The sequence below is a fragment of the Gossypium hirsutum genome, chromosome A07 (genome assembly GCF_007990345.1).
Source record: "Gossypium hirsutum isolate 1008001.06 chromosome A07, Gossypium_hirsutum_v2.1, whole genome shotgun sequence".
NCBI lineage: Eukaryota > Viridiplantae > Streptophyta > Magnoliopsida > Malvales > Malvaceae > Gossypium > Gossypium hirsutum.
Window position 1 is genome coordinate 48,261,228 of NC_053430.1, and position 72,089 is coordinate 48,333,316.

A 72,089-nucleotide genomic window follows, 5' to 3' on the forward strand; every position below is an offset into this window, starting at 1 on the left:
TTTAATGTTTTGAGACAGAATTTGTGTACCTAAAGACGATGAGCTTATTCAGAAAATTTTTCATGAGGCACATAGCAGTTGTATGTCTATCCATCCGGGTAGTGTGAAAATGTACAATGACTTTAAGAAAATGTATTGGTGGTTGTGAATGAAGAGAGACGTTTTAGAGTTTGTGTCTAAGTGTCAAATTTGTCAGCAAGTGAAGGCCGAGCACCAAGTACCTTCAAGTTTACTTCAGCCTGTAATGGTTCTCGAATGGAAATGGGACCGTATTACTATGGATTTTGTGTCTGGGCCGCCTTGGACACCAAGGAAGAAAGATATCGTATGGGTTGTGGTGGATAGGCTAAGAAAGTCAACTCATTTTATACCGATGCGTATGGATTATCCATTTGAAAAATTGGCTGATTTGTTGTTTTCGAAATTGTGAGACTCTACGAAGTGCCCTTGTCGATTATTTCAAATAGAGATCCGAGGTTTACCTAGCGATTTTGGAAAAAGTTACAAGAAGCTCTAGGGACAAATTTGAATTTTAGCATGGCTTTCCATCCACAAACTGACGATCAGTTAGAGAGAGTGATTCAGATTATTGAAGACATGTTGCGGTGTTGTGTCCTTGAATTCCAAGATAGTTGGGAAAACTATTTACCGTTGGTAGGTTTTGCCTACAACAATAGCTATCAATCGAGTTTGAAAATGACACCTTATGAGGCTTTGTATGGGCATAAGTGTCGAACGCCCTTGTATTGGATCGAACTCAGAGAAAATCAGATTCACGGGGTTGACTTAGTCAAAGAGATTGAAGAGAAAGTAAAGGTGATTTATGACTGTTTGAAAGCCACTTCGGATAGATAGAAATCCTACGCCAATGAAACAAAACGAAATTGAGTTTCAAGTCGGTGATAAGGTGTTTTTAAAAGTATCCCCGTGGAAGAAAGTCTTCAAATTCGGTAAGAAAAGAAAATTAAGTCCATGTTTTATTGGACCTTATAAGGTAACTGAGAGAATTGGACCGGTAGCTTATCGACTAGCCTTGCCATCTGAGTTAGAGAAGATCTGCAATCTTTTCCATGTGTCGATGTAGCTTATCGACTAGCCTTGCCATCCGAGTTAGAGAACACCGGTAGATTCAAGTCACACATTCGTTTACCAACAGAGGTTGAGATTCGATCAGACATGACTTATTGCGAAGAACCAATTAAAATTTTAGCTCGGGAGTTTAAGCAATTGAGAAATAAGAGTATAGCACTTGTGAAAGTATTATGGCATAGACATGGGGTGGAAGAGGCCACATGGGAACCCGAGAAGACTATGAGAGACCAATACCCAAACCTTTTTAACGATATGATTTTAGAGGACAAAAATCCCTAAGGGGGAGAATTGTAACAGCCCGTTTTTGGGCCTAGTCAGAACAGTGGTTTCGGAACAACTAATCTGAGGCCGAAGAAATTATTATTATTATTATTTTATATGTTATAGTATGATTATATGAGTGCATGAAAATTTTGGTGAAATAAGTTTAGCGATTGCTTGCTTAATTTAAAAAAAAGGACTAAATCGCAAAAGGACAAAAGTTTTGTTTTACTAGCAAATAGTGTTAAATAACTAGAGAATCATAATTAAGGGTCTTTAAAGAGCAAATAGACCTATTTTACAGGGGTGGCCGGCCATACAGACAAAGAAAATAGAAAAGTCAAAATTAAGTGAAGTTGGTAACCTATTTTGACTAGAAATAAGATAAAATAAAACAAAAGGCTTCATCTTTTTACCATTCATCTTCTCCACCGAAAATATCAACAAGAAAAGGGGTTTTTAAAGCTTGAAACTTTCAGCCATTAAGGTCTTTTATAAGTTTAGGGTTTTGCTATGAAAGCTTTTGTGTTGTTTGCTAAAATATTATGGAAGAAAATAAGTTATATTTGTTAAATCAACAACTTTTGTGAAGTAGTTTTCATGAAAACCCTAACTAAGGATCATTTTGTATAAGTTATAAATTATGTGGTAAATGTGTGACATAATTGGAATTGTGGACTGCTTCTAGTATACAAAGAATTCGGCTAAGCTTGGTTACTGAGAAAATTTAATGAAAATCGATTTACGAACCTAGGGGTAAAATCATAATTTTGTGAAATTCTAGGGGCAAAATGGTCATTTAGCCAAAATATGGTTTGTAAAATGTCTTGATTAATGTGATGATTAAATTAGTGAATTTTATCATTATAGATCAAGAAATATGAAATCCGGACTTAGACTAGGGGAAAACTAAGCTAGTGGACCAAATCAAACTAGTTGCCCATATTTTTCATACAGAGGTAAGTTCGTGTGTAAATAATGTATCTTATATTATGCAATTAATAATCGATGTTGAATGAGTTGTTTAATTAATGTTACAAATATGTCCAAAGGGACTTGATGTTATAAATTCCCGGTTGAACCCCAGGAATATTAGGATAATGAGGTCACGATGTTAGGGTACATGTGAGCCAATGTAAGACCATGTTTGGAACATGACATCGTCATTGTTATGAGAGCTAGTGTAAGACCATGTCTGGGACATGGCATTGACCTCAATATTTGAGCCAGTGTAAGACCATGTTTGGAACATGGCATCGACATTGTTATAAGAGCTAGTGTAAGACTATGTTTGGGACATGGCATGAGCCTCAATATGTGAGCCAATGTAAGACCATGTTTGGAACATGGCATCAGCATTTTTATATGTGTCAGTGTAAGACCATGTTTGGGACATGGCATCGGTATCGATGTATGAGAGCCAGTATAAGACCATGTCCAGGACATGGCATCGGCATTATACCCTTTTATATGAGGCTTATCGGGTATCCTCTATTATCCTAACCAGTTCAATGGGTAATTTAAAGATTTTATCAAATAAGAAAAGTTGTGATTATGTTGTAAGTGGTACAGTTACCTACACGAAGCTCATGAGAATTGAGCATCGTTTTATGTTATATGAATAGTAAGGATAAAAATGAGTAAGTTATCCCTATGATCATATGAAAATTTTTTGTAAGTTTATAATATATTGTGCTCGTGTTAGTGCATGATTGATGTTATTATTTATTTACATGCAAACTTACTAAGCTTTATGCTTACTTCTTCTCTTTTCCATTATTCTTATAGTGCCGCCAAGCTAGCCCGGGAATCAAGGGACGTCGGAGGCATTGATCACACTATCACCTCAAGTTTTTGGTATAGTTAGTTTACATGTTTTTAAACGTGGCAATTATAGGAGCTTGGTCTTTTGTTTAGTGTCATGTTGCTTTAGCCACAAGTGTTGGCTCATATGGATGTGATATTCATTTTGTATAGGCCATGGATTATGGCTAATATTTATTATTGCTAAATGCATTTAATGAGGATTATCATGGATGTGGATGTTTGGTTGTGGCTATTTTGGTTATGTGTATTTATGCTTGGATTGGAGATGTTTGATGTTGTGTAGGTTGGTACAAGTAAGGGTGGCAAAAAGGCTTAGTAGATAGCCTTGTTTTTGTCCACACGGGCAGACACATGGGTGTGTGTCTAGGCCGTGTGTGACACACAGACTGCCTCATGGGCGTGTAGTCAGGCTGTGTGTCCCCTACACCTAAATTTGGGAAAACAAAATGCCCAGTAGTAACCACACAGGCAGAGACACGACCGTGTGTCTCAACCATGTGGAGGACACGGCCTAGTACACAGCCATGTACCGTGGCCGTATGCCCTCAAAGGGTTGATGACGTCAGAAATAGAATGTCAAGGTTTTGTACACGGGCATGTCATGGCCATGTGAGGGACACGGGCCATGGACACAGGCATGTGCCAAGCCGTGTCAAAACCCCTGTAGGTTCGAATCGAGAAATAAATTCACACGGGCTAGGGACACGAGCGTGTCCCTATATGTTCAGGCCGTGTGAGCCACACTGGCTTTCAACATGGCCATGTTAAAAGGACACACCGGCGAGTCGCCCTTACACACAAGCGTGTGCCCCTGGTTGCATTGAAATTTTTCAACATTTTTAAAAAGTGTTCGGTTTATTCTTGAACTATTTCAAAAGCATGTTTTGCGCCTTGTAGGTCCACATTAGGGACATTAAGAGGAAGTTTGAAGGCTTTTAAATTTGAGAAAAATTTTACGACCCGAAAATGTTTGTATGTATGTGTTTAAGTCTAGTAACGCCTCGTACCCTGCCCCAGCATGGGATATGAGTAAGGGGTGTTACAATGCTACAACTGGATAGGTGGGATTTTATGCCATATTGCATTCATATATAATATTTGTACATCTGATTAATGTTTAAGCTTTATGATTCTTTACTCTAATGTTATATCTATTTGTGATCCGAATTTTGTTTTTATAAGTTGGAGTGACTGTGCGTTACTGTATTTTGTTCGACTTAGCTTAATTACATTTGTTTTAGACTCACATTGAGTTTTGTAGCTCACCTTTTAGTATTCCCTTTTCAGGTAGTTCAAGAGGCGAGGTCTCGTGCTCAGCGAATCGGAGGTCTCGGAGTTTCTCATTTTTGGTTTGGTTTAATAAGTTTTTCTTGAGATTTAATAAATTATTTTTAATTGGATTGTAAATAAGTTTATATGAACAGTGGGGTTCAGTCAAATAATTGTTTTCCTCCTTTTCAATCAAATTTTTAAATGCCTAGCTTTATGAACTTGAGTTAGTCGAAAAATGTCAAAATTTCCATTGCAAAACTGATTTTGAAATTTCAATTGACAATCTCCTAAATCTAAAATGTTTTGCAATCCAAGTAAGGAAATATCAATTTGGATTTAAATTAGTTAATACGATGATTAAGTTAACGCTGATAAACATAAGACAAGCTTAATATTCTTTTTGTTAAGCATGAGAAAAAGAGGTTTTCGAAATGGAATCGAGGAATGTGATTGATATTTTGTTGTGGGCCATTCCAGAGGCCAATGTGACCTCCAGAATTTGCTCGAAAGTTCTTGGTCGGGTTTTGCGGTGTTACATTAATCATCTTCATCATTTTTTATATTGAGAGAGTTTTGGGGAATTTCGAGTTTGAGTAAGAGTACTTTGTTCTTTCGAGGTTCGGGGTTAATTTGCTGAGATTATCTCTATCTTCTACTCTTTTGGTTTTTTCTCGTTGAGTAAAGTCTCCTTTGCTCGTGGTTTTTTGTCCTCTTCTTTGGCGGAATTTTTCCATGTAAATATTTGTGTGTTTGATTTCTTTCTACTTTTACTTTTATTTTCTCGTTGTATGTATGGGTCGATCTCTAACATTTTCCTTCAAGGTTTTATATAATAGAAATTCTATCACAGAGAGGCATGAAGAAATCACATATTTCGGCTATAGGTAAATACATATGGAATAAATATGAAAAAAAAACTAGTTTAAATGTACTCCAATTGTTTATCACAAATTGTCATTTTTCTATAGTTGGTATTGAGTTAACTTGTGACACAAGTTGAAATGTATAAAAGGATTTTATAGATGTTGGTGATATAAGTTCAAAGATTAAGATTTGTAATTTTTTGTTGGTTATTTTAATGAGGAAAATATAAAACTATCATTGTAATAATATAACTTATTTAAAATATGTAAGGTTATTTTAGTAGTTTTCTTACTTGAAGTAGTGTCTAGTTGTCTCATGGCACCAACATAGTCACACACTTAAATATTAATATATATATAAACAGACAATGTTGGTGAAACAGTTGGTGTAGTAACGTTTTATTGTATACAAATATCGAGAGATTTATAAATGTTGAAGGAATGGGTTCAAATATCAATATTTTAAACATCTTTATAGTTTTTTCTTAAATAATATAATTTACTTAAAATCTGTAAGATTATTTTTAATAATTTTCTTGACTGATTTGGTGTCTGCACTTAAACCATAGTATAGATAAATTACAAATTTAACAAAGTGAAAAATGCATATATTTATAATTTATAGAAAAACACAAGTACAAAGAAACATTGAAATGACTCTATAGCCTTTGTTGTTCATTACGTTGTTGGATTTATAATTTTAAATATTTCTTATTTATAAGATTTATTACATTTATCAATATGAATTTTAATTTTTCTAAAATAATTAATTTTAAATTTACTTGATAATAAAAGTTACCATATTTAAATAAGTGTAACACCCTAAACCCGGCCTAAATGTCTAGACCGAATTCAGAATGCTACATTGATCATCGAAGTGATTGTGAGAAAATCTTGCAAAACTAGTCATTCTTAATTCGATTTCTAAAATAATTAATATCAAGTATTTAGAAAAAAAACTAGAATAATAAAATGATTAAACCTTAAAACAGAATTATACCACAGTGTTAAAACCTTATATTCAAAACCAAATAACTAATAAAAGTTTGAACCCACAAACTAATAACTTATTAGCCTCAAAACTGTCTAAGTCCTCTGCATACTGAGTCTAGTATCCAAAATTCCGAGATGTACCTGAAAGCGGAAACCAAAGAGGGGGTAAGCTATACAAGCTTAGTGTGAGATCAAACTAACTATCTATTGAAACAAAAATAGATATAGTAAACCTGAAAATAGTTCAGCAGCAGAACACACTTATAGACCGACTACAACAAAACAGACCATATGTAACTTTACAGTCATATGGATCCGTTAGACACAACATCAGAAATTCTCAGAAGTCACAAACCGGCCTAAGCCCTTTTTTTCAGAATCAGAATCGGTTGGGCCATAGCCCATCACACAAGGTTTCTTTAGTTACGAGTGTTTTTTAGTCAAATAGTACAATTCAGCTCCTCAGTCAATCAGACAGTCAAATAGATATTGCAGTCACAAAATCACACAGACGCATATGAGTGCAAATGAATTATAAAATAACCCACACATCCAACCAACACACCATCTCTGTCGAACCCGACACATCCTATGGGGATTTAATCAACCCACCCATCCCTGCACTCTGAGTAGGACCTCAAAAAGCCCATCCAACCTTATACTCCACAAAACGTCATCCCGGGTTGCTCGGCAACGATAATCATCAATATTGTCCTCGACCCTTAGGGAATTGGGACTGCCCATGACCCTTTGGGTATTAGGGCTATCAGTAAGCTGTACGGTGCCATGCGGAAGACCGTGATATAGACATGCAGTATAACTTCTAGATCAGATGTACTACGTAGCAAGGCTAGCGTATAAGCTATATTGTGCAATGCAGTGAACCGCGGTACAGACGTGCAGTATACCTGCTAGATCAGATAATGGTACGTAGCGTAGCTAATGTACATGCGGTACAGTGCAAGGTGGTAAACCACTATACCGTTATCAGTAGTGTCCACGACCCTCAGGGTATTGGGACCTCCCATGACCCTCTGGGTATTATAAGGGCTTTTAGAATACAAGCAAACTACCAAATCGTAAATCTCTCTTCTCTTCAACATCCCAACCAAAAAGATTTATGCATATGTATGTATGTATGCAGTCAGATGTACACAATTCAGAATATAAATTTAGACAGTCAATCAAAAGTAGACACACACATCCAGTGAATTAGTTACAGAATCAAACATGTGTACCTTCGTATCTCGAATCCAGTATCAACTTATCTAACAACCAATCACAAATGCACACATATCAAGCCCAAATCAAAGTCATAATTACCCCCAGTAAGGCTTAGTCAGGGGTTGGAACACACAAAGTCACATTTGCACTTGCATTTGACCTAAAACCCAAAGTTTGGTGAGATAGGTCTACACGCCCGTGTGCTCTGGCCGTATGAAGCACTCCAAGCCGTGTGAGGGTCTAAACACCCGTGTGAAAGGTAGAAAATAGCCGTGTGACAGAGGCACACGCCCGTGTGGTGCAAAAACACAGCCGTGTGATCAGGCCGTGTAAGACACTATCCTATTTCACTAAGCTCAAGTGCAAAGTCGACACGACCGTGTTAGGGTCTCACATACCTGTGTGGCCACCAGACACGGCCATGTGTTCCAAAACACACGCCCGTGTGGAATCCCTAATTCCCAAATCAGTCACACGGCCGTGTGGCCAGGCTGTGTAACCTCAAATTTCAATCCCTAATTCTCAAACTCACACGCCCGTGTGGACCAAGGGACACGGCCGTGTGATTTCCGACAAAAATCCCCAAGATAGCTACATGACCGTGTGGCCAGGCCGTGTGGCACCAAAATTGGTCGAAACCCTAATTTTCCAAATCCACACAGTCGTGTGCCACAGCACACGCCCGTGTGGCCGCCCGAGAAGCCATGAAACCACTTCAGAGCAGCCCCGAAAACACCACTTTGGCCACCAAACCATCCCTCAACTTTGGTACTATCGAAACCACATCAGAATACGGAGTATCGCACTCCCTTTGAGCCTTTAAAGCTCTGAAACTGGAGAATCAAAGCATTCTCACGAAAACCCGAAACAACACTTGTAAAAAACAAAAGATAAGTAGATTAGTTAGATTTGAATTCCACACCTATTTCGATGAAGAAGAAGACGACAGAGGAGCAAAAAGTCAAGGTCCTTTGACCCCACAACACCACCGATTCCAAAAAACAAAAAGAAGAACACAAGAACAAAAACCAAGAAGAAACATAACAGAGAATAACGTGCCAAGTAAAAGAAAATAAACTAAAAATAAAAATAATTAATAATAACACTAAAGACAAATAAATAAAATAATTATTTTAACTGAAATTAGAAATAACTAAAATGTTTTCTAAAATGCCCACACAGGGACTCGAACTCAGAATTAGAAAACAAACCAACACACTCACAACCATTAAACCAGTAGGCCCATTTTGCCACAAAACTGTACAACTTAACTTATGTGTGCAACTTTCTCCCTATCCCTACACTCAAAACCCAGAACTTCTAGGCCCAAAATTCAGGGCGTTACAATAAGAATACTATTTTTTAGTAATAAAAGTTTTTAATTGAATTTATATAATAATAAATGAAAAGGTCAAATTTTATATTGAGTTATTCTCTATTTAAATTGTTGTATTTCCCTTAACTAAAAAGAGTAAAAGAAAAAATATATACTACTTTTTTAAATAGTAAATTTTGTAATAAGTAATATTATATTTCATATACAAAAAAATTATAAACAATTAATATATTTTTATAATCTAAAATAATCTAACATAATTACATTTATATTAATTATATATTATCTACATATTATTATGATCAATTTATTTACTTTTAAGAAAAAATAAAAAATGAATAATGTAAGGTTTAATTTACAATAAGTCAATTTTTATATTTTTCATAAATATTTCAATAAATATTATAAATATTCTATTAGGATTGTATTTGAATTATTAAAATAACTTATTTATTTTTATTAAGTTAATTACTTATTATTTTGGACAATGCTACTTTGTATTAATTAGATGAAGTAAAACAATATTCCTCGGTCAATATGTTATAAATGCTTTAATATGCTCTCATTTTTTTAATAATACTCAACAATGCCTAAAATCACTTGCTTTACATCTAACATTAAAACTAATTATATATGAAGGTAGAGGTAATAATAAAAGTATATAAATATGTTTTTATGTATAAACAAAAAAAGTCATACTAAACTATTTACTTGAAAGTACACTATAACATATTTGTATATTATATATGGAATAATGAGACTCTACTTACATTCCTAACCACTAGATTATAGATTTTGTTTCTTATTGAATGATATGCAAGGTGTAACATAGGAAATATATAGTCTAATTGAGATTGTATCATATTGAGATTAGAGCTCAACTATCTTTCTTTTTGCCAAAACAAACACATGTGCACACGCAAACACATTCCATAATATTCGAATAATTGAGAAAAAAAACCTTAGATTACTTGGTCCAATTTCTAAAGTGTATTTTTTTATAAAAAAATTAACACATTTTACAATTTAAACAATAATAAATTAAAAAAAGAAAAAATCAAAACAATATCACCTAATTTGACGTAAATTCTAAAATAGGGTCTCATTCCAAAACCCTATAAATTGGTGATATCAAAATTATTCCAATGAAACCAAAGACCAAGCATGGGAGCCTCAGACATGAAAACATGGTTAATTTTTTTGGCTTTAATTGGTATAGTGGTGATGGAAGAGGTGATCCAAATTGATGCAGCTATGACAATCCACCATCCAGAGGTCTCCGGTCTTGTTTCCTATCGTTGCCTTCTCCAAGAAGCTATTAATCCTTGGAACCGTGGCTGTTCAAGACTCACTAGGTGCCGAAGTTAATGTGTATTTTGATACTATGCGATGGTATCTTTCTTATATAAATATAGAAAATTCTGCATATTAATGCAACATGATTAATACTTTTTATGTCTTTCTTTTACCTAACTTAGTTCTCCTTAATCATGATTTATGATTTGGCTTTGCATTGTTGTGATGGAAAAGGTTTTGTGTCTCTGCTTGACCCTAGATCAAGTAACTTTGATACAATTATGATGCATAAATATAATATAGTTAATATAGTTAATATATAATATAATAAGAGATGAGAAAATAATGCAAATAGAATATTATATGAAATATACTGAAAATTAATATAATATAATTATTTTTTGAAAGAAATATAGAGTAAATTACGAACTGAAAAAATTTTGAATTATTATATTTTACAATAAACACAACCATTGTATGTTAGTGATTTATAAAAAAATATATAAATACACAAATTATCATATCTCACCAATGCTACCAATCGGCAATATAGTATTTGGTGAGTATTGGTCTACAGAATATGTAAATGTTGAGGGTTTAATTTGTTATTCTATCAATACAAGTTATGTAAATTGATGGAAAATGTCAATTTTAATGGTTAATACTTAATTTTCCTTAGTTACTTAATTTCAAAATTAATAGGTATTAAATTGCTCCAATTTTTTTTCAAAGGGACCAATTAGTTCAATATCAACTTTAATTTCTTTTTATTCTCTTATAAATTGAGGAGTGTAAGCTTCACCTTTAGAATAATTTTATAATGGAAGCAAACATTGCATGAAATCATGAAGATGAAGACTAATTCTAGAAGAAAAAAAAAAGAGAACCATGAAATTTGTTTTTCAATGTTGTTCGTCTTTATCATTCATAATTATCTTTTAAATTTATCTAAATAAGTTTCATACTAAATGAGTTTGTAAAAAAATTATTTATTATATATATATTTCTCTTGACTGAATATATAATTATATTTTGTGTGTTTCAAATGAGTAGATTCATAAGTTGATTCACTAGTAAATTTAGAATTCAGGTTCTTTTGGTTGAAAAAATAAAATAATTTAATATTATATATATATTTTTAAAAAACTACTCTAGTTTATTTTTAAATGTTTTATTTAAAGGATTTGTCTTGATGTACGATTGCAATTTGATTTTGGAATCGTATATGATTACTTAAAAAAATTTATTTTTGAATACACATTTGAGCAAATTAGTCTTAAAACCATTTGTGGATTGATATGAATTATTTAAATTATTTCTTTCTATCTTGACTTGAATGGAGTGGTGGTTAATGTTTTTGTTAAACAGTCGTTTGACATGGGTTTTGTAACACCCTAACCCGACCCGATTCGTTGGGCTCAGATCTCAACTGTTATTAAGCACAATACTTAAACCAGTTGAACACTTTAAATTTTACATTTTATTTATTTCTTTAACTGGAGGACTTAATATCTAAAAATAATGGAAAGTATTTAAAATAACTTTTTACTATAGACTTATCTCAACTTATTACAAAGTACAAGTTTGATAAAAATAAACACATAAGGTGTAAATGTAACAAGCCGATTTAGGGCCTAGTCGGAACAGAGGTCTTGAGACCATAAATATGAAGTCAAAAAGATTATTTTATTATTATTTTGATGTTATAGCATGTATATATTAGTGCATGAAAGATTTGGTAAGTTAATTTTGACGTTTGTGAGTCCAATTGCGAAAAAAGGACTAAATCGCATAAACTGTAAAAGTCCTAAATTGATAGCTAAAGGTGTTAAATTTCCATGGAACTAAAATTAGAGGTCTTTAAAAGCCAAATAGACCCTTGAGAATAGGCATACCCGGCCATGGAGTTTTAAGGGAGACAAAATTGTCAAAATTAGGTGAAGTTTGGTCACCAATTTTGACTAGCTTTATTTTATTAAAACAAAAAGGCTTTATCTCTTCATTCTCTATTCTTCCTAGCTGAAATTACCAACAAATATTTGGGGTTTAGGAGCTTGAAATTTCAGCAACTTGAAGCACTCACAAGTAAGTGATTTCCATGTCCTTTGTTGATGATTTTTGTATTTTTGAGACCCTAGAAGCATGAGCTTTCAAATGAGGGGTCTATTTTGAAAAATGATTAAGAGTTTAGGGTTTTGCAATAAATTTGTTAGTGATAGTTGCTGAGTTTTTATGGAATAATATGAGTCCTAATGGTGTTATAAACAACTTTTGTGGGAGGTGTTAGCATGAAAACACCTAAAGGGGCTATTTTGCATGAGTTGCAAAATAGGTGATAAGTGTGTGAAATAGTGGGATTTTGGAGTTGCTATACATGTAAAAAGAGTTCAGCTAGGCTTGAGATACGAAGAAATTCGATAAAAATTGATTTTCGAGCATAGGGGTAAAATGGTCATTTTGTCAAGGTCTAAGGGCAAAATGGTCATTTTACCTAAGATGTGAATTTTGGATTGCCTAATTTTATTTAGTAGCTAAATGAGTGTATTTTGCTAATATAGATCAAGAATTTCAAAATTTGAACCTAGACTTGGGAAAAGCCAAGCAAATCGACTAAACCAACTAGTTGCGTACATTTTGTAATCCAAGGTAAGTTGTATATAAATAGTAAAACTACATTCCTACTATATGTGTTTGAATTGTCATTAAATTGATATAGCATAAATTGGTTGATTGTGAATTGAGAATGCATAATAATAATTGTGATAGTGGAAATCCTATGGAACCCTAGGAAATAAACCAAATATTCATGCCATGACATTTGGGTCATTTGTGTGAGCTAGTGTAAGACATGTCTGGGACATGCATCGACCATATTATGAGAGCTAGTGTAAGACCATGTCTGGGACATGGTATTGACATTGAGACGAATGCTAGTGTAAGACATGTTTGGGACATGCATCGTCTTCGAGAAGTTAGCCAGTGTAAGACGTGTTTGGGACATGCATTGGCTACGAGATGTGTCAGTGTAAGACAATGTTTGGGACATGGCATCGACACGGACATGTGAGAGCCAGTGTAAGACCATGTCTGGGACATGGCATCGGCCTCGATGATGATCCTCAGTGTAAGACCATGTCTAGGACATGGCATCGACACCTCACCTACGATTGAGGCTTGAAGGATATCCGATAGTGTTCCAAATGGTTCAACGGTGAATGTTATGTTTTGAAGCTAATGAGGGAAGTATAATCTTGTTGTGAATGGTACAGGTACCTAATTGGTATGTATGAGATATGACTTCAATATATATAATATTTGATTTGTATGGATGGTAATGATTAAATTCCACCTATGCCTACTTTGGTGTTATAAGTATGGTGATTATGAATAAATGTTGTGGTATATTTATTTATATGCAACTTACTAAGCTTTATGCTTACTCCCTTTCCTTTCCATTTCCTTTCAGTGTCACCTAACTAGCTCAAAGATCGCCGGAAGTCAGAGATATCAGCCACACTATCAGCTGAAACATTCGGTATAGTTGGATTTATATTTTTGAATATGGCATGTATAGGGCTAGATTTTATTGTTTTGTGTCTTTGAGAACTGGCCAAATATGTTGGTTTGGGATAGATCCCACGCTTCGTATTAAGCCGTGAATTATGGCGAACATTCATTTTGAGTTTATAAAAGATGCATCTTCATGGTTGAATGAATGCCCAATGTGGCTGATTTGGTCGTATGGATTGTACTTATTTTGGTATTGGTTGATATTTGTATGGAACTAGGTATGTAAGGGCGGCAATGAGGCTTGGTAAATAGCCTTATATTGTCCACACCAGTAGACACACGGGTGTTTGTCTAGGCCGTGTGTGACACACGGTCAGCCCCATAGGCATGTGGTCCGGCCGTGTGTCCCCTGCACGTATAAAAATTTCAAGTCAGTATGCATGGTATTAAATACACAAATAGAGACACAGCTGTGTGTCTCAGCCATGTGAAGGACACGGCCTGGTACACGGGAGTGTGCCATGGCCGTGTGACATTCTGGGGATGCTGACGTCAGAAACAGAATACCCAGGTTTTTGCATATAGGCTAGGACACAGGTTAAGACACGGGCGTGACATGGCCGTGTGAGGAACACAGGCCATTGACACGGGTGTATGTCTGGCTGTTTGAAAACCCTTATAGGTGTGAATTAGAATTTAATTCCACACGGGCGTGGGACACAGGCGTGTTACCCTTCAACATGGGCGTGTTACCCTTCCACATGGGCAGTTTTAAAGGTAAAGTTCCTAAGGTTGGTTTAAGGACCCGGAATGGCCCTGATAAATTTTCAATGGTTGATTTGGGGCTCGCAGGCTCATAAATAGAAGTTTAAGGTAGAAATTGAAAAAGTTTTAACTTGGACCCAGTCTCGGTGGCTTGAGGTTATTCGAATGCATGAGATCAAGTTAGGTAATGTTTTGTACTTCGCCCCAGGTGAGTTACAAGTATGGGGTGTTACATTTAGTGGTATCAAGGCTATGGTTTAGTCAGCTCTATGACTAACCTAGCGAGAGTACGAGTCTAGCTATACATGCCATAACTGTATACTGATAGTGTGATGAATCCTGATGATTATAAATTATGTTTTTATATAGTAAATGGATCCTGATAGAGCCACGGCGGATGATGTGGAAGGTAACGCGCCGACTCTTGCCCAAGGGATAGTGCTAGTTGAGAGTGAGCCAGTGAATATGGGCCAAGGCGGAGGGGCTTGGAAAGCCTATCTCCGTATGATGGATGCTTGGTACACGAAGTTCATTCGTGCGAATCCGAACACTCCACCTCCCCTACCTCCTCCGATTCCTCAGTATGCCCCAGTGACTCCGCAAGGTGCGGACATGTTTAGAAAAGAGAAGCCTCCAGTAGACAAGATCCAAAAACAAGGGGCCGAGGAATTCTAGGCTAGTATAGATGATGACCTGAAAAGGGCAGAGTTTTGGCTAGAAAATACTATAAGAGTATTAGATAAACTATCATGCACACCTGAAGAGTGCGTAAAGTGTGTCGTGTCAGTCCTAAAAGACTCAGCTTATCAGTGGTGGAACACTCTCGTGTCTGTTGTACCGAGAGAGATGATCACGTGAGAATTCTTCCAGGAGGAATTTAAAAAAAGGTATATTAGCCAAAGATTCATAGATCAAAAGAGGAATGAATTCCTAGAGCTAAAGCAAGGCCGAATGTCAGTGACAGAATATGAACGATAGTTTGTAAGGCTTAGAAAGTATGCGCGGGAGTGCGTGTCTACAGAAGCCACCATGTGTAAGAGATTCGAGGATGTCCTCAATGAAGACATTCGAGTGTTTGTTGGCATTTTAGAGCTACAGGATTTTGTGGCCCTTGTTGAAAGAGCCTATAAGGTCTAAGAGCTGATTAAAGAGAAGAGGAAAGCGGCTTTTCAGTCGCGGCATTTAAAGAAGAGGTAGATGGGGAAATCATATCAGTCCTCATCCAATAGATCAAAGGAATTCTCTACCCGATTGAATGCTTCAACGAGATATTCAAATAGAAATAAAAATCAACAGAACACAGCATCTAAATCCCAGGCCACTTCGGTCGCGAGTGTCGGCAATGCTCAACCAAATAAACCGGAGTGTTTACAATGTGAAAGACATCACTTCGGTGAGTGTTGAGGAAACAAAAGGCTGCTTCAAGTGTAGGTCACTAGACCACTTTATCTGTAATTGTCCGGAGATGAAAGAGAGAGAAAAGAAGCAAGAAGTGAAGGCAAGTAGTGCACCGTTGAGGGGTATACCAAAAAAGAACCCCGGGAGTGGGGCTAGCAGTAGAGGTGTGGAAAGAGATACCGTAGTGAGGTCTGAGGGCAGAGCACTTGCAAGGACTTATGCTATACGAGCCCGGGAAGAGGCAGAGGCTCCTGATGTGATCACGGGTACCTTTTCTATCCATGACATATCTGTTATTACTTCAATTAACCTGGGATCTACCCACTCTTATATTTGTATGGAATTGATACCCCGTATAAGCATGCTAATAGAGTCCACTGAATTGGTGGTCAAAGTGTCCAATCCTTTAGGTAGGTATGTATTAGTGGACCAAGTATGTAGAAATTGCCCTTTAACAATTAGAGGTCACTATTTTTCGGCAAAGTTGATGTTATTGTCGTTTAATGAATTTAATGTGATCCTTGGGATGGACTGGTTGACTCCTAATAGTGTTGTAGTGAATTGTGGGAGAAAAGTAATTGAGTTAAAATGTGAATACGGGAATGTTCTTCAGGTTGGACCAGACGAGTCGAATAAATTACCCGTAATAGTTTCGCCTTTGACTGCTAAGAAATATTGACAAAAGGATATGAGGCTTACTTAGCATTTGTGCTGAATACTCAAGTGTAACACCCTTGACCCGTATCCCTTTCCAGAACAGGGTTCGAGGTGCTACTAGATTTAAACTCAACCATTTATATAAAACCAGGCCGGAAATTTTTTTTGATCAATTTTAAACTTTTCCTACACGCGTATTTTATCCATTAATCGGGCTTACAAAACCCCAAAACATTCATGAGGCATTATTAAATAATTACCAATATCTTAGTCTTGTATCATTTACTTACTTAACAATGAATCACAATTCTAATTCTAAATATACATGTTATAAACCACATCACAGGAGATAAAAACATACAAGCATATGAATAATCAAACTATCTTAATAACAAGCCAAAGTCTTTGGCTTAATCATAATATTACATACTCAACTTTACAACCCTATACATGCCATAGACTCGAAACACTAGGATTTACATACGCCGATAGCGTAGACTCGACAATGTGATAATACCTCTGACGGCCTCCAACCCAAGCTACCCTGGCAACCCTAGGGAGTATGGAAAGAAAAAGGAGAGTAAGCTTTACGCTTAGTAAGTTCATAAGAAAACAATAAGCAACTCATTAACAAGTTTTATCAATGTTTACAACATAATCACAAATTCACTACAAGTTGTCTTCCTCAGCAACATTCACTAAATTATTTATAACTAGAGCTACGAAACTCCAAATCAATTGTTGTTAATTTTCCCTGAAAATAGACTCACATATCTTCTATCCATAAAATTTTCAGAATTTTTGGTTTGGCCAATCAATACCAGATTTTTCTTAAAGTTACCCCTGTTTCACTGTTTGACTAACTGACCACTCTTCAATACGAATCAAAATTGTCATTGTACAGAATTCAAAATATGTTCTAGTTGATTTCATTTGAAACTAGACTCATTAAGGAGTCTAAGCATATAAATTTTATCTTATAACCATTTTTGTACAAATTATAATGATTTTATAAAAACTGAACAGGGGACCCCAAAGTCATTTAACTCTGTCCCACGCCACTTCAAATACCTTATTATCAGAAATTCTTTTGCTTACATGGTTTCTTTTATAAGAAACTAGACACATTAAGCTTTAATTAAATAATTAATTCAGCTTCTAAGTCAACTTCCACAATTTATGGTGATTTTCCAAAATCACGTTACTGTTGCTGTCCCAAGCAGATTTATTACAAATTTACTCTTTCACACATTCTTTGCATTCATATTATTTAAACATGTATATCACCAATCAATTTCATCACATATCTATAATTTCGTTTGAGCATAATCTCAATGCAATGCATCACAATCAATAATTCGCACACAACCTCTCAAATTAGCAATTATAATATGGTTACGCACATAGCCCACCCTTATCGATAATTTACGATGGTTTTACCCATACTCACATATATGACATAGGTATTTAAATACTTCAGAGTCAACCTTAATTCAATTGAATTCAACCATTGTACCATTTCATAACCACAGTTACTTTCGTCATTCATATCTAAATGGTATTTCACATAATTCACATAACCTTTCACCATGACCGAATATACACATACACATATGACATCTTTACCTATGCTTCTCATTTCACATTCATGGTCCAATTCCAATCGATCTAACATGTATAAGTATATATCACATACCTGGCCAACTTAATGTATTGAACGAATTCAATTGTCGATTTAACACAAGGTCTCATAGTCATAGACTTTTATCAAATCACCGGCATTTAGCCTGCTAGGTTTTAAACCCGAATTCATCACCGGCACGAAGCCTGCTAGACTTTAAGTCTGAACTAATTCACCGGCATTTCGCCTGCTAGGCTTGAAGCCCGATATCATTTCACCGGCATTATAACCTGCTAGGCCCGAGGCTCGATATTATCTCACTGGCATTATAGCCTGCTAGGCCCGAAGCCCGATATCATTTCACCGGCATTATAGCCTGCTAGGCCCAAAGCCCGAATATCACATTTCGATAAACAACTCACCTGTCCTTTCACACTTTCATAACTTATACCTCAATTACGTATAACTGAAACACATATCTATGAACAAAGATTTTCATCCTATCAACCACATAGCGTTTAATTTCCACATTGGAACACATATCTTAGTACATCATTTAATAGTATCAAAGTCGACTAGAGATGCTAGTCACATACGACTCATAACTTTAATTTAATATTCATTCAACGTAACGAACATATGTATATATATATACAATCAAACATCTTCTTAATTATGACTATTCAACTCTTAAGCATATAACATAATCAAACACAAACACTTAAGAACTTACCTCAAGTCAGAGATGATTATTCCACGACCTTCTCTTAATCCCTGGCTTATAATCGATCTATCTATTTCACAATTAAAACATAATAATAAATCAATATATATTAACTAACTCAAATATCAAATCAAGTTCGAACTCAAACCATCCTATCATTTAATTACAATTAATAAAAACATCTTTATTACTCACAAATGTCAACACAAACACAACCATTATCCAATTCGTTTCAATTTGGGCAACATGAATACAATAGGAATTTATATTTGTTCATGAAACTTAAAGTTACAAAGATTACATATTTGGATAGCATTAAGATACTTTTTAATAGAAAACATTAATATACAAAATATGGCAGTACAATTAAGTACTTATTATCAATTCAGACAGCATTCAAATCTTGCATTAGAGCAGCTCAGTTAATCCACTAAAACCAACTTTAATAATATAAACATACAGCTATTTATCACCATATAACGAACTCATTAACTAACACTTAAAACATAAATCCTATAGCATTTACTCTGCTTTTATTCTCATTTAATAACTTCAATAATGATTGCATTAACCCCTTTAACACATCAATTGGCATTCGGTCATACATCTGCAGCATCAAACACTCCTTATCTCAAATTTCAGACTTAATAAATACATCACCAATTATTCATTTGCAACTTCAACCATTATTAACATGATTTAAAGTCACTCAGACCACATTTATTAACATTTAAATGACAATTTACTGCTACTTTAACACACCAAACGGCAAATCCATAAAACATACATACATAGACTTTTTTTTAAACATCCTTATTACTGCAATATTCAACAGCGTTTACACCTCCACCGAACAGTATAAAAAGAGCAGCAGTTAATATTTTTAATGGGGGTAAAATTCAGACAGCAATTTAACAGATTCCAAAAATTATCAAACACTAAAGAATAAAGAAAAATATTCAAGGAAAGCTTATTAATATTTCCCAACTCCGATTACAACAATTCAATTTGTTCCTTCCCTCACACATTCGGTCAAAATTAAACCAACAACTTAACCAGAATTTATCAACAAAAAGCTATAGGTAAAAGAGAGTGTAGAAGTTTAAAACATAAATCCTATAGCATTTACTCTGCTTTTATTCTCATTTAATAACTTCAATAATGATTGCATTAACCCCTTTAACACATCAATTGGCATTCGGTCATACATCTGCAGCATCAAACACTCCTTATCTCAAATTTCAGACTTAATAAATACATCACCATTTATTCATTTGCAACTTCAACCATTATTAACATGATTTAAAGTCACTCAGACCACATTTATTAACATTTAAATGACAATTTACTGCTACGTTAACACACCAAATGGAAAATCCATAAAACATACATACATACACTTTTTTTTAAACATCCTTATCACTGCAATATTCAACAGCATTTATACCTCCACTGAACAGTATAAAAAGAGTAGCAATTAATATTATAAATGGGGGTAAAATTCAGACAGCAATTTAACAGATTCCAAAAATTATCAAACACTAAAGAATAAAGAAAAATATTCAAGGAAAGCTTACTAATATTTCCCAACTCCGATTATAACAATTCAATTTGTTCCTTCCCTCACACATTCGGTCAAAATTAAACCAACAACTTAACTAGAATTTATCAACAAAAAGCTATAGATAACGGAGAGTGTAGAAGTGTTACCATGCCCCTTCAAAATTTTAACTCCTAAGCAAACAATTTCACGGTTTTTCCACAGCATGTAACCGGCCTCTTCCTTAGATTCCATAATCTCCTTTTCTCACTTATTGTCGACAGGAAGAATGAAGAAAAGATGAACTCTAAGGTGGCTTTTAACACTAATTAAACAAGGATCACACATCTATTAAAAATTAAGAAAAACTACATGAAATTTACCTTAAATTTTTAGCTTGCTCCATTGCTAAAATCCTCAAAGCATATTTCTTCTTTCTTTCACAAACATTTGCCAAGAACAATTCAAGGATGTATGCCTCTCTCTTCTTCTTTTTTTGTTTTATATACTCCATTTCATAAGATAAAGCCATTAACTATTATAATGCTAAAATAAAATGCATATATTATCTATCAACCATCATTATGGCCGGCCACTATATTAAAAGTGGTCTATTTGACATGCAAGTCCCCCATGTCAATAATTCATGCATTATTTGGCCACTTTAAAATTCACCTATCACATTTTCAGGTCTTATCACATGAGTCATTTCTTATAAATTAACATCTAATTGATAAAATCAAGGCACGAAATATTCACACATACAAATTCGACATACAATAAGCACAGAATATAACATCTAATTATTTTCGTGACTCAGTTTTGTGGTTCCGAAACCACTTTCTAATGTGGTCAAATTAGGGCTGTCACAACTCTCCCCCATTAGGAATTTTTGTCCCCGAAAATCTTACCAACGAATAGATTAGGGTATCGTTCTTTCATCAGAACACAATTCAAACTATTCATTAACATATGGTTGAATATCATAAACTCATTATTCAACTCAAGCTGAACCAGAACTGACATTTCGGTTGATAATATCTTCGTGCAAAAGGAAGCTTCAACAATCGAACTAACTTTAAATTTTTTTCATAGAATTGCTCCAATAGATATAATTTTTGTACCAAATCTTCACGAATACAGATTCTTTTTCTAGATTATCCCTCAAATCACATCTTTCTTCTTGTTAGAAAGATAACCTCCGAAATATCACTATACAGATTTAATCTTGATCTTCTATCACTTTCACTTTTATTGATGTCGAATCTTTCACAATAACTAGGAAATAGTTTATAATAAAACTGTCTCATATAATAATCATCGAAACTATGAATTATACTAAAGTCACCTTAACTAGATAGACATCTTTGGGCCTTAATAGGAAAAGTGTCTCAACCCTATAATATATATTATCCCGATTGTTAATGAAACATTTGAACACAGAAGAGAATCAAATATGGTTTAAACAGCAACCAATGTAGAATCACAACTTCAATAACTCTGATGACGGTACCACTACACTCTCATGTTTCAAGCCAGAAATTATAATCATAATAAACATAACCAACTCTATCAAATAAATATTTCTTACAGATAATCACATGAAATCATAAGAAACCGATATAGCAAAATTTCAATGTCTGAAGTTACATAGAATATCAGTAAATTACCACCATGTAGAATGATATCAATTCCGATGATATCCTAGAAAATGTCCAGAAAGAACAATGTCACTCATAATTACTGAAATCCATAGTAACAGAGACAATATACTCTTCACGAATATTCAACTGAAAAATAATCAGTAGAAACAGAGTATTAGCATCATACAGATTTTTCTGTTGATTTTCATATTCACATATGGGAATAATTACCAAAGAAAGACATAGAAATGTCAAACAAAACCCAAACAAACCAACGATGCTTTCGTTTATTAGTATGTTGAACTAATGTTTTCATATGACAAAAATTCCTTCTGAAATTAAATCGTCACTTATACTTCTGAAGATAAATGTACACATAGAATGCCCCGAAGAAGTCATAGTAACTGCCCAACTATAACTACTGCACTCAGCCATCAATATAATTCAATCATGACTCAACCGTCTAATTCTGTTTTCACTAATCCCATACTATTACACTATTGTACTCTTTAATTTCACTTTTACAAACTCATGCAATGTATCTTTCGAGAATCTCACTGTATAACTCTATTCTGGTAAGGGGCAAAAATTGTAAAGCCTTTAAACTTTTGACTCTCAAGCAAGTACACATTCAACAACAACATAGCATTACGCACATTGATTCAAACATTTCAAATTTCCAACTTATTACTAACACGTTTTCATACATCTCAGTAATACATGCAACTTTATTTCCTATGAATGTCAGCAAAACATAAGTGAATTTACCACAATTCAAACTTTCATTTCTTTTACCCAAATTACCAAAAATTTCTTATCAAGTTTCCACGTCTAATCTTGATCACTTGTCACTATTTATCAAATTGGAGAATGCCTTATGGTTTTGAGTACATCGCCTACTTCATGCCATAGTCCAACTATGGTCTTATACTAGCTCTGCTATTGTCGTGCCGATGCCTATCCCAGATAGGTCTTACGCTTAGCACAAGTTTAGCCGATGCCACGTCCCAGACGGGTCTTACACTAGCTCCTCTGTCTCAATGACGATGCCTGTCCTAGACAGGTCTTACACTTGCACCTACGAGGTCGATGCATGTCCCGGACATATCTTACACTGGCTTTCATATTTCATGTATTGCCATGGTCCAACCATGGTCTTTTCCATCAATTTATTAGAAAATGGTCGTACTCATTCCCTGTGTTCCACCCAATTTGATCTTTCATTACAATTTTCATGCTATTGTGACATTTATGAATCCGTAACTGAGATTATGAAGCATAACATTACGACATCTTGACTTCATTAGTCTAGACAAAAATGTCAATCTCATGCATATACTAATTACTAACTAGGCAATAAAAGCATTTATTCATACATTCTGTCATTTCAAACAAATTTTCTCCTCATAATTACTAAGCCAAATAAGTTAGATACGTATCATCATGTGAATACTGACATGTACAAAAGAGTTTATCAAAACTTAACTTTCATTTCATTCCACGTTTCCCTATTCTTTAACTCATTAGTATCACAAAATGAGTACTAGTTCATGTAAAAAAAAGAATCATAAATTTCTTTTCATACCTGTCCCATTTTCAGCATATCACAAGTATGATTCATTAATCTCAATTTTCTTTTTTTACTCTTATCTCTATCAAGATTTGCTTGGTTGGAACTCATTCCTATCTTAACCAATAATTTTGTTAGGGCCGGGAGATATCACATTATCACGAGTAATACTATGGCATGTATAGCTAGACTCTATTAAGCTAGGTTAGTCTGAGAATCAACTAAACTATGCTCTAATACCACTAAATTTAACACCTTTCACCCGTATCCCTTGTCAGAACAGGGTTTGAGGCGCTACTAGATTTAAACTCAACCATTTATATAAAACCAGGCCATAAAAATTTTTTTTATCAATTTTAAACTTTTCATACATGTATGTTTTATCCATTAATCGTGCTTACAAGGCCCCAAAACATTGATGAGGCATTATTAAATAATTACCAATATTTTAGTCTTGTATCATTTACTTACTTAACAATGAATCACAATTCTAATTCTAAATATACATGCTATAAACCACATCACAGGAGATAAAAACATACAAGCATATGAATAATCAAACTATCTTAATAACAAGCCAAAGTCTTTGGCTTAATCATAATATTACATACTCAACTTTACAACCCTATACATGCCATAGACTCGAAACACTAAGATTTACATACGCCGATAGCGTAGACTCGACAATGTGATAATACCTCTGACGGCCTCCAACCCGAGCTAACCTGGCAACCCTAGGGAGTATGGAAAGAAAAAGGGGAGTAAGCTTTACGCTTAGTAAGTTCATAAGAAAATAATAAGCAACTCATTAACAAGTTTTATCAATGTTTACAACATAATCACAAATTCACTACAAGTTGTCTTCCTCAGCAACAGTCACTAAATTATTTTTTGTTTGGCCAATCAATACCAAATTTTTCTTAAATTTACCTTTGTTTCACTGTTTGACTAATCCGACCACTCTTTAATAGAAATCAAAATTCTCATTCTACAGAATTCAAAATATGTTTTCGTTGATTTCATTTGAAACTAGACTCATTAAGGAGTCTAAGCATATAAATTTTATCTTATAACCATTTTTTTATAAATTATAATGATTTTCTAAAAACTGAACAGGGAACCCCGAAGTCATTTGACCCTGTCCCACGCCACTTCAAATATCTCATTATCAGAAATTCTTTTGCTTACACGGTTTCTTTTATAAGAAACAAGACTCATTAAGCTTTAATTACATAATTTATTCAGCTTCTAACTCAACTCCCACAATTTATGGTGATTTGCCAAAATCACGTTATTGCTGCTGGGCCAAGGAGATTTATTACAAATTTACTCTTTCACACATTCTTTGCATTCATATTATTTAAACATGTATATCACCAATCAATTTCATCACATATCTATAATTTCGTTTGAGCATAATCTCAATACAATGCATCACAGTCAATAATTCGCACACAACCGCTCAAATTAGCAATTATAAGATGGTTCCGCACATAGCCCACCCTTATCGATAATTTACGATGGTTTTACCCATACTCACATATATGACATAGGTATTTAAATACTTCAGAGTCAACTTTAATTCAATCGAATTCAACCATTGTACCATTTCATAACCACAGTTACTTTCGTCATTCATATCTAAATGGTATTTCACATAATTCACATAACCTTCCACCATGACCGAATACACACATACACATATGACATCTCTACCTCTGCTTCTCATTTCACATTCATGGTTCAATTCCAATCAATCTAACATGTATAAGTATATATCACATACCTGGCCAACTTAATGTATTGAACGAATTCAATTGTTGATTTAACACAAGGTCTCATAGTCTTAGACTTTTATCAAATCACCGGCATTTAGCCTGCTAGGTTTTAAACCCGAATTCATCACCGGCACGAAGCCTGCTAGACTTTAAGTCTGAACTCATTCCCCGGCATTTCGCCTGCTAGGCTTGAAGCCCGATATCATTTCACCGGCATTTTAACCTGCTAGGCCCAAGGCTCGATATTATCTCACCGGCATTATAGCCTACTAGGCCCGAAGCCCGATATCATTTCACCGGCATTATAGCCTGCTAGGCCCGAAGCCCGAATATCACATTTCGATAAACTATTCACCTGTTCTTTCACACTTTCATAACTTATACCTCAATTACGTATAACTGAAACACATATCTATGAACAAAGATTTTCATCCTGTCAACCACATAGGGTTTAATTTCCATATTGGAACACATATCTTAGTACATCATTTAATTGTATAAAAGTCGACTAGATATGCTAGTCACATACGGCTCAAAACTTTAATTTAATATTCATTCAACGCAACGAACATATGTATATATATTTATACAATCAAACATCTTCTTAATTATGACTATTCAACTCTTAAGCATATAACATAATCAAACACAAACACTTAAGAACTTACCTCAAGTCAGAGATGATTATTCCACGACCTTCTCTTATCCCTGGCTTATAATCGATCTATTTATTTCACAATTAAAACATAACAATAAATCAATATATATTAACTAACTTAAATATCAAATCAAGTTCGAACTCAAACCATCCTATCATTTAATTACAATTAATAAAAACATCTTTATTACTCACAAATGGTCAACACAAACACAACCATTATCCAATTCGTTTCAATTTGGGTAACATGAATACAATAGGAATTTATATTTGTTCATGAAACTTAAAGTTACAAAGATTACATATTTGGATAGCATTAAGATACTCTTTAATAGACAACATTAATATACAAAATATGGCAGTACAATTAAGCACTTATTATCAATTCAGACAGCATTCAAATCTTACATTACAGCAGCTCAATTAATCCACTAAAACCAACTTTAATAATATAAACATACGGCTATTTATCACCATATAACTAACTCATTAACTAACACTTAAAACATAAATCCTATAGCATTTACTCTGCTTTTATTCTCATTTAATAACTTCAATAATGATTGCATTAACCCCTTTAACACATCAATTGGCATTCGGTCATACATCTGCAGCATCAAACACTCCTTATCTCAAATTTCAGACTTAATAAATACATCACCATTTATTCATTTGCAACTTCAACCATTATTAACATGATTTAAAGTCACTCAGACCACATTTATTAACATTTAAATGACAATTTACTGCTACGTTAACACACCAAATGGAAAATCCATAAAACATACATACATACACTTTTTTTTAAACATCCTTATCACTGCAATATTCAACAGCATTTATACCTCCACTGAACAGTATAAAAAGAGTAGCAATTAATATTATAAATGGGGGTAAAATTCAGACAGCAATTTAACAGATTCCAAAAATTATCAAACACTAAAGAATAAAGAAAAATATTCAAGGAAAGCTTACTAATATTTCCCAACTCCGATTATAACAATTCAATTTGTTCCTTCCCTCACACATTCGGTCAAAATTAAACCAACAACTTAACTAGAATTTATCAACAAAAAGCTATAGATAACGGAGAGTGTAGAAGTGTTACCATGCCCCTTCAAAATTTTAACTCCTAAGCAAACAATTTCACGGTTTTTCCACAGCATGTAACCGGCCTCTTCCTTAGATTCCATAATCTCCTTTTCTCACTTATTGTCGACAGGAAGAATGAAGAAAAGATGAACTCTAAGGTGGCTTTTAACACTAATTAAACAAGGATCACACTTCTATTAAAAATTAAAAAAAACTACATGAAATTTACCTTAAATTTTTAGCTTGCTCCATTTCCGAAATCCTCAAAGCATATTTCTTCTTTCTTTCACAAACATTTGGCAAGAACAAGGCAAGGATGTATGGCTCTCTCTTCTTCTTCTTTTTTTTTTATATTCTCTATTTCATAATATAAAGCCATTAACTATTATAATACTAAAATAAAATGCATATATTATCTATCAACCATCATTATGGCCGGCCACTGTATTAAAAGTGGTCCATTTGATATCCAAGTCCCCCATGTCAATAATTCATGCATTATTTGGCCACTTTAAAATTCACCTATCACATTTTCAGGTCTTATCACATGAGTCCCTTCTTATAAATTAACATCTAATTGATAAAATCAAGGCACGAAATATTCACACATACAATAAGCACAGAATATAACATCTAAATATTTTCGTGACTCAATTTTGTGGTTCCGAAACTACTTTTCTACTAGGGTCAAATTAGGGCTGTCACATCAAGTGTCTGAGTTGAACATTGAATTAGTGTCGGTAGTTTGTGAGTTTATAGACGTGTTCCTAGATGAATTGCCCAGACTACCTCTATTGAGGGAAATCGAGTTTGGAATTGAGTTGGTCCCCCGTACGACGCCCATCTCGACTGCTCCGTATAGGATGGCTCCAACAGAGTTGAAAGAGTTGAAAGCACAGTTGCAAGAGCTAACGAATAAGGGCTTTGCGAGACCACGTGTGCTCCAACACTCTTTGTGAAGTAGAAAGATGAGTTGATGAGGTTATGCATTGACTACAGGCAACTCAACAAGGTAACAGTGAAGAACAAATATCTCTTGCCAAGGATCGATGACCTGTTTGATCAGTTAAAGGGAGCCACTGTATTTTCCAAGATTGACCTGAGGTCCGGATACTACCAATTAAGGGTTAAAGAGCAATATTTGCTGAAGACTACGTTTTGGACAAGATACGGGCATTACGAGTTCCTTGTCATGCCCTTTGGTTTGACTACTGCCCCTGTGGTGTTTATGGACTTAATAAACTGCATTTTTAGACCCTATCTTGATAAGTTTGCTGTCGTCTTTATTGATGACATATTGATTTATTCGCGTGATGAGAGCGAGCATGCGGAGCATCTGAGAGTTGTATTACAAACCTTGAGAGACAAGTAGTTATACGCCAAGTTCAGTGAATTTTGGCTTAAAGCGGTCGGGTTCTTACGACATATTGTGTCAGGTGACTGGATCCGAGTTTACCTAAGCAAGATCTTGGCTATTGTAGAGTGGAAACCGCCGAAGAATGTAACTGAATTTTGAAGCTTTTTAGGTTTGACCTAATACTACAGATGGTTTGTAAATGGATTCTCTATGATAGCTATCGATGACAAGACTTCTACAAAAATAAGTCAAGTTTGAATGGACCGAAAAGTGCCAACAGAGTTTCGAGCAATTAAAGGATTTTTTGACCGATACACCAGTGTTAGTGCAACCGGAGTCGAGCAAGGAATTTGTGGTTTATAGCGATGCATCGTTGAATGGTTTGGGGTGCGTGCTTATGCAATAAGGTAAAGTCATAGCTTATGCTTCAAGACAGCTAAAGCCACACGAGAGAAATCATCTGGCCTATGCCTTGGAACTAGCGACTGCAGTGTTCGCGTTGAAGATTTGGAGACACCATTTGTATGGAGAGAAATGTCTGGTATTCACCGACCATAAGAGCTTAAAGTACTTGATGACTTAAAAGGAGTTGAATTTGGGGCAACACCGATGGTTAGAGTTGTTAAAAGATTACAAGTTGATTATCGACTACTATCCGGAGAAGGTGAACGTCGTCGCCGATGCATTGAGTAGAAAATCATTATTTGCACTGAGAGCAATGAATGCCAATATGGCTTTGTCTGATGATGGTTTAGTTCTACTAAAGTTGAAAGCTAGACCAACGTTTCTTCAAGAGATCCGAGAATCTTAGAAAGGTGATGAGAAATTACAAGCCAAGAGAACTCAGTGTGAGTCGGGAATTGAATTAGATTTTCGTATTAGTGCCGATGGATGTATAATGTTCAAAGACAGAGTTTGTGTATCCAAGAACAATGAACTTATTCAGAAGATTCTGATAGAGGCACATAGTGGTTGTTTGTCCATCCACCCGGATAGCGTGAAAATGTATAACGACCTTAAGAAAATGTATTGGTGGTTAAGTATGAGAAGAGAAATTTCTCAGTTTGTTTCCAAATGCCTAGTATGTCAGCAACTAAAGGCTGAACATCAAGTACCTTCAGGTATACTTCAGCCTATCATGGTCCCCGAGTGGAAGTGGGATCGGATCACTATGGACTGTGTCAGGTTTGCCAGTAACCTCGAAAAAGAAAGATGCAGTATGGGTTGTTGTGGATAAACTAAAAAAGTCAGCACACTTCATAGCTGTGAGTACCGACTACTCCCTTGAGAGGCTATCCGACTTGTACGTTTCTGAGATTATGAGAATACATGGGGTGCCCATATCAATTATTTTAGACAAAGACCTGAGATTTACCTTGAGGTTTTGGAAAAAGCTACAAGAGGCATTGGGAACAAAGTTTAGTTTTAGCACAGCTGTTTATCCGCAAACTAACGGTCAGTCAGAGAGGGTAATACAAATATTAGAGGACATGTTACAGTGTTGTGTCCTTAAGTTCGAAGTCAGTTGAGAAAGATATCTACCGTTGGTTGAATTCGCCTATAATAACAGTTAATAGACAAGTCTGAAAATGATGCCTTATGAGGCTTTGTATGGACGAAAATGTCGAACACCCTTGTATTGGACTGAACTCAGAGAGAGTCAGATTCAAGGGGTCGATTTAGTCATAGAGACTGAAGAGAAAGTTAAAGTGATTCGTGATTGCTTGAAGGTCGCCTCAGATAGACAGAAATCATATGCGGATTTCAAATGAAAGGAAATTGATTTTCAAGTTGGTGATAAGGTATTTTTGAAAGTATCTTCATGGAGAAAAGTTCTCAGATTTGGTAGGAAAGGTAAGTTGAGTCCTCGCTTTATAGCACCTTATGTGATTACCGAGAGAGGGGGGCCAGTTGCCTACCGATTAGATTTACCACCAGAATTGGAAAAGATTCACGACGTGTTTCATGTGTCCATGCTACGTCGATATAAATTAGATCCTTCACATGTGATTGAGCCATCAGAGGTTGAGATTCTTCCAGACATGACTTATAATGAACAACCGGTCAAGATATTAGCCCGGGAAGTCAAACAATTGAGAAATAATAGTATAGAACTTGTGAAAGTTTTGTGGCATAGACATGGAGTCGAGGAAGCCACATGGGAACCCGAGGAGACTATGAGAGATCAGTACCTGAATTTATTCATCGATAAGATTTTCGAGGACGAAAATCCCTAAAGGGGGAGAAATGTAACAAGTCGATTTAGGGCCTAGTCGGAATAGTTGTCTCAAGACCAAAAAATTGAAGTAAAAAAGAATATTTTATTATTATTTTGATGTTCTAGCATGTATATATTAGTGCATGAAACATTTGGTATGTTAATTTTGACATTTGTGAGCCCAATTACGAAAAAGGACTAAATCGCATAAAGTGTAAAAGTCCTAAATTGATAGCTAAAGGTGTTAAATTTCCATGGAACTAAAATTGGAGGTTTTTAAAAGGAAAATAGACCCTTGAGAATAGGCATAGCCGACCATGGTGTTTTAGGGGAGACAGAATTGTCAAAATTAGGTGAAGTTTGCTCACCAATTTTGACTAGCTTTATTTTATTAAAACAAAATGGTTTTGTCTCTTCATTCTCTGTTCTTCCTAGCCGAAATTACCAAAAAAAAATTGGGGTTTAGGAGCTTGAAATTTTAGCAACTTGAAGCACTCACAAGTAACTGATTTCCATGTCCTTTGTTGATGATTTTTGTATTTTTGAGATCCTAGAAGCATGAGCTTCCAAATGAGGGGTCTATTTTGCAAAATGATTAAGAGTTTAGGGTTTTTCCATGAATGGATTAGTGATGTTTTCTGAGTTTTGATGGAATAATATGAGTCCTAATGGTGTTATAAATAACTTTTGTGAGAGGTGTTAGCATGAAAACACCTAAAGGGGCTATTTTGCATGAGTTGCAAAATAGGTGATAAGTGTGTGAAATAGTGGATTCTGGAGTTGCTATATGAGTAAAAGAGTTCGGCTAGGCATGATATACAAATAAATTTTATAAAAATCAATTTTCGAGCATAGGGGTAAAATGGTCATTTTGTTAAGGTCTAGGGGCAAAATGGTTATTTTACCTAAAATATGAATTTTGGATTGCCTAATTTTATTTAGTGACTAAATGAGTGTATTTTGCTAATATAGCTCAAGAATTTCCAAATCCAAACCTAGATCGGGGGAAAGCCAAGCAAATCGACTATACCAACTAGTCACGTACATTTTGTAATCCAAGGTAAGTTGTATATAAATAGTACAACTACATTGCTACTATATGTGTTTGAATTGTCATTGAACTGATATTCATAAATTGGTTGATGTGAATTGAGAATGCATAATAATAATTGTGATTGTGGAAATCCCATGGAACCCTAGGAAATAAATCGGATATTCATGCCGTGACACTTGGGTCATTTGTGTGAGCTAGTGTAAGACATGTCTGGGACATGTATCGACCACATTATGAGAGCCAGTGTAAGACCATGTTTGGGACATGGCATTTTCATTGAGACGAGTGCTAGTGTAAGACATGTCTTGGACATGCATCGGCCTCAGGATGTAAGCCAGTGTAAGACATGTTTGGGAAATGCATCGGCTACTAGATGTGTCAGTGTAAGACCATGTCTGAGACATGGCATCAGCACGGATATGAAAAGCTAGTGTAAGACCGTGTCTGGGACATGGCATCGGCCTCGATGAGGATCGTCAGTGTAAGACCATGTCTGGGACATGGCATCGACACCTCACCCGCGCTTGAGGCTTGATGGATATCCGGTAGTGTTCCAAATGGTTCAATAGTGAATGTTATGTTTTTAAGATAACGAGGGAAGTATAATCATGTTGTGAGTGGCACAGGTACCTAATTGGTACATATGAGATATGACTTCAATATATATAATATGTGACTTGTATGGATGGTAATGAGTAAGTTCCACCTATGCCTACTTTGGTGTTATAAGTATGTTGATTATGAATAAATGTTGTGGTATATTTATTTATATGCAACTTACTAAGCTTTATGCTTACTCCCTTTCCTTTCCATTTCCTTTCAGTGTCGCCTAACTAGCTCAAAGATCACTGGAAGTAAGAGATATCAATCACACTATCAGTCGAAACATTCGGTATAGTTGGATTTATATTTTTAAGTATGGCATGTATAGGGCTAGATCTTATTATTTTATGTCTTTGAGAACTGGCCAAATGTGTTGGTTTTGGATAGATCCCATGCTTCGTATTCAGCCTTGATTGATGGCTAACATTCATTTTGAGTTTATAAAATATGCATCTTTATGGTTAAATGAATGCCCAATGTAGCTTATTTGGTCGTATGGATTATACTTATTTTGGTATTGGTTGATATTTGTATGGAACTAGGTATGTAAGGGCAGAAATGAGGCTTGGTAAATAGCCTTATATTGTCCATGCGGGTAGACACACGGCCATGTGTCTAGGCCGTGGGCGACACACGGTCAGCCCTATGGGCGTGTGTCCCCTGCATGTAAAAAAATTTCAAGTCAGTATGCATGGTATTAAACACACGGATAAAGACACGGTCGTGTGTCTCATACACGAGCGTATGCCATTGCCTTGTGACATTCTGGGGATACTGACGTCAGAAACAGAATACCTAGGTTTTTGCATACGAGCTAAGACACAGGCGTATCGTAGCCATGTGAGGGACACGAGCCATTGACACAGATGTGTGTCTAGTTGTGTGAAAACCCCTGTAGGTGTGAAATAGAATTTAATTTCACACAGGTGTGGGGCACGGGCATGTTACCCTTCAACACAGGCGTGTTGCCCTTCCACATAGGCGTGTGCCTGATTTTAAAGGTAAAGTTCCTAAGGTTGGTTTAAGGACCAGGAATGGCCCCAATAAATTTTCAATGGTCAATTTGGGGCTCGTAGGCTCATAAATAGAAGTTTAAGGTAGAAATTGAAGAAGTTTTAATTTGGATCAAGTCTTAGTGGCTTGAGGTTATTTGAATGCATGAGATCAAGCTAGGTAATGTTTCGTACTTCGCCCTGACGTGGGTTACAAGTATGGGGTGTTACAGTAACCCTGGACTACGCCTTATTTCTACTGTTTGCATAATAATTTGATACTACTCTTCCTTTGCATAGTCCTGGCAACGTCCCCTAGGCACAGTAGAATTGTCACATCCCAAAAGTTGAGAGTGTAAATCAGGGGTTAGTGAATCAGAAACCATAATTGGGATAGATAATTAAAATTATTAGGAATTAATTAAATCAAATTTTAAATAAAATAGAGTGAATAATTTTAGGTTACAAAATTAAAGTTGAGTGTTCGGGAATTAATTTGGTTAAAATTGATTTTAAAAACGATATTGGATTTGAAAATAAATTTGAAAATGGCTTTCATTGAATAATAAGGACCAACTTGGAAAAGGGAGAAAAAGGGGGGTGGTTAAACGGGTAGTGCTAAATTTTTAAAAAATTAGTTTCTATTTAACAACCCTCCACGTCTTCTTCTTCCCTCCCATTCTTCATTCAAAAATTTTCCAAACACCAAATTAAAGTTTTTCTTCCCATATTAGTTCACCCTTTTTTATTCCTAAACTCTCAAAACAAAAAATTTCTTTTTAATTTTGAGGCATACTCATGTTATCATCCTTAAAATCCTCAAGAGATTGTCACACGTTTTAGCTCAAAGTAGCTCCATAGCTCACAGATTTTGCAAACATTTAGGTGATATTCTAACTTTTTATGATTAAACTAAGTGAGTTGTTATTTCAGTTTGATATTTAAATTGTAACGCCTCAAATCTTATTAATTTGTTTCTGTAAGTTTTGACACACAAGTTTGTATCTGCTTTAGTGGTTAAGTGTTCTGGGTGTGTGTGTGAGGTTCCAAGTTCAAGCCTTAGCTTTGGCAAATTTTGGATTTTTCCTGAATCAAACCTTAACTTCTAGTTAAGAAGCTTATATTAAAATATTTGTAATTTCATATTAGAATGGGCTTGCTAGTCTGGTGGTTAAGACATGTGTTGGTGTGTTAGAGGTTTGGAGTTCGAATCCCTGCGCGAGCGAGGGAGGTTTATTTTTGTTCGACTCTGCAATAGAGTTCCAGAGGTAGTAGAATTCTGAGTAGTTACCAGAGATGGGACTAGTGGAGGAAATTAAGGGATTGAAGGGATTTACCAAATCAATTTAGTTTTTTTTTCACACTTTAGTTTTCCCGAAATTCTCTTTTGGTTCTGACGTTAGTTGCCTTTCTCCCTTTCATCTCTGCCTAAATTTATTCTTCTATCTTTCTTTTTTTTTCGTTCTTGGTTTCTTTTTTGCTGTTCACAACAGTTCCTTGTTGTCCAATCGAGTATCATGCGAATTCAGTAAGTGGTTTTGGTGCCTTAAAGATTTGGTTTTTAAGTTAATAATTGGGATTTTTTGTTAATTGTTTTGACATCCGTAAATCTGGTGTGAGAGGTTGTTCTAGTGACGAATCATAGTGGGAAGCATTTTTGGCTCGTAAGGTAAGGGTTTTACACTTGGAAAGTGTCTAATTCGTTTTTGGGTTTTGGATTAGTTTGATCGTTTAAGAGATTAACTGAGTAAAACGTGCTCAATTATAAGCTTGGGTTTGCTCGGGAGTGATTACGCATCGAAAACGAACCCGGTGTGTACCTGAAAACGCAAAAAACGAGAAACAGTGAAAGCTAAAAAATGATTCTGTCGATGCCAAACAGGCGTGTGGTTGCCCGTATGGTAGGCCATGTGGCAGTACACGGCCGTGTGATTGACGAGGCCAGGCCGTGCGCAAGGGACACAGCCGTGTGATGGCCAGGTAAGGCAGCGTATGGCACATGGGCTCGACGAATGGGGCCGTTTAGGCAACATGGGCATGTGGGATTCTGGGCCAGGCCGTGTGGGCTACATAGACATGTGGGCCCACACGGGAGGCTACATGGGCGTGTGAGCCCATTTTTCTAAAATAATCTGTAAGGTTGCACAAGTCGCCCAAGTCAACTGTGACCTACCGTAGGGTCGGTAAGCATTACTTAGACCCCTGATTTTATGATCTGATTATGTGATGTACGTATTAAGCATGTTACTCTTAGCATGTGTATATGACCAATTGTATGATTTGTTAAGTTGCATTATAGCATGCCATATTTGTATGATGTATTGCATCAAGGTGGGGTTGGTGTTAAGATGAAGGAAGTGTTCTGAAAGGCTTTTAAGCCTGATATCTGGCAGCACAGCTGCAATTATCTGATTATGTGTCGCATTTTGGTACAACACGATGTGTTGGGATGGGTGGGTCAATTTGATCCCCACATGGTGTGTTGGGTTGGACAGAGTTGGTGTTTAGGGCTGGTGGGTAGGATTCTGTTATTCTACTCTGTTATGCATGTGAGATCTAAGATGGGCTAAGGCCAGTTTGTATCTGATTCTGTATCTAAGTGGACTAAGGTTCACATCGATTCTGTAAAGGGCTCAGGCCCGAATTATCTGTTAGTTGGATATCTGACTGACTTCTGCTACTCTGTATATCTTTTGTGGGGATTACAAACTAAATTTATGAAAACTAACCCTTTTATGTATAACCTATGTAGGTAATCCCCAAACTTGATGGATCTGTGCAGCGGAGGGCTCAATGTTGACCACCACTATCAAATTGCTTATTTATAGTTTTTGCGGTTACATCGCTTATTTCTTGTTGATATTTTATGCATGATGGACTTTGGGACTGCTTGGTTTTTAATTTGGGATTTTGAATGTTGATTATGGATTTATAAACTGTAACGCAACAAAGTATGGTTTTCCTAAAATAAACTAAGATTTTTAGTAAATGAAATGGTTTTCAAAAATTATTTATGTTTCAAAAGCTTCCGTGTAAAAGAAATATTTTAAATCAAATTAATTAGAACACGGTTCCCCCAAACTAGGTAAAAGTTAATAATTGGAACCATTTGAAGGTCAATGCATTTTCAAAAACACTCTCATGTGACATTGCCAAATTCGGCAATAACGTTTGGGCCGAGTTTGGGGTGTTACATTTAGTGGTATCAGAGCCAGGTTACAAAACTCGATTGTGGATTTGGGTCTTAAACTTGGTTTTAAAGAAATGATTTAAAATATTTTTGATTAAGTATATGGTACACCGAGTCTCTGGCGCCGATCCTGTAATTTTTTGAAACCCTATTTAAAATTGTCTGAAAGTATGATTAGAATATACTGAAACTACTTTAGGTAGTATATCACATTGAAAACACTCTTGGTAGTGTAAGCTGAAAACTGTAGTGAGACTACTACTTGCGATAACCGACTTTGAACATTCTGATACTGTATTGCATAAAATATCTGTTAATAAAGTAACGAACTGTTAACTAACGCATAAAACTATTAATACAGATAAATTCTGAAATTTACGATGAGCACACGTGGTACTCATGGATGGGGTACCAGAGGCCGTGGCAGAGGCCGTAGAAGGGCTCAAGTGGGGTCCTCATCATCTGGGAATCTGCCTAACTTAGATACTAGTGAGACACCGGTATCACCTGTGATAGAGACTACGTCTCGAGATTGTGTGGTTGGGGACGACACCCTATCCCAAGCCATGCTACATATTTTAGAGAGGGCCGCTGGGCCCAACATTGGATCTGGGGGTCAAGGGTTGGTTACAGAACAACTCTGGTCCAATGGGGCTGAGTTATTCAGAGGTGTCGTTGGAGTCGTCCCTAACATGGCCGAGTATTGGATGGACGACATGGAGAAAATTATGGACGACCTAAATTTTACTGCTGAGTAGAAGCTTGACGGGGCTATATCTCTACTTTGTGATGAGTCGTACCAGTAGTGGTTGACGGTTAAGGAGGGCACCCAGCCCGACCGACTAACATAGGATTCCTTTAAGACGGCCTTCTAGGGTAAATCTGTGGGGGCCGGTTATATTGACGCTAGGAGGCAGGAGTTTTTTAATCTCACTCAAGGAGATCGTTCAGTGGTCAAGTCTGGGGCCGAGTTCCTGAGATTGACCCGTTATGCATGAGGCATGGTAGTGACCGAGTATGAGCATTTTGTTCGATTTGAGGATGGTCTCAGGGACAGTTTGTGAGTTTTGATAGCTCCGTAGAGGGGGTGTGATTTTTCTGCTCTAGTTGAGAATGTGAAGTTCACCGAAGAGGTAAAGCACACTACACGCCAAAACCGAGACAGAGGAAAGATTAAGAGAGATTCGAAGCGCTCAAATTCTGGTATGAGGCCTAAGAAAACGGCCATGACTGATGGGCCAGTGAGAGTTAGGCCACCTGCTGCACCTACTATGGTGGCGCTTTGTGGGCACTGTGGTAGATGCCATCCGAGCGAGTGTTGGAGCACTACTGGGCCATGTCTGAGATGTGGGTCGACTAAGCATCGTGCTAGAGACTGTCCATTGAGAACTAGTTAGGTGTAAGCTCCGGTTACTGAGACAGCACAGCCGCCGAGGATAGTTCAGTAGCCACCTAGAGGTCGGGGTCAGGCTAGGGGTGGTAACGGTACGGGCTGAGGGCAGAGAGCAGCGGGTAGAGGTGTCGTACCAACTGAGGTGAGGTAGCCTACTTTGATATTTGCTACACATCATTGTGAGGATTGAGATGCTCCGGACGTCAGTACGGGTACATTTTTAATATTTGATGTACTTTATTTTGCACTGATAGACATAAATTCTACACAATCATATGTAGATCGTACTGTGTCTGAATCTTTGTGGATTCCACTCAAGAGTACTGATAGTGAGGTAACTATGTTAAGTCCTCTGGGGTAATCAGTCTAGGTTAGTAAGCTGTATAGAGATGTTCCACTAGAGGTCCAAGGGACAGTAATTCTGGCTAATCTAATGTAGCTTCTGTTTGGGGAGTTCGATTTGATTTTGGGAATGAACTAGCTGGTTAAACACCGAGTGAGTTTGGATTGTGCGATGAAAAAGGTTATCTTGAGGACCGAGGAGGACAACGAGGTAGTCGTGATTGGGGAACCATGAGACTATCTGACTAATATAATTTCTTCATTGGTGGCAAAAAAGTTAGTAAAGAAATGGTGTGAGGCATTCTTGGCCTATGTCATTATTTCTGTTTCCGGGGACTCTTTGGTTAAGGACATTAGAATTGTGAGGGACTTTCCAGATAATTTTCCTGTAGAACTACCGGATTACCTCCGAGCTGAGAGGTAGAGTTCGGGATTGAGTTGATTCATGGTACAGCTCCGGTGTTTATCGCCCCTTACCGAATGGCACCAAAGGAGCTTACAGAGCTTATGGCCCTGATTTAGGAACTGTTAGATCATGGGTTCATTCATCCTAGCGTGTTTCAGTAGGGAGCACCTATTCTATTTGTAATGAAGAAAGATGGGACAATAAGGATGTGCATCAATTATCAATAGCTGAACAAGGTAACGATCAAGAATAAATACCCACTTCTGAGAATAGACAACTTATTCGACCAATTTAGAGGGGCTTCTATGTTTTCTAAGATCGATTTACGATCGGGATATAATCAGTTGAGAGTAAAGGAGGCTGTCAAGCATAAGATGAATTCAGGACTTGGTATGGACATTACGAATTTCTAGTTATGCCCTTTAGTTTGACTAATGCACTAGTGGCATTTATGGACTTGATGAATCGAGTGTTCCAGTCCTATTTGGACCAATTCGTGGTGCTGTTCATCAACGATATCTTGGTATACTCTAAGTTTGAAGATGAGAACGATGAGCAACTCAGAGTAGTTTTATAGACTCTTCATGAGAAATAGCTATATGCGAAGTTTAGTAAGTTTGAGTTCTAGCTTTGAGAAGTAACCTTTCTAGGACATGTGGTTTCGGTTGAGGGGATTCGTGTTGATGCTCATAAGATTGAGGCTGTGTTGGTTTCGAAACACCCAAAGAATGTGTCTGAAATTTGTAGCTTTCCTGGGCTGGCAAGATATTATCGACGTTTCGTAGAAGGGTTCTCTTTGATTGCAGCTCCGATGACTAAGCTGCTGCATAAGGGAGTTCCTTTCACTTGGATTATTACACAGTAGGAGAGTTTTGATAAGCTTAAGACTGTTCTGACTCAAGCTCCTATTCTAATACAGCTTGAGCCTGGTAAGGACTTTGTGGTATACAGTGATGCGTCACATGTGGGTCTGGGTTGTGTTCTGATGCAAGACGGAAAAGTTGTTGCTTATATGTCTTGTCAGCTCAAGATTCACAAGATTAATTATCCAACACATGATTTGGAGTTGGCGGTGGTAGTCTTTGCGCTGAAAATCTGGAGGCATTATCTGTACGGTGAGAAGTGTACTATCTACACTGATCACAAAAGCCTCAAATATCTCCTCATCCGGAAGGAGTTGAATCTTAGACAGCGTAGATGGGTTGAGCTACTTAAGGATTATGACTGCACCATCGAATACCATCCTGGTAAGGCCAATGTGGTGGCCGATACGTTGAGCCGGAGAGCCATAACTGATCTAAAAGTGATGTTTGCTTGACTTAGCCTTTTTGACGATGGGAGCCTAATAGCTGAACTTCAAGTGAAACCGATATGGATTGATAAAATCAGATATAAACAATTGGAGGATAAGTCTCTTGAGTTGCATTTTCGTCAGGTTGAGAGTGGTGCTACTACTGTAACAGTCCGGTTTAGACCCTAGTCAGAATAGTGGCTTCTAGACTACATATCCGAGTTAGAAAAACATTTAAATATTATTTTTCATGTTTATGATATGCGAATGAGCATGTGTGAAAATCTCGTATTAAAAATTTGAATGTTTGTGTGCTTAATTTTGAAAAAAATGACTTAATCGCGTAAAATGTAAAGGTTGCCTGCTATATGTTAAAAGTGCCTATTTGATTTGGCTTATTATTTGAGAGGTCATTATATGGTTATTATGCCATTTATAATGTTAATGAACATGTATGACCTTAATTTTTATGTTTTAATAGTTTTATAACAAAGGGTAAAATGGGAATTTAATTAATTTGTTAATTAAAATAAAACAAAAAGCATGAAAATGGCCATTAACATCCATTTTACCAAAATTTGATGAACAAAAGAAAAGAAAAAGAACATTAGGGTTCGGCTAAGGAAATCTTTGATTAAGGTATGTGTTTTGATCGATTTTTGATAATTTCTATGTTTTTGTAATCGTTGCTTCGTATACTATCAAGCCGATGCCTCAATTTCTGATTTTGATGATGACTTTGAAATGTTCCATGGATAAATTCATGAGCTTTATGTTGTTATATGATGAAATTTGAAAGTTTGATGTTGGGTTTATATGTTTTGTCTTTGGATTTTTGATGATTTTGATTAAAATGGGCTAAATTGTGAAATTTGTAATTTGAGGGACTAAAATGTGAACTAAATGAAATGTGTGGACTTGTATGAGTTCTATTAATATTCGGCCAAGCATGAGTATATGCAAATTATGTGTATTTTGTGATTTTGTGAATTAGGGATTAAAGTGTAAAAATGTGAAAATGTGAGGGTTATTTTGCAAATTGTGCTAAATATGTGTTTATGGATTGTTTTGACTGAATTTATGATTGAATAAATTAAATTTGAATTTATATAGATCAAGAATTAAAGAAAACAGAGTTAGATCGGGGAATGTCGAAAGTTGTCAAGTAACCGATTTTATTCATCCTAATTCATACGAGGTAAGTCAATATACAATAAACGTGTTTAAATTGAATTATTACTATTCATTTGATATTGAATTGTGATGAATGAATGTCCGAGATAAATATATGCTATCCGAGAAAGTATCAACAAAGTTCCGACGTCTAAAAAGCCTTGTATGAACCTTAGGAATAGTTAGGATACATATGTCATGACATAGGATTACGGTATGTGCTTTCGTGTAAGACCACGTCCGGGACGTTGGCATTGTATATGTTCTCTGAGCTATCCACGTATATTTATGCTTCCGAATGGTTCAACAGGCATTCCGAGAAAATGAATGAGTAAGTGAATATGTATCTGATTCAGGTATGTTAGATTGTGTATTATATTTGAAAATGAAATGTAAGTATATGTACAAATGATGATTTATGATTCAAGTATATGAATATGAGGTTTGTGTAGGTATTTGGCTCCAAATTATAAGTAAATTGTTGATGTTTATATGCTTTAAATGATAAGTTTAATTGTATATGGTTTACTAAGCTTTTGAAAGCTTACTTTGTGTGTGTTTGCATTTTTTTTAGATATCGAAGCTACTGTGAGCTCGGGGATCGTCGAGGATCGTCCTACACTATCGAACCTTATTTTAGTACTTTGAAAATGTATATATTAAAGTATGGCATGTATAGGCTAGAAGTTGTGGAATTATCTTTTGTGATGTACATATTTAGCCAAGTGATATAGCTTGGTATGGATGTGATTATGATATGGTTTTGGTATATGAATTATGAGGCAATATGATATATTTGGTGTGTTTATGTATGAATATAAGAAATGGTAAGATTGGTAAACTTTTGGCATGTGTTAGCTATGGTAATTCATAAGTTTTGATCATGAAATTGAAATATATGTTTAGGTATGATTTTAGTTTAAGTTTTGTTATGAATTGATTGATGAATTGAGATTTGAAATGATTGATAATGTTATAGCTAGAATTATGTATGGTTTGATATAGATATTGACTGAAATGATTGTGCATATATTTTTGGTTTGGTGCTTGTAGGTTTAACCCAATTGGGGTGGCAAGTTGGCTATTCAAATGGCCTATTTTTGTTTACACAGGCAGAGACACGGGCGTGTGTCTCAGCCGTGTGTGACCCACGGCTAGGTTGTATGATCCTATGTCCCTTGGGGTACCTTAAAACTGTAAGTCAAGTTTGAGCACGGCTAAGGCACACGGGTGTGTGGCTAGCCGTGTGGCTCAAGTCAGATTCAACCACGGCCAAGGCACACAGGCGTGTGGCTAGCCGTGTGGCTCAAGTCAGATTGAACCACGGCCAAGGCACACAGGGGTGTCTTGTGGCTCTGTGAGCAAGTCAGTATGTATGCCCTATTTTGGCACGGCCTAAACACACGAGCGTGTCTAATGCCGTGTAAGGCACATGGCTTGATGACATGGGAGTGTGACCTGTAGTTGTTTGAAAAATGTTTAAGTTTTGGGAAAATTTTGTATGTCTTTAGTTTAGTCCCAACTCTTTTCTGATGCATATTTTAGGTCTTGAAGACCTATATAACGGACTTTATAATGATGTTGATCTTTGAAGCTTTGATGTTTATGAAATCAAAGTTAAATGTTCCGATTCTTTTGGTAATGCCTTTAACCCTAGTCCGGTGATGGATACGGGTTAGGGCTATTACATTTTATTGGTATCAGAGTTATGGTTTAGTCGGTTCTAGGACTACCATAGTGTATGTGAGTCTAGCTTTACATGTCATATTTATGAACTGTGATAATGTGATGAATCCTGACACTGAAATGTGCCTTTATATAGCAAATGGATCCCGATCTAGCCATAGCAGACAATGTCAAAAGTAATGCGCCTGCTCCGTGCAAGGGACAACGCCATCCGATTCTAGACCGGTTACGAGTAGCCATGATGGTGAGGCTAGACAAGCCTTCTATCAGATGATGAACAATTTGTTTAGCCAATATATTAGAATAAATCCGGCTGTTCAACAACCTCCACGCTTGGTTAATTCACCACAAGCTCCTATTATACCATCAGTGAATCCGATTCAGATAAGTAAGCCTCCGGTAGATAAGATTAGAAAGTATGGGGCTAAAGAGTTCTGAGCTATAGTGAATGATGATGCTGAAAAGGTCGAGTTCTAGTTTGAGAACACGATCAAAGTGTTTGATGAATTATCTTTGAATCTTGAAGAATGTATAAAATATTTTGTTTCACTTCTAAGAGATACAGCATACCATTGGTGGAAAACTTTGATATTGGTATTTCCAAGTGAACGAGTCACCTTGGATTTCTTTCAAGTCAAATTTTGAAAGAAATACTTCAGTCAGAGATTTATTGATAAAAAACGTAAAGAGTTTCTCGAGCTTAAACAAGGCCGTATATCTGTCATAGAATACGAGCAAGAATTTGTAAGACTGAGTCAGTATGCTCGTGAATGTGTATCTACGAAAGTAATAATGTGCAAAAGATTTGAGGATGGCTTATATGAAGATATTCATTTGCTAGTTGGGATTCTTGAGATTAAAGAATTTGTTGTGCTTGTTGAACAAGCATGTAAAGCTGAAGATCTTGGGAAAGAGAAAAGAAAAGCTGATTATGAAGCTAGAGAAGTGCGAAAGAGATCATCGAGCAAGTCATTTCAACCTGCATCAAAGAAGTTTAGAGATGATAATAGCCTTTCAAAGGTTAATGTGGGATATTCGAATAGATATCGTGCTAGATCGCATATGAACTTCAAAGCTCCAGTTACATCTGTTGCTAGTGTTGGAAATCCTAAATCTGATCGCCCTAAGTGTAAGCATTGTTGTAAAAGACATCCCACTAATTGTAGACTGTATGATCTAACTTGTTTCAGATGTGGATCGTTACACCATTTTATCCGCGATTGTCCTGAATCTGTCGAGCAAGAAAGTGTGCAAAATTCGAGATCGAGTGGCAATGCTTCTCATGGTAGACATCCCAAAAATATGGGAAATGTAAGTGGTAGTCAAAGAGGGACAAAAGATACAACTTTTAGATCCGAGGCTCATGCACCTGCCAGAGCCTATGCTACTCGAGCTCGTGAGAAAGCTTCATTGCCAAATGTGATTACGGGTACATTTACTCTTTATGATACTTTTGTGATTGCTTTGAGAGATCTTGGATTGAAAAATTCGTAAATATGCATGAACTTAGTGAACAATAAGACTTTTCCTATAGAGTCTACTGAATTTGTAATTAGAGTTTAGAACCCCCTAGGCAGATGTGTTTTGGTTGATAAAGTCTACAAGAATTGTCCGTTAATGTTTCGAGACAATTATTTTATGGCTGATCTGATGTTGTTTCCCTTTGATGAATTTGATATAATCCTGGGTATGGATTGGTTAACTTTGCATGATGCTATTATGAACTGCAAATGGAAAACTATTGATTTGAGATGCAAAAATGATGAAATAGACAGAACTGAATCTAGTGATTTGAATGGATTGCCTGCTGTGAAATCTTCGATGAAAGTTTTTAGTATTGTGAGAAAGGGTCGTGAAGGCTACTTTGCTTATGTAATTGATTCGAAAGTGTCGGAAAAGAAATTTGAATCAGTGCCTGTTGTATGTGAGTTTCCTGATGTGTTTCCTGAAGAACTTCCTGTTTTACCTCTAGTTAGAGAAGTTGAGTTTGGCATTGAATTGGTACCTAGTACTACTCCGATTTCGATAGCTTCGTATAGAATGGCTCTGACCGAAGTAAAAGAATTAGAGTCTCAGTTACAAGAATTGACCGATAGAGGATTTGCTAGACTGAGTATCTCACCTTGGGGTGCTCCGGTTCTATTCATGAAAAACAAAGACCGAACGATGAGAATGTATATAGATTATCGTCAATTGAACAAAGTGACTATCAAGAATAAGTATCCTCTGCCTCAAATTGATGATATGCTTTCGAAAATAGATTTGAGATCAGGCTACTATTAGTTATGAGTGAAAGACTTAGACATTCCGAAAACTGCTTTCAGAACGAGGTATGGTCACTATGAATTTTTAATTATGCCTTTCTGATTGACTAACGCACGTGCTATTTTTATAGATTTGATGAATAGAATTATCAGACTGTATTTAGATCAATTTGTTGTTGTATTCATTGATGACATACTGATTTATTCACGTGATGAATCTGAACATGCTGAGCATTTGAGATTAGTGCTACAGATTCTGCAAGATAAATAGTTGTATGTGAAGTTTAGTAAATGTGAATTCTAGTTGCGAGAAGTTGGTTTTCTGGGTCATATTGTATTAGCCTCTGGTATTTGAGTTGATCCGAGCAAAATTTCAGCTAATTTGGATTGGAAACCTCCGAGGAATGTCTCTAAAATCTGCAGTTTTCTAGGACTTGCTAGTTATTATAGAAGATTCGTAAAAGGTTTTTCGATGATTGCGACTCCGTTAACAAAACTGCTTCAGTATGATGTGAAATTTGTGTGGTCTGAAAACTGTTAGAACATTTTTGATCAGTTGAAAACTTTGTTGACTGAAGCTCCGGTATTGGTACAACCCGAATCGGGAAAAGAATTTGTGATCTACAGTGATGCTTCATTGATCGGACTGGGATGTGTTTTGATGCAAGAAGGCAAAGTCAATGCTTATGCTTCAAGACAGTTAAAGCCGCACGAAAAGAACGATCTAACACACGATCTTAAGTTAGCTGCGATTGTGTTTGCTATAAAGACTTGGCGTCATTACCTGTTCAGTGAGAGATGTCATGCATATTCTGATCATAAGAATTTGAAATATCTGATGACTCAAAAAGATCTAAATCTGTAACAGAGAAGATGGCTAGAACTGCTAAAAGACTATGAACTTGTGATAGATTATCATCTGGGAAAGGCAAATGTTGTTGCTGATGCTTTGAGTCGAAAATCATTATTTGCTCTACGTACGATGATTGCTCATTTGGTTTTGTCCGATAATGGTTCAGTTTTAGCTAAATTGAAAGCAAGACCTTTGTTCTTACATCAAATTATCGAAGCTCAGAAGATTGATAATGAGATTTTAGCTAAACGAGCTCAGTGTGATGTAAAGTTTGATTTAGAATTCAGAGTTGATAAAGATGATTGTCTGAGATTCTGAGATAGAATTTTGTTCCGAAAAATCTAGAGTTAATTCAAATGATTTTGAATAAAGCTCACAACAGTCGGTTATCTATTCACCCGCGTAGTACGAAAATGTATAATGATCTAAAATAACATTATTGGTGGTCTGGAATGAAAAGAGATACTTTTGACTTTGTTTCGAAATGTTTGATCTGTCAGCAAGTTAAAGGTGAGCATCAAGTGCCATTTTATTTGTTACAATAAATTATGGTTCCAGAATGGAAATGGGATCAAGTGACAATGGATTTTGTTTCGGGTTTACCCCTGTCTCCAAGAAAGAAAGATTCTATCTGGGTTGTAGTTGATTGATTGAAAAAAATAGCTCATTTTGTTCTGGTTTGATCCGGTTACTCGCTTGATAAATAAGTTGAGTTATACATTTCTGATATCGTGAAATTGCATGGTGTGCCTTTGTCTATAGTGTTAGACAGAGATCCGAGATTCACATCACGATTCTGGAAGAAATTATATGATCCTCTGGGTACTAAATTGGACTTTAGTACTGCTTTTCATCCAAAAACGGACGAAAAACCTGAGCGGATTGTTCAGATACTCGAGGATATGTTAAGATGTTGCATTCTTGAGTTTGAAGGTATGTGGGAATAGTATTTTCCCTTGATTGAATTCGCTTATAATAATAGTTTTCAGTCAAGCATTAAAATGGCACCTTACGAAGCTTTATATGGTCATAAATGAGGTAAACCTTTGTATTGGATTGAGCTTAGCGAAAGTAATATTCACGAAATTGATTTGATAAAAGAAACTAAACAGAAAGTAAAAGTGATTCGCAATACAATCATATAATTTAGTCCAACAATTTAACATAGATAAGTTCATTTCATTATAATCCTTTATCTCATAAAAATTATATATCATTAGCATTCATCAACATTCGACGTCCAAATCAAGACAAGGACATTTTCATTCGTATCATAATATTATGACTTTTATTCATACCTCTACTACTTTCTATTTATTCCGTTCATCTTATCAAGTAAGCCATATACACTACATCATATGAGCATGAAGCAAATATGGATATTTATCACATTTGTATCATAAACTTTTATTCATACTTTTCTGAACCGAGACTTATCAAAATCATAATTTTACTCAAATACCATTACATAACATTGAACATGGTCGGCGCAGCTCGGTTGGAGAGTACCCTATCTAAATAAGACAGTACTCATACGCGTCGGAAGACATCACACTATCACAGATCAGTGGCATGTATAGCTAAACTTTTACACATGCTAGTTAGTCCGAGAATCGACTAAACCTGCTCTGATACCACCAAATGTAACGCCCCGTACCCGAGACCGTCACCGGAGTTGAACACGAGGTGTTAATATACTTAATTCATTACTTAAATAGCTCAAACAATTTATTTTTAAAATTTTTAGTCAAGCTCACAATCTGTGTCATAGTCACTTAAAAATTCATATCGAGAGTTAAAAAACTCAAAATCCAATTCCGTAAATTTTTCCTGAAACTAGACTCATATATCTATTTACTAATTTTTTTATAGAATTTTTGGTAAGGCAAATTAGTACAGTTTATTAGTTAAAGTCTCCCCTATTTTAGAGTTTGACTGCTCTGATCTCTGTGTATTACAAATCAAATATCTCCCTATACAGAGTTTCAATGACTATACCGTTTGCTTCTAATAAAATTAAACTCAATAAGTAATCTGTAAATATAAATTATGACTTCTAATTATCTTTGAACAATTTATGGTGAATTTCCAAAATCAGAACAGGGGATCCAGAAATTGCTCTGGCCCTGTTTCACAAAAATTTAAACATCTCATAAAATATAACTCATATACCTGTTTTGTTCCATCCATATGAAAATAGACTCATAATTCTTTAATTCCATATATTTTTCATCATCTAATTGTATCTCTACTATTTTTAGTGATTTTTCAAACTCATGTCACTATTGCTGTCTGAATCTATTTTATGGTAAATTTTACCTATTTCATGGTTTCCATGGATTAGCTAGCAATTTAGTATACATAACACCAAATATGATCATGATTAGCCATTCCAATGGCTAATCATTACCAAGCATTTCCATACCACTCAATAACCATATCATAAGACCATATACACAAAATGATTATAATGCTATACATGCCATACTCAAAATATACAAGCCATTATGCCAAGATGGTATACGGATAGTGTGAGCGTGCCTCCGACCGTTTCCGATTTCCGAGCTGGCTTGTCAACACTACAAGGAATGAAAAGAAGGGAGTAAGCATAAATGCTTAGTAAGTTCACATGCAAATAGCAAGTAACATAACTATATAAGCAAACATAAAACATCATTTGCATAATCATCACCGAGACATTCATATCACATTTTCATTTATCATCTTACCATATTGTTGTTATATCTAGTTTTCAACGCGAGGATTAAGTACATACCTGTTCAAAGTATTCATTTCACAACACTTACCAATACGTCCCTTTCATCTTGAGTATTCCTCCATTTCAGTAGAACTTTACCCGTTGAACACATCGAAATATAATTCGGATACATGGAAAGTTTGCACATAAGTGCCACATATGTAGCCAAGCTACCATGTAACCCACCCATAAGTGAACTCGGACTCAACTCAATGAGCTCGGGCGTTCGCATCCATAAGTGAACTCGGACTCAACTCAACGAGCTCGGATGCCTAGTTACATCTCTCGAACTCGGACTTAACTCAACGAGTTCGGACATTCGCATCCATAAGTGAACTCGGACTCAACTCAACGAGTTCGGATGCTCAACCATCCTAGTGACATGTCACTTGTATCCTAATCTATTCCTAAGGTTCAAACGGGCTTTTTTCCTCGATCTCACATTTGTCGTCTTCCATGGAATATCGGAACCGATACTCGGTAGCAATTCATATTTATCAAGTATTAAACATAATTTGCATATTACTCAACATTAACCACAAAGCATAATATTTCACGATAAAAAAATCAGCATATCATATAATTAACATCAATAACTTAAAAATAACAATTATGCTACATTATTTACACATGAACTTACCTCGTATGCGAAAATGGCTACTTTTACCATTTCGTCCACAACTTGGTATTTTCCCCATTTTAGCCCGAATTTTAGTTTTCCTTGCTCTGTCATTTAAAATATAGTCTAATTAGGACTCACATTATTCAAATTGACCCAAAATCATATTTTGGAAAAATTACAATTTTGCCCCTAAACTTTTGCATATTTACACTTTTGCCTCAAAGCTCGTAAATTAAACTTTAGCCTATTTTCTTATGTTTTATGACATGCTGGTAATTTTTCCCTTCTATGGCAACATCAAATTCTCACTCTAACATGTACTTATGACTATTAGGTATTTTTACCGATTAAGCCATTTTGCTAGTTTTCGCTTAAAACCGAGTAGCACAAGTTGTCTAACATAATTTAAAACCTCATATTCTATCATAAAACACCAAAGTACACAAATTTCACCTATGGGTATTTTTCCAAATATGAACCCTAGGTTGAATTATTACTAGCATAAGCTTAATCGAGCTATCGGGACTCCAAAAACGTAAAAATCATTAAAAAAACGAGGCTAGAACGGACTTACAATCGAGCTTGGAAGCTTGAAAAACCCTAGCCATGGTTTCTCCTTGCTATATTCGGCCATGGGGTTGAAGATGAGCAAAATTGGCTTTTAATTTTGTATTTTAATTCATTTTACCCCTAAATGACCAAAATGCCCTTACTACTAAACTTTCCAAAAATTCCATCCATGTCCAATTTTTGTCCATAGACTTCTAAATTGGTAAAATTGCTATTTAAGACCTCCTAATTAATATTTCAAAACAATTTCATACTAGAAACTTCTAGAATGCAAGTTTTACAAATTATTCGATTTAGTCCCTAATTTCAATTTAAGCACTTTATGCATAAAATTTCTTCACGAAACTTTCACACAATCATGCAATCATATCATAGACCTAAAAATAATCATAAAATAATTATTTCTATCTCAGATTTTGTGGTCACGAAACCACTATTCCGACTAAGCCCAAAATCAGGATATTATACCATGGATGCTCGATTGGCGTTGTTTAATGATGATTCAATTTTGGCAGAGCTAAAGGCTAGGCCGACATTTCTTCAGGAAATTTATGATGCTCAAACTGATGATAATGTCCTGTAAGCTAAAAGAGCTCAATGTGAGTCAGGCAATGAATTAGATTTTCAGATTAGTCCTATGGATGCTTGATTTTATAGACAGAGTGTACCGAGAGAGAATGAAATTATTTAGAAAATCTTGCAAGAGGCACATGATAGCCGTTTGTCTATTCATCCGAGAAGTACCAAGATGTATAATGATTTGAAGAAAATGCACTAGTGGAGCAGCATGAAAAGAGACATCTCTAAATTTGTATTGAAATGCTTGATACGTCAGCAAGTCAAAGATGAACATCAAGTACCTTCTGGTTTACTACAGCCTGTGATGGTCCCCAAATGGAAGTGGCATAGAATCACTATGGATTTCGTGATAGGATTACCATTGACCCCAAAAAAGAAAGATGTTATATGGGTTGTGGTTGATACGTTGACAAAGTCGACTCATTTTACTCCGGGAAGGATAGATTATTCACTTGACAAGTTGGCTGACTTGTATATATCTGAAATTGTGAGATTACATAGGGTACCGTTATCGATTATTTCAGACAAAGACCCGAGATTCACTTCGAGATTCTAGAAGAAGTTATAAGAAGCCTTGGGTACTAAGTTGAGTTTTAGTATAGCTTTTCACCCACAGACTGATGGTCAGTCTGAACGGATGATTTAGATTCTTAAGGATTTGTTGCGATGTTTCATATTTAAATTTTAGGGCAGTTGGGAAAAATACCTGCCGTTGGTAGAGTTCCCCTACAACAATAATTTTCAAATAAGTTTGAAGATGGCGCCTTATGAGGCCTTGTATGGCAGAAAGTGTCGAACTCCATTGTATTTGACAGAACTCAAGGAGAGTCAGATTCACAGAGTTGATCTAATCAAGGAAACTGAAGAAAAGGTTAAAGTGATACGTGACTACTTAAAAGTGGCATCAGATAGACAAAAGTCATATGCTGATCTGAAAAGAAAAGAGATTGAGTTCCAAGTCAAAGATAAAGTATTCTTGAAAGTATCTCCATGGAAAAAGGTATTAAGATTTGGCCAGAAAGGCAAGCTGAGTCCGTGATTTATCAGACCATACGAGATCACTGAAAGAGTTGGACCATTAGCCTATCGCTTGGCATTGCCACTAGAACTGGAAAAGATTCATGATGTATTCCATGTATCAATGTTAAAGCGATATTGATCAGACCCTCTCATGTGATTTCACCAACGGAGATCAAAATTAGACAGGACATGACCTATGGTGAAGAACCGGTAAAGATTCTGGCTAATGAAGTTAAATAGTTGAGAAATAAAGATGCCGCTTTGGTAAAAGTCTTATGGCATCAAAATGGTGTGGAAGAGGATACATGGGAGCCAAAAGAAACCATGAGAAGCCAATATCCGAACCTATTTATTGGTAAGACTTTCGAGGACGAAAGTCCCTAAAGGGGGAGAAATGTACCATCCCCGAAATAGGGCCTAGTTGGAATAGTGGTTTCGGGACCAAAAGTCCAACATTGAAATATTTATTTTATGATTATTATGAGGTCTAGAATATAATAATATGCATGTGTTAAAGTCTCATGAAGAAATTCTATGAGCAAGGTGTCTAATTGGAAAATAAGGACCAAATTGAATAAAGTGCAAAACTTGGATTCTAGAAGCAATTTGTATGAAATTGCTTTCGATTATTAATTAGAAGTCTTTAAAGATCAGTTTTCCCAATTTCTAAGTTTTTGGATAAAAATGGGCATGTATGGATAAAATTTGAAAGAAAGGGCTTAAGGGCATTTTGGTCATTTGGCTAATTAATGAAATAAAATGGGAAAATAAGCCAAAAATCTGCTCATCTTCTCCACCTTGCTGTTAAAATTTGAGAGCCACCATAGCTAGGGTTTCTTCACATTTCAAGCTCAATAGTAAGTGCTCCCTAGCCCCGTTTTTAATGTTCTTCGTATTTTTGAAATCCAGTAGCTTACTGTCTTCATTTCTACCCATATTTTGAGTTAGGGTTCATGTTTGCAAAGTGACCCATGAATGAAATGTTTATTCTTTGATTTTTTATAGAGGAATATGAAAGTTGGATAAGTGGTAAACATCTTTTTCTAGGTGATTTTCATGAAAAACCCCTAAAAGGACCTTTTGCAAAACGTGTAAAATATGTGGAGAAATGTGAAATAATGGAAAAATGTGGGCTCTCATAAAAGGAAAAAACATTCTGTTAGGCTTGGGTAATGTAGAAAATTCATGCATTTCATCATACGAGCCTAGGGACTAAATCGTAAATAATGTGAAAGGTTAGGGGCAAAACGGTCAATTTGTCTGGGGGTGAAATTTAGACTTCAAAAGAATAATGTGAGGTATTAATGATTCATTTTTATTGCTATAGACCTCGAGCAAAAAATTTCAAAGGTCAATCGAGGAAAACGAAAGGTTTCAGAATAACCGAGACACAAAACCGAAATGGATACCAAGTAAGTTCGAATAACTTTAAGTAAACTATTGATATGTCTAATTACATGTTTTATGAATGTATGATAATTGGTTATAATGATGGCATAAAGATCCATGAAATGTGTTAATAATAATGAAATGATAATAAATGTCCCGGTTGAAGTCAAAAAGGGAAATTCGATGGATAAACTATGGCTTACATGACTTGAGATCCCGCATGTGTTGCAGAAATGGATTTAGCCCGGACAGGTACTCCATTTATCTCAAATATAGAGAGGATTTAGCCCGAACGGGTGTTCCTTGAGTGATAGAGCCTCCCGAAGAATATGTGTGCATTGTGGATTTAGCCCTGACGGGGAATCCTATTAGGGACTGAATTTAGCCTCATATTCTATCATAAAACACCAAAATACACAAATTTCACCTATGGATATTTTTCCAAATATGAACCCTAGGTTGAATTATTGCTAGCATAAGCTTAATCGAGCTACCGGGACTTCAAAAACGTAAAAATCATTAAAAACGAGGCTAGAACGGACTTACAATCGAGCTTGGAAGCTTGAAAAACCCTAGCCATGGTTTCTCCTTGCTATATTCGGCCATGGGGTTGAAGATGAGAAAAATTGGCTTTTAATTTTGTATTTTAATTCATTTTACCCCTAAATGACCAAAATGCCCTTACTACTAAACTTTCCAAAAATTCCATCCATGTCCAATTTTTGTCCATAGACTTAGAAATTGGTAAAATTTCTATTTAAGACCTCCTAATTAATATTTCAAAACAATTTCATACTAGAAACTTCTAGAATGCAAGTTTTACAAATTATTCGATTTAGTCCCTAATTTCAATTTAAGCACTTTATGCATAAAATTTCTTCACGAAATTTTCACACAATCATGCAATCATATCATAGAACTCAAAATAATCATAAAATAATTATTTCTATCTCAGATTTTGTGGTCACGAAACCACTATTCCGACTAGGCCCAAAATCAAGATATTACAACTCTCCCCCCTTTAGGGATTTTCGTCCCCGAAAATCTTACCAGAAAAGTGGTCTTCACTTAGATTCCTCAATTTCATATTTGGTGCTGAAGAAATTTCACTTAGGCGGTGCCTCCAATATATCTCATTAATTTCTCATATATTCTGAAAGTTTACGAACTCATCTCTTAATTGTTCTTAAATGTTCAACCCTTCTCCGTTTCCCTTGTCATCTTGACATAAAACCAGATCTCAATTTGGTTAATGGAGACTAGAATTCCAAGAAATTCAACAATCAAAAAGACCTAAAATTCCATGAATCTGATGAGTAGGAATTCATTCAATACCGATATGATTTATAGATCTCGCCAAACATTTAACAATAGGATACATCACATTTTCCTCTTTCCGCCATGGAAATAATTCTGATATGGCCTCAAGAATAATCCTTCTCATTTCCATCCCAATATCAACACTGGCAAGGATAATTTTGATAGATCCCAATGCTCGGCTTTAACCTCTTTAACAACTCAGATTTTATGTAACATCGAATGCTCTAAACTATCACATTACCTCACTGTCTTGAAACACATCACAATTCATACAACGGTACATTACTGAAAGTCAGGAAGTCTTTACTCAATGTAGACTAGTCTAGTTCAGACGCTTCGGTTATCAATATTCTCATCTACCCGAACTCTGTCAACATGTAATAAACTTTTCAGCTTTCACAAGGTGAAAACCTTATCATTCGTAGTGACTTTAACTAATATCCAACTCTTTCTAATAAATATACACTTCTCGTTCAGACTATTTACTCTTTTATCTGTACAAAATGAAATTCTATTATCAGACTTGAGAAAAATAATCCTGACATAATTGTCACATGAAATCTTTCAAATAAATAATTCACCATACCGACTGAAACTCGCGCTTTTATCACCTATGCCTTTACTGATGTCAAATCCTTACACAGAAATTAGAAAAAATCCCAATACTAAAATCACCACATTACCAAGATCAAATTAGAAGTATAGTCATATTTGACATGATTATCACGAGCTGAAGAACGCACTTCGAACATGAGTCATAATTGACAAATTATGGAACAAAGATAACAAGGAAACTGAATAAAGAAATCCAAGATAGAGAAATCCAAAATAAAGAAACCCAAGATACGATACTATACCGGAGAATCGAAAACCAAACTCATAGAGAAAATACAGAATACCCCGATAATTCTTCAAAGAAAGAAAGTCTAGAAGAAAACATCATTTAATCCCATTGAAATCAAATATAACAAGATCAATATATCTTCTCATACATATATATCAGATGAAGCATCAAGTAGAAGAAACAGAATAATAATATCATATGTATTCTCTCATCAATTCTTATCAGACGAAATGAAATAGAATACCCGATGAAATAGAGCAATATTAATTATAAACCAGTCAGACTACCAATGCTTTCATCCATCACTAGGATTAAAAGACATTCCCATATAACAAGAATTTCTTTAGAAGATCAATAGCCATAGAAATATGTCTGAGAACGGGTAAACACATAGAACATCTCAAAAGAGACTGCTAAATCTGTCCAGTCATAACTGTCACACTCAGATAGTTCACATTTCAATTATCATTTCCCCAACTAGTTCTGCCGTCACAAATTTCATATTAAACCGTTCACTAAAGAAGGCCAGTTCTGAATAAATTTCGATTTACACTTTTCTCGACCTTGCACTTGAGTAATTCGGTTTACCAAGGAGAATTCCTTTTCTAACTGGGACAGTGCATAACTCCAATAATCTTTACGTCAATCCGATACTTTACTGGCTCTAACTTTACTTATCAGCTCATTTTCAATCTCTGATCATACTTATAATTATTCTATCACTGATCTCTTTGGGTTCTCAACCGAAAACTTATTCAATACAAATCTCATGAAATTCCATTATAAGTACCACTTTGGTAAGGGGGAGGGGTTGTAGGACCTCTGACTCGACTTTCTTATACATACACATATGACACAACTCCCATCATCATAGCAACATCATCAAAATCATGTCATTCATTCATGTTGGCTTACACCAATTTTCCTATTGTCCCATTTAGACAATATACTTATGCATACATTCTATGTTTTCTAGATAGCTTTACTTATCCATTCATTTAATTAAATTAATTCATGCTCATGACATCATATAAGGCCAAACAAACATAGATATTTGTATCACAATCAAAACTTTCATTTCGTGCATCATCATGTACATATCATTACAATCATATAATTCAGTCCAACAATTTAACATAGATAAGTTCATTTCATTATAATCCTTTATCTCATAAAAAATTGTATATCATGAACATTCATCAACATTCAACGTCCAATCAAGACAAGGACATTTTCATTCGTATCATGATATTATGACCTTTATTCATACCTCTACTACTTTCTATTTATTCCGTTCATCTTATCAAGTAAGCCACATACACTACATCGTATGAGCATTAAGCAAATATGGATATTTATCACAACATGAACTTTCATCTCACATATTATCACATATGTATCATAAACTTTTATTCATAATTTTCTGAACCGAGACTTATCATAATCATAACTTTACTCAAATACCTTCGCATAACATTGAACATGGTCAGCACAGCTCGGTTGGAGAGTACCCTGTCTAAATAAGACGGTACTCATACGCGTCGGAAGACATCACACTATCACAGATCAGTGGCATGTATAGCTAAACTTTTACACATGCTAGGTTAGTCCGAGAACCGACTAAACCTGCTCTGATACCACTAAATGTAATGCCCCCACACCCGAAACCGTCACCGGAGTCAAGCTTGAGGAGTTACCGAACATAATTTATCAAATTAAGAACTTCAAATCTTTTGTTTCTACATTCACAGCTTTCTAGCTACTCGCGTCACAGTTACAAGAAAATCATATCTTGAGTTACAAAAATCGAAATCAAGATCCGTAAATTTTCCTTAAATATATACTAATATATCTATTTACTAATTTTTTTTCTATAATTTTTGATTGGGGAAATTAGTACATTTTATTAGTTAAAGTCTCCCATGTTTCAGGGTTTGACTGCTCTGACATCTGTGTATTACGAATCAGATATCTCTCTCTAAAGAATTTCAATAACAACGAGGTTTGTTTCTAATAAAACTAGACTCAATAAGGAATCTGTACATATAAAGAATGACTTCTAATTATGTTTTTATAATTTATTATTAATTTTTAAAGTTAGAATAGAGGATCCAGAAATCACTCTGGCCCTGTTTCACAAGGTTTCAAATATCTCATTAAGTATAATTTATATGCCTCTTTTTTTTTATCCATAGGAAAATAGACTCATTAAGCTTAAATTTCATAACTTTCTCATCATTTAATTCCATTTATACTATTTTTAGTGATTTTTCAAATTCATGTCATTGCTTCAGCAATATTCTGTTTTAAGGGAAATTTCATCTTTTCATGAGTTGTTATGAACTAGATAACCTATTAAACTTCCATGATATCAAACATGATCTAAATTTAACCATAACCATGACTTATCAATATCAAACATTTTCTCAACCAATCATGGCCATATCATAAAATTATTTACACAAAATAAATATATTGCTATACATGCCATACTTAAGTTTTACAAGCCATTTACCCAGATAAAAGTCCTTTGGATAGTGTGATCGAACCTTCGACCCGTCCCGATTCCCGAGCTGGCTTGTTCAAAACTATAGTAAATAAAGAGGAGGGAGTAAGCATAAATGCTTAGTAAGTTCATATGTAAATAACAAGTAACATAACAATACAAATATACCAAACAACTTTAGCATGGTATCACCAAAACATATATCATATTTCTAAACATCATTCATCATCTTACTACCTTATCGTTGTTGTATCTATTATCAACCCGAGGGTTAAGAACATACCTGTCCAAAGTGTCCATTTCACAACACTTACCAAAACGTCGGTTGCATCTTAAGTGTTCTTTCATTTCACTAGAAATTTCACCTGTTGAACACATCGGAATACAACTCAGATACACGGATAATTTGCACATAAGTGCCTCATATGTAATCAAGAAATCATGTAACCCGCCCCTAAGTGAACTCAGACTCAACTCAACGAGCTCTGGCATTCGCATCCATAAGTGAACTCGGACTCAACTCAACGAGCTCGGATGCCTAGTTACATTTCACGAACTCAGACTCAACTCAACGAGTTCAGACATTCGCATCCATAAGTGAACTCGGACTCAACTCAACGAGTTCGGATGCTCAACCATCCTAGTGACATGTCACTTGTATCCTAATCTACTCCTAAGGTTCAAATGGGCTTTTTCCCTCGATCTCACATTTTTCGTTTTCCATGGAATATCGGAACCGATACTCGGTAGCAATTCATATTTATCAAGTAGTAAACATAATTTGCATATTACTCAACATTAACCACAAAGCATAATATTTCACGATAAAAAAATCAGCATATCATATAATTAACATCAATAACTTAAAAATAACAATTATGCTACATTATTTACACATGAACTTACCTCGTATGCGAAAATGGCTACTTTTACCATTTCGTCCACAACTTGGTATTTTTCCATTTTAGCCCGAATTTCAGTTTTCCTTGATCTATCATTTAAAATATAGTCTAATTAGGACTCACATTATTCAAATTGACCCAAAATCATATTTTGGCAAAATTACAATTTTGCCCCTAAACTTTTGCATATTTACACTTTTGCCCCAAAGCTCGTAAATTAAACTTTAGCCTATTTTCTTATGTTTTATGACATGCTGATCATTTTTCTCTTCTATGGAAACATCAAATTCTCACTCTAACATGTACTTATGACTATTAGGTATTTTTACCGATTAAGCCCTTTTGCTAGTTTTCGCTTAAAACTGAGTAGCACAAGTTGTCTAACATAATTTAAAACCTCATATTCTATCATAAAACACCAAAATACACAAATTTCACCTATGGGTATTTTTCCAAATATGAACCCTAGGTTGAATTATTGCTAGCATAAGGTTAATCGAGCTACCGGGACTCTAAAAACGTAAAAATCATTAAAAACGAGGCTAGAACAGACTTACAATCGAGCTTGGAAGCTTGAAAAACCCTAGCCATGGTTTCTCCTTGCTATATTCGGCCATGGGGTTGAAGATGAGAAAAATTGGCTTTTAATTTTGTATTTTAATTCATTTTACCCCTAAATGACCAAAATGCACTTACTACTAAACTTTCCAAAAATTCCATCCATGTCCAATTTCTGTCCATAGACTTAGAAATTGGTAAAATTTCTATTTAAGACCTCCTAATTAATATTTCAAAACAATTTCATACTAGAAACTTCTAGAATGCAAGTTTTACAAATTATTCGATTTAGTCCCTAATTTCAATTTAAGCACTTTATGCATAAAATTTCTTCACGAAATTTTCACAAAATCATGCAATCATATCATAGAACTCAAAATAATCATAAAATAATTATTTCTATCTCGGATTTTGTGGTCACGAAACCACTATTCTGACTAGGCCCAAAATCAGGATATTACATATCCCCTTAGTGAAGGTGTTATGCGAATAATAGCACTGAGGAGGCCACGTAGGAGCCTGAGGATGCAATGCGGCAGCAATATCCTCACTTATTTTGATCAGGTAAATTTTAAGGCCGAAATTTTCTTTTAGGGGGTAGAGTTGTAACTCCCCAAATCTTATTAATTTGTTTCTATAAGTTTTGACACAAAAGTATGTATTTGCTTTAGTGGTTAAATGTTCTGGGTGTGTGTGAAAGGTTTCAAATTCAAGCCTTAGCTGTGGTGAATTTTGGCTTTTTCCTGAATTAAGCCGTAACTTCTAGTTAGTAGCCTTATATTAAAATTTTTGTAATTTCATTTCAGAATAGGCTTGCTGGTCTGGTGGTTAAGACGTGTGTTGGTGTGTTGTAGGTTTGGGTTTCGAATCCCTGCATGAGCGAAGGAGGTTTATTTTTTTCGACTCTGCAATAGAGTTCCAGAGGTAGTAGAATTTTGAGTAGTTACCAGAGATGGGTCTAGTGGAGGAAATTAAGGGATTGAAGGGCTTTACCAAATCGATTTATTTTCTATTTTTTTTTCAAACTTTAGCTTTCCCGAAATTCTCTTTTGGTTTTAACGTTAGTTGCCATTGTCCCTTTAATCTCTGCTAAAACTTCTTCTTCTATCTTTCTTTTTTTCCATTCATAGTTTCACCTTTGCTGTTCACTACAGTTCCTTGTTGTCCAATCGAGTATCGTACGAATTCGGTAAGTGGTTTTGGTGTCTTGATGCTTTGGTTTTTAAGTTAATAATTGGGATTTTTTTAACTATTTTGACAACTAAAAATTTGGTGTGAGAGGCTGTTCTAGTGCCAAATCATAGTGGGCAGAGTTTGTGGTTTCCAAGGTAAGGGTTTTACGTTTGGGAAGTGTCTAATCCTTTTTGGGGTTTTGATTTAGTTCGATCGTTTAAGAGATTAACTGAGTAAAACGTGTTCAATTATAGGCTTGGGTTTGCTCGGGAGTGATTACACATTGAAAATGAACTAGGTGTGTACCTAAAAATGCAGAAAATGAGAAATGGAGAAAGCCAAAAAAAAATTCTCTCGACGCCACATGGGCATGTGGTCACCCGTGTGGTAGGCCGTGTGGTAGTACACGACCGTGTGATTGACGAGGCCAAGTTGTGCGCGAGGGACATGGCCATGTGATAGCCAGGTGAGGCCGTGTGTGACACACGGGCTCGACCAATAGGGCTGTGTGGGCCACACGGGCATGTCAGATTCTGGTCTAGGCCATATGATCCACACGACCAAGGCCAATTTAGGCCTTGTGGGCCACACAGGCAAGCCACTTGGGCATGTGAACCCATTTTCCTGAAATAATCTGTAAGGTTGCACGGGTCGCTGAAGTCAACTTTGACCTACCGTAGGGTCGGTAAGCATTACTTAGACCCCTGATTCTATGATCTGATTATGTGATGTATGTATTAAGCATGTTACTCTTAGCATGCGCATATGACCAATTGTATGATCTGTTAAGTTGTATTATAGCATGCCATATTTGTATGATACATTGCATCGGGGTGGGGTTGGTGTTATGATGGAGGAAGTGTTTTGAAAGCTTTTAAGCTTGATATCTGGTAGCACAGCTGCAATTATCTAATTATGTGCCGCATTTCAATATAGCACGGTGTGTTGGGATGGGTGGGTCGATTTTATCCCCACATGGTGTGTTGGGTTGGACAGAGTTGGTGTGCAGGGCTGGTGGGCATGATTCTATTATTCTACTGTGTTATGCATGTGATATCTGAGATGGGCTAAGGCCCAGTTTGTATCTGATTCTGTATCTAAGTGGACTAAGGTTCACACCAATTTTATAAAGGGCTCAGGCCTGGATTATCTGTGATTTGGATATATGATTGACTTTTGTTACTGTGTATATCTTCTGTGGGGATTACATACTAAGTTTATGAAAACTCACCCTTTTCTGTTTAATCTGTGTAGGTAATCCCCAGACTTGATAGATCGGTGTAGCGGAGGGCTCAATAGTGACCACCACTATCGAACTGCTTATTTACAGTTTTTTTGGTTATATCGCTTATTTCTTGTTGGTATTTTATGTATGATGGACTTTGGGACTGTTTGGCTTTTAATATGTGATTTTGAACTGTTGATTATGGATTTGTAAACTGCAACACAACAAAGTATAGTTTTTCTAAAAAAACTAAGATTTTTCGTAAATGAAACAGTTTTCAAAAACTATTTGGGTTTCAAAAGCTTCCGCATAAAAGAAATATTTTAAATCAAATCAATTAGAACACGGTTTCCCAAAACTAGGTCAAAGTTAATAATTGGAATGATTTGAAGGTAATGACATCGCCAGATTCAGCCATAATGTCCAGGCCGAGTTTGGGGTGCTACATAAATAATTTAATCAAGATCTCAATATATTAATTGATTTTGTAACATTTCGAATTTGGCGTTAGAAGTAATAAGATTTTTTTGTTAGGTCAATGGTTTGGGTGGACTACTAAGTTTTTGTGTTTCAAAGACAACGATGAGCTTAGTGGTTTAATGGTTAGGTGTTTGCTAATTTACCCTTAGGTATTGTGTTTGAATCCCCTAGTGTGCTTAGTAGAAAATATTTTGTTTGAGTTTCAATTTTTATTTTTATTTTAAATTACTAATGCAATTTTGTTAAACTCTTTTTTTATTTTAATATTTTTAAAAGAAAATACCCTTAAAAAATTATGTTCACGTTTTTCTTTTCACGTAAACCTCTCTTTTCAAAATTTTTCCAATTGGAGTCTTGGGGATTCTTTTGGCTACAATATTCTTTCTCTCTAGCCATTATTTTTGTTTTGCTCTGAGTTTTACTGTTCATTTGCTACAAAGATTTTAATATTTTTGAGTCATCCCTTTTGGTTCCAAGAAATTTTGCCAATTCCCACTTCTCAAGATTTTGGTTATGCTCTTGTGTTCGTGTAATCAAGATCTTAAGGGGGTAAGTACTAATGTTTAGGTTTTAATCAATTGTTTTTGGGAATTTTCTTCTCTATTATGAATGGATACTTTCTTAGTCTTTGTGTACTTGTGTAAATTGAGTTTTCAACTCGGTTTCATGGAGACGAATCTGTCGATTGGGCTAGGAATCATGTTTTTAAGGTGTGAGTTCTAATCGTTTGTGATCGATGTGTGGGGGACTTCGTTAAATCTTTTTTGTATGTGTGCGTGCACTGCACTTAAGCCATATTTTTCTCTCCTTTCTACGCTAATAGACGGTTGTTACCTAGTCATTTTTATACACTTGCTTGTCCCTTCACATTGAGTGTCTTCATTGTAATTAGAATAATGCTACTTCTTATTGCTAGTTGCTGGCAATTGGTTTTCCAGATAATTTCCCATATTATATGCTTGTGGTCATGGGAAATGGATCAAATTTGTTGACTTTCCAGTTGATTTTTGGCTACATTTGATGGTTTTTCCGTTAAAATGATTCATCGACTTCGAGAAGAGCAGGATTTGTCAATTAGTAGCTATGGCCGTTTTGAATTCTGAAATTGGAAAAAAAATGTATGCAATTAGTGCAGAGTTTCTAGGCTGTACTAATTTTTTTTATAGGTGAATATATAGTTGTTAGTGTTAATGGTATTGAGTTGTTAATTTTGACGGAATTTCCTATTTTATATTATAATTGCCATCGCTTGTTTCTATATTTTGTTTACTACTGTTCGTTTTACGTGCAAGTGTCACATATAGATACATAATGGCTGTTGGTTTTTACGTAGTAATATGCAAATTATGCAAATTATGCAAATTCTGTGTGCTACTTCTTAAATATGAATTGCTACCGAGTATCGGTTTCGATATTCTGTGGAAGACGGCAAAGATGTGTGATCGAGGAAAAAGCCCGTTTGAACCTTGGGAATAGTTTAGAATACAAGTGACATGTCACTAAGATATTTGAGTTCCGAGCTCGTTGAGTTGAGTTCGAGTTCGTGAGATGTAACTAGGCATCTGAACTCGTTGAGTTGAGTCTGAGTTCACTTTTGGATGCGAACGCTCGAGCTCGTTGAGTTGAGTCTGAGTTCACTTATGAGCGAGTTACATGGTAGCTTGGCTACATAATTTTCGCAGGCTATTGAGTTTGTCTAGCTGCGAGTATGGCACTTATGTGCATGAAATCCGTGTATTCGAATCATATTCCGATGTGTTCAACGGGTAAATCTTAAGTGGATAAGGTGAGTACCTAAAATGAAGGTGACATGTTGGTAAGTATGGTGAATGAAAAAATTTGTACAGGTATGTACTTAACCCTCGGGTTGAGACTTCAATATAACAATAATATGGTAGGATCATGAATGAGAAATATGATATGAATGCTTTGGTGATATTATGCAAATGTGGATTTCGTATTATTGCATGGTTATGTTACTTGCTATTTACATGTGAACTTACTAAGCAATTATGCTTACTCCCTCCTCTCTATTCTTTGTAGTTTTGTCAAGCCGGCTAGGAGATCAGGAACGGTCGGAGGCGCGCTCACACTATCAACAAACTATTTCAGTATAATGACTTGTATATTTTGGGAATATGGCATGTATAGCATTATAATCATTTTGTGTATATAATCTTATGATATGGCTCATGGATGGCATGGAAATGTTTGAGAATTATTAGCTATTGGAGTGGCTAATCAAGATTATATTTGATAACACGTATGCTTTATGTGCTAACTAATCTATGGAAATCCATAAAATGGTGATATTGGCTATAAAACAGAATCACATAGCAGCAGTGACGTGAGTTTGAAAAATCACTAAAAATAGTAAAGATAGAATTAGATGATGAATAAAATAATTAATTAAAGCTTAATGAATCTATTTTCATTTGGAATAAACAAAATAGGTAAAAGAGTTGTATTTTATGAGATATTTACGTTTTGGTGAAATAGGGTCAGAGCGATTTCTAGATTCCCTGTTCCGACTTTAGAAATTCATCATAAATTGTGTAAAACTAATTAGGAATCAAACTTTGTATGTATGGATTCCTTATTGAGTATATTTTTAAGATAAAAAATGACATGGTCATTGAATCTCTGTAAAGGAAGAAATTTGATTCATAGTGTACATGGTCAGAGTAGCTGAACCCTGAAATAGGGGAGACTTTAACTAATAAATTGTACTAATTGGCCCTACTAAAAATTCTAGAAAAACATTAGTAAGTAGATATATGAGTCTAGTTTCACGAAAAATTTACAGAATTTTATTTTGAGTTTCATAACTTGAGTTATGATTTTTTTAGCGACTGTGACGCAGATGGACAGTTTACTACGAGAATTGTTTGAACTTGTTTAAATGCTTAAATAAGTTTAGTAATGTCTCATGCTCGACTCCGACGACGGTCTCGTATAAGGGGGCGTTATAGGAAAAATCTTACTAGACACTAAATTCATATAGATATATGAATGGTTCGATCTAGGATTAATCAATGCAATAATATTAGTGTCATAGAGAGAAAATGTACCGGTAATAACATCGGATGATAACGCATCTTCGCGAGCATGAATAGTGTAAGCTCTAGCAAGTGCTCTGGCTTTAGATCTCTCGTGGCACCATGATTACCACTCATATTTCCAGTGTTTCGGGTTGATCTCCCTCTAGCAGTTGTATTGCTTGGTCTTGCATTCTGAGATTTGTCTTTCTCATTTAACTCAAGACAATCCCGAATAAAGTGATCTTGTGAACCATGTCTGAAACAAGCTTTGTCATTCATTCTACATTCACCAGGATGTCATCTTTCGCATCATTCAAATTCAGGTCTATTAGACCTAGCACTACCAACGCTCACTATTGACGTAGCTTGAGCTTTAAAACTTGAATGTTGCTTCCCACAATCTCTATTGGAATATCCCACCGAAGCAGTCAAACAGTTATATGAATCTCGTGATTTCTTTAACGAGGAATGATATGGTTTGCTCATCAATCTCTATCTTGAATCTCTAGCCTCGAAATCAATCTTTCTGTTTTCTTTGCCAAGTTCTTCATCTTTACAGGCTCTATCAACTAGCACCACAAATTCTTTCAACTCTAGAATCCCGACTAGCAATCTAATATCCTCGTTCAACCCATCTTCGAATCTCTTGCACATAATGGCCTTAGTTGAAACATATTCCCAAGCATATTTAATGAGTCTCACGAACTCTTGCTTATACTCTGTCATAGACATACAGCCTTGTTTCAACTTTAGAAACTCATTGTGTTTTTTATCAATAAACCGTTGAATGATGTATTTCTTTCTAAACTCAACTTGAAAGAAATCCCAAGTAACCTATTCTCTCAGCACCACCGAAACTAAAGTATTCCACCACTGATGCGTTATGTCCCTCAAAAGTGATACGGCACATTTTAAACACTTAGCTGGTGTGCAAGAAAGTTCATCAAATACCTAAATGGTGTTTTCAAGCCAAAACTCAAGTCTCTTAGGATCGTCAACCACATTAGCTTTAAACTCTTCAGCTCCGTGTTTTCAAATCTTATCAATTGGTGATTTATTCAGTCATAAAAACTCTACACCTTAAGGGGCTACGGGAACCGGTTAGGGATTAGGTTGGGTGGAGGTTGTTGAGCAGCCGAATCTATTCAAACAAACTCCGTAAACCACTCATTCATCATCTGAGTAAGGCTTCTTTAGCCTCTCCTCCCTGGCTGCTCGATACGTCTCTTCATGAATGGAGGCAGGTGCATTACCTTCAACATCATCAGCTACGTTAGTCTGAGAATCAACTAAATCGTAGCTCTGATACTAATAAATGTAACACCCTTCACCCGTATTCAATGTTGAAATAGGGTTATGGAGCATTACCGGGTATTTTAAAACAATTAAAACATACATTTCATATACATATTCAAATATCATGTAATCATCAATAAACATCAATCACATTGTCCCTAATACGAGCCTACAAGGCCCAAAACATACATTCGGGATGGTTTAGGACTAAACCGATAACTTATGAAATTTTTAAAACATTTATAATTTTTTTGCAAAATATAGGAGACACACGCCCGTGTGGCCCGACCCTGTGTTTCACATGGCCAAACACGCGCTCGTGTCACAGACCGTGTGGACATTCGAAATGGGATCATATGGTCGTGTCCCAGCCCGTGTCTGACCCCATGTAACTCTCTGTCTTGCGTCACACGGCCAATACACACGCCCATGTGGCTAGCCCATATGCCCTAAAAATGGCCACGCATGCCTGTGTTTCAGGTTGTGTGCTAAGCCGCGCCAAACCTTTAGTGTATACTAACTTATGCCACACGGCCAAGTCACATACCTGTGTGCTAGGCCATGTGGAGCATAATGACTTGCCTTTAATTTCAACACCAGGGGACACACAGCTGTGCAACCTGACCGTGTGTCATGCACGCCTGAGACACATGCCCGTGTCTCTACCTGGGTGGTCAAAAATAGGCTATTTACCAAGCCAATTTGCCACCTAATTTGCAGACACCTAAACCAACCCACTGGGCACCAAAACATAGTATATATAGGCACTTATCCAATCTCAATAAGCATAAAATATACCATTTCAATACCAAAAACAACAAGTTTCAAATGTATCACAAAATGTTATTGCATTTTATACCAAATTCACATTCCTAATTCAACTACATAACCACTTTCAAACATGCACTGATTTGTCTAAACTCACAAGTATATTTATTCTTAATTCATCAACCAATTGACATCCACAATACTTGTTATCAACAAGTATCACATAAACCCATCATCAAGTTCACACACAAGACATGTGCACATATATATACACAAACAAACCAAGCAAATTAAGCCAACTTACATGGCTATATACAAAACCAAATATTAACATTTACAAGCCAACTCAAATGGCTAAATTCATATTTAACATATATACCCAAATGACCAAACTTCTATACATGCCATATACTCAAAATATTTAAGTTTAAAGTACCAAAGTGATAGTAGGATAGTGTAATGAAGTCTCCGACGATCCCAAAATCCGAGCTAGCTTTGAAATCACTATAAACACGGTAAAATAAACAAAGTAAACTTTATAGCTTAGTAAGCTCATATGATTAATAGGTATAATATATCAATTCATTCACAATTTAAAGAACATAAGTAAATATAAGGAATACATTCAATTCAACAATTTGCATATTGCCATAATTCTATGTATCATGTATAAATTTATAATATTTCACTTACTTTTCATATGAACTTATCAATTATCACTTACTTTCCAAACTTATCACGAGTACCTGAACTGGTCCGTATCATTGCTTACATCCACATACCATTGTTTTTTCCCGTTGAACCATTCAAAATAATATCGGATACTTGGGAATCTAACACCGAAGTTCCACATACATAGCCAAAGCTATCTCAATTTCATATCACATATACGCTCACTATCGAGTTATTGACGAGCCTACTTACACAAGCTGTCAAGTAACTGCAACACATGCCAGTATACTTAGCCACCGGTAGGACGTACAGGACTAGCACCCGAATCACATAATCACAGTAACCCCTAATGACATGTCACTAATATCCTATCTATGCTTACCGAGATTCTCACTATGTCAATGCTTTATTGATAGATTTTGCAGTTGCGTAATATCACAATTATAATATTTAAGCCTCTAAAAACATATAACATAAAGCTTATTAATCATACAAACTTACCTCGGTCGTAAAATTGGCGGAATGGATCTAATAGTCAATTACTTTGTTTTTCCCCTGATCCAGATCCGAATTTCATTTTTCTTTATCTATATAATATCAAATTTAATTTCTTTAATAATCTTTCTATTCATTTTAGTCCAAAATACACTTTAAGGCACTTTTACATGTTTGTCCCTAACATTTCACATTTTTGCAATTTAGTCCTTATTTCGTAAAATTACAAATTCGTGCAATTCAACCACAACCCATGCTAGCCAATTTTCAATTAGATCCCTACCAGCCCATATTTTTCATTTCTTTCACATTTTAACCACAAAGTTTCCACATTTCACAAATTAATCCCTAATTAGACATTTTACTAAAAATCACTTAACAAATGTTGTTTATCTAACTACAAGCATGTATTTTCTACCATTAAACATCAAAATACATAAATATTCATCAATAACAAAACCGAAAACCTTTAAAAATTTTCCAAATTAGTCCCTGGGCTAGCTAGACTAAGCTGCAACGATCTCAAAAACATAGAAATCATTAAAAACGGGACAAAAACCATACCTAATTGGACAAAATAGGGTTGACCGAATGTTAAGCTACCATTTCTTCTTTTTCTCTTTGATTTTCGGTTGAAAAGGATGAGAATAGGTGATGATTTTGTTTTGTTTTATTTATTTTAACTTAATTACTAAATTACCAAAAGTAACCTTATTGATAAACCATTTAAATCATCCATTTTATGCCCATAAATGTCCACTTACTAAAAAATGCTCTATTTACCACATAAGGACCTCCACATTTAAGTTCCATAGCTATTAAACACCTTTAGCTAATAGAACACAAGTTTTACATTTTACACGATTTAGTCCTTTTTATCAAATTAAGCTCTCAAATGATAAAATTTCTTAACAAAAATTACACACAATTATACTATCATGTTGTAGACATTATAATAATAATAAAATAATTATTTCAACTTTAGATTTGTGGTCCGAAACCACTGTTCCGATTTGACTAAAAATGGACTGTTACAAAAAGCCTACCGAAGATCCACATCTGCACCTTTGATTATTCATGGATGTAAGCGATTCATTCAAGCTAGCCAGAGCAACTGAAGACATTTTGAAGTTAAAGTTATAACCATTCTCAATGAAAGAAAAAGCTTGATCATGGTTGAATTCCTTGCCACCTCATTTGATATCAAGATGGAAAAAATTGGTTGAATGATTCTTAATGAAGTATTTTCCACCGAGTAGAAATGTTGTAACACCCCTTACCCGAGACCGTCGCCGGAGTCGAGCACGAGGCATTACCTGACTTAACTTACTAATTTGGGGCATAAAATTTGCTTTTAAAATTAATTTATTTACATTCATTCAATATGTCCCTAAAAAGGGCCCTCGAGACCCTAAGACATGCAATAGAAATGGTTCAGGACCAAACCGGGACCATTAAAAAATTTTCGAATACTTAGACAAACCAAAACAATTTATTTCATTATTCCTTATAAAACTACCCACCTGCGTCATAGTCACTAAATAAATCATAACTTGAGTCACAAAACTCAAAATTTAAATTCGTTAATTTTTCCTAAAACTAGACTCGTATATCTTTTTACCATTTTTTTTCTAGAATTTTTGGTCTAGTCAATTAGTTAAAGTTTATTAGTTAAAGTTTCCCCTGTTGCATTGTTTGACTACTCTGACCTCTTCTCACTACAAATCAATTTTCTCCCTGTACAAAATTCAAATAACCATGCTGTTTGTTTCTATTGAAATTATATTCACTAAGAAATCTAAAAATATAGACTATAACTCCTAATTCATTTTGTAAAATTTTTAGTGAATTTATAATTTTAGAATAGGGGATTTGCTTTGACCCTGTCTCACTAAAATTCAAATATCTCTTAATATACACTTCTTTTGCTTACTCTGTTTCTTAATATGAAAATAGACTCAATAAGATTTAATTCTATATCTCATTCATCATCTAATTCCATTTCTACTATTATTGGTGATTTTTCAAGATCACGTCTCTGCTGCTGTTCAATACTGTTTTAATGCTAATTTCACTTTTTAATGATTTCTTTGTATTAACTATCATTTAAGCATACATAGCACCAAAACATGTTCTTCATTAGCCATTTCAATAGCTAATCATTATCAAATATTTACATACCATTCTTTAGCCATATCATAAGGACATACACACAAAACGACTAAGTCCCTATACATGCCATAAACTAGAACGTTTGTAAACGAAGATACCCATTTGGTAACTTGATAGTCGATAGTGTGAAGTGATCTCCGACGACCTCCAACCCGAGCTTACTTTTAAGTACTTACTATGCTGTCATAATTTGCTTAAATAATGTTTAGTTCTTACTTTTCCATCTTACTCATTGGTAACCTTACCAAAGGCTCAGAATACAAAAGGCACCTCACTTAATAGCTGTCTTACATACCTGCAACATCTCACTTAACACATGACTACCCTTTCATAATATAGGCATATTGCCAATCATGTCATAAAGTGTCACAAGCATAATTGAAAACTCGTCACTTACTTAATACTTGATAATCTCAATTACTTACAATCTTAGTATTAAATAAGTCTTAAATGCATACCTTTACTCTTTCTTCATGTTCTCACCTTGTCGTTTCTTTGACTTACTCTTTGGATTACTCGGGAACCTTTTCCTTTTTAAACTTAACATTACCATGTCTTGACATGGTCTTATGTGGTATCCATGCCTTATGAACTCACCAATGCCATGCCTTGGCATGGTCTTACATGGGACCTTTGCCTTATAGTAACTCATCAATGCCATGTCTTAACATGGTCTTACATGGTATCTTTTCCTTATGAACTCACCAATGCCATGCCTTGGCATGGTCTTACATGGGACCTTTGCCTTATAGTAACTCATCAATGCCATGTCTTGACATGGTCTTACATGATTTCCTTGTCTTATAGAACTTATCAATGCCATGACTTGGCATGGTCTTACATGATATCCTTATCTTACCAAATGCCATGTTCCAAACATGGTCTTACATGGTATCATTGTCTTACCAAATGCCATGTTCCAAACATGGTCTTACATGGTATCCTTGTCTTAGTGCCAATGCTACATCTTGATGTGGTCTTACATGGAGTTCTTAATCAATGTCGATGCCATGTCTTGACATGGTCTTACACGGGATCCTTGCCTTACCGATGCCATGCCTTGACATGGTCTTACATGGTATCCTTAATCGTCAATTCCTCCTTAAATGCCATGTTATGAACATGGACTTTTCCGTCAATTCTTCCTTAATTGCCATGGTACAACCATGGACTTTGAGATATCAATTCCTTGTCAAGTCATAGCTGAAACATACTTGCTCAAATTCTCAAGGTTAGTCGCATAACTCAATAATAACAATACTAATAACAATAATTGCATAATAATAAAATGCTACTCAACTTACATACTTACATTCTCAATCTCATCATATCATCAACATAACTTATTCTCATCAAACTATACTAGTCAATACTTTCTTGTTATCATACAAAGCCATAATACAAAATATGGTCTTACATATAAATTATACAAGTTCTCTTTCCAATATCGAATTATTATCGAACATTAATCATTATATCTGAAAGTCAATACTAAAGTATTTATGGCCAAAATATCACTTTATCATTCAAATATGCATAATTAAATGCTTATTAAACATATGAACTTACCTCGATACTAAAACGACCATTTTACCAACTTTCCCGATTTTCAGTTTTTCTCTCGTTCTAGGTCCAAATCTCACTTTTCGGGATATAAAACATCATATTTCACTTATTTAATTAATTTACTATTCAAAACATTCCCTAACTCAAACTTTGGGAAAATTACAATTTTGCCCCTAAAACTTTTTAGAATT

The 72,089-nt window shown here is 35.4% G+C and overlaps 1 protein-coding gene across 2 annotated transcripts; it reads left to right on the forward strand.

Annotated features, from left to right (window-relative positions):
* Positions 1-10,010: 10,010 nt before the first annotated feature.
* Positions 10,011-36,351, forward strand: LOC121231919 (uncharacterized). 2 transcript variants are annotated; one of them, XR_005930078.1, is made up of 3 exons: positions 10,011-10,260; positions 13,631-13,699; positions 36,097-36,351. XR_005930078.1 is itself a non-coding variant. In XM_041116976.1 (3 exons), exon 3 carries the CDS (start codon positions 15,695-15,697, stop codon positions 16,514-16,516), a length of 822 nt encoding a protein of 273 aa, XP_040972910.1. In that variant the 5' UTR covers positions 10,011-10,260; positions 13,631-13,699; positions 14,809-15,694; the 3' UTR covers positions 16,517-16,563. The 2 variants fall into 2 exon arrangements, 1 of the variants encoding a protein (XP_040972910.1); XM_041116976.1 differs by lacking the exon at positions 36,097-36,351 and adding an exon at positions 14,809-16,563.
* Positions 36,352-72,089: the final 35,738 nt, after the last annotated feature.

Bases quoted from the DNA above. Each gene is read 5' to 3' on its own strand.
- LOC121231919 (XM_041116976.1), top strand. From the start codon at position 15,695: ATGCTTCAACGAGATATTCAAATAGAAATAAAAATCAACAGAACACAG.